General features: G+C 45.8%; 5 protein-coding genes across 10 annotated transcripts in view; 4 read left to right on the forward strand and 1 right to left on the reverse strand.

The window, feature by feature from the left end:
- The first annotated feature begins 869 nt into the window (after positions 1-869).
- Positions 870-2,223, forward strand: ZNHIT3 (zinc finger HIT-type containing 3). The gene is given in 5 exon segments (XM_082328182.1): positions 870-967; positions 1,166-1,197; positions 1,272-1,362; positions 1,364-1,521; positions 1,802-2,223. Coding segments are annotated over 5 exon segments (552 nt in total). The 5' UTR covers positions 870-887; the 3' UTR covers positions 1,993-2,223.
- Positions 2,224-2,957: 734 nt separating this feature from the next.
- On the reverse strand, positions 2,958-22,773 carry MYO19 (myosin XIX). Its single transcript, XM_082328178.1, has 25 exons — positions 22,696-22,773; positions 21,333-21,422; positions 19,353-19,497; positions 18,442-18,590; positions 18,098-18,211; positions 17,188-17,320; positions 16,902-16,971; positions 16,435-16,537; positions 16,229-16,325; positions 15,664-15,740; positions 15,195-15,285; positions 13,983-14,154; positions 13,575-13,648; positions 13,360-13,481; positions 11,504-11,617; positions 10,939-11,115; positions 9,880-10,026; positions 9,298-9,405; positions 8,312-8,382; positions 8,004-8,113; positions 5,951-6,114; positions 5,126-5,255; positions 4,852-4,937; positions 4,186-4,494; positions 2,958-3,209 (listed from the first exon to the last, which is right to left on the reverse strand). Exons 2-25 carry the CDS (start codon positions 21,342-21,344, stop codon positions 3,081-3,083), a joined length of 2,904 nt encoding a protein of 967 aa, XP_082184304.1. The 5' UTR covers positions 21,345-21,422; positions 22,696-22,773; the 3' UTR covers positions 2,958-3,080.
- Positions 4,501-29,725, forward strand: PIGW (phosphatidylinositol glycan anchor biosynthesis class W). Of its 3 annotated transcripts, none has more exons than XR_014229921.1 (6): positions 4,501-4,635; positions 6,031-6,139; positions 10,657-10,814; positions 12,836-12,894; positions 16,247-16,343; positions 17,245-17,315. XR_014229921.1 is itself a non-coding variant. In XM_082328179.1 (6 exons), the coding sequence occupies exon 6, from the start codon at positions 23,858-23,860 to the stop codon at positions 25,376-25,378; it is 1,521 nt and encodes a 506-aa protein (XP_082184305.1). In that variant the 5' UTR covers positions 4,501-4,635; positions 6,031-6,139; positions 10,657-10,814; positions 12,836-12,894; positions 16,247-16,343; positions 23,850-23,857; the 3' UTR covers positions 25,379-29,725. The 3 variants fall into 3 exon arrangements, 2 of the variants coding, with proteins under 2 accessions (XP_082184305.1, XP_082184306.1); XM_082328179.1 differs by lacking the exon at positions 17,245-17,315 and adding an exon at positions 23,850-29,725; XM_082328180.1 differs by lacking the exons at positions 4,501-4,635; positions 17,245-17,315 and adding an exon at positions 23,850-29,725 and having other exon boundaries at positions 6,022-6,139.
- A 163-nt stretch (positions 29,726-29,888) lies between these two features.
- Positions 29,889-49,765, forward strand: GGNBP2 (gametogenetin binding protein 2). Of its 4 annotated transcripts, none has more exons than XM_082328392.1 (14): positions 29,889-29,978; positions 30,858-30,988; positions 34,861-34,941; positions 37,015-37,268; positions 38,267-38,365; positions 41,584-41,697; positions 43,399-43,608; positions 44,588-44,762; positions 46,305-46,499; positions 47,134-47,284; positions 47,452-47,577; positions 47,659-47,810; positions 48,217-48,465; positions 49,162-49,765. In XM_082328392.1, the coding sequence occupies exons 2-14, from the start codon at positions 30,896-30,898 to the stop codon at positions 49,363-49,365; spliced, it is 2,103 nt and encodes a 700-aa protein (XP_082184518.1). In that variant the 5' UTR covers positions 29,889-29,978; positions 30,858-30,895; the 3' UTR covers positions 49,366-49,765. The 4 variants fall into 4 exon arrangements, with proteins under 4 accessions (XP_082184518.1, XP_082184516.1, XP_082184515.1 ...); XM_082328390.1 differs by lacking the exon at positions 29,889-29,978 and adding an exon at positions 30,304-30,771; XM_082328389.1 differs by lacking the exon at positions 29,889-29,978 and having other exon boundaries at positions 30,305-30,988.
- A 4,733-nt stretch (positions 49,766-54,498) lies between these two features.
- DHRS11 (dehydrogenase/reductase 11) overlaps positions 54,499-68,968 on the forward strand; it is a gene marked incomplete at both ends in the record, with an annotated part of 25,039 nt that continues 10,569 nt past the window's right edge. Inside the window, one exon of the mRNA XM_082327898.1 lies at positions 54,499-54,630. Within this exon, the coding sequence (XP_082184024.1) occupies positions 54,499-54,630 (132 nt within the window). The remainder of the gene's footprint in view (positions 54,631-68,968) is intronic.

A 68,968-nucleotide genomic window follows, 5' to 3' on the forward strand; every position in this document is an offset into this window, starting at 1 on the left:
CTTCCAGGAGAGGCTGGAGTTTCCAGGGATTTCTTTCCAGTTTGTTTGCTTTGTTGTCATTGTTTCAGCATTTTAAAAGGCTTGAGCGAACTGAGAACAAAATCCCATTGATCTGTTCCTGCGCGGGTATGAGAAAAGAGCACGTTTTGTGTCAGAAATGGGTTCAGCGGCTAATGTGAGCGATGGGCCAGTGCCATTACGTTAACAAGCCCGACGCTTAGTGGTTTACCCGTGTGGCTGTAAAACCCCTCTTCTGTGCTGCTTTACACTGAAAAACTCTGGGAGAGTTTCTTTTGTCTGAATTAAAATTCAGACATCTAAGGAAATGGATGGCACTAAATGATACATAATTAAAATGAATTATTTAAATGGATAATGTAACTCGGGCAAGATAAATCTGGCTCCATTTTTCTCTTCGGAGCGCTACTGTTCCGTGTCTTCTGTGACCTCCACCACCACCAGCCTCAGGTGTTCGGCTGGAAACTGAGCATCTGCCTCCTCCAGAGCGTATTTCAACCTCAACTTAGTAACAGGAGATTCCACCCAAACCTGATCCTGATGTGTTAGGTGACATGATTTCTGTGCATCTCCAGATTGACATTGGCAAGGTGATACGTAAGGACCAGAATATTTAATGCATCACTGCCAATGGCGGCGATTGCCATTTCAAAAGCAAGGTGACAGCTGGAATCCAGCCATATATATATATGTAAAAATTAAAAATATATTTTATTTAGCTATGGATATAGATATAGAGATATGAAAATAAAACCCCAGGGCTGCCCCCGCCCGCGCTCGGCCCCGCCCGCCGCTCGGCGGTGGACTGGCGAGCCTGGGTGGAGGCGCTCGGCGCTCCGCCGGCCGGAAGCGGGGCAGTGGCGGGCGCCATGCGGGCAGCGCGGCCCTGCGGCGTTTGCGGGGCGGCCGGCGCCGCCAAGTACCGCTGCCCGCGCTGCGCCGCCGCCTAGTGAGGGCCGGGGCGGGGGGCGGGGGGCGGCGGGGGACCGGGGGCGGTAGCGGCGGGGAGTGGGGGGCGGCGCGGCCTTGCCCGCCCGGTGAGGCGAGCGGCGGCCGCGCGGTGAGGGATGAGGGGGGCGGCGGCCGCGCGGTGAGCGGCCGCCTCCCACCCTCACCGGCGCCCATAACGGTGGCTCTCGCCCCACAGCTGCTCCGTGCCGTGCTGCAGGACCCACAAGGGTGAGTGACCGGCGGGACGGGGACGGGGCGGGGGCGAGGGGCCGCCCCGCTGCTAACGCCGTCTTCTCCCGCAGAGCGATGCACGCCGGAGCCCGAGCGGGAGCGGTCGGCGGCCGGAGAGGCCTTCCCCGGCGGGGCGAACCGCGCCGGGCAGCACGCAGGTAGGGGACGGGACGGGACGGGCGGGCTGCGAGGGCGCGGGGAGCCGCCGGCCCCCTGCAGCGCTGCTGTCCTCGCCCGCAGACAGCCCCTGGTCGGTGGAGGACATCCTGACAGAAGATGACGAGCAGGACCGCGTCCCGCTGCAGAAACTCAAGCTTTTAGGTAATCTTGAGAAGTCAGAAGTCAGCCGGGGGGCAGGTGGCAGCGGGCCTGCGGCAAAGCAAGCAGAGATGCTCACAATTCCCGTGAATTCCTCATGGAGCACTGCAGTTTATCCCAGTCGTGCACTTCATTGCAAGGCCTTAAAGACTTAAATGTCAGATATCTGGCCTTTCACCATGTCTCTTTGAAAGCTTATTTGCAAAATAAGGCTGGTCTCAACCGCATTTGTAACTGTTCAAGATCAGCACTGTTTATCTTTTTCTTTTTGTGTTTTTCAAAGGGGAATCGGAAGAACTGAGAGGCTTGCTTCTGAATCCACATCTCAGGCAGCTGCTGCTGACAGTCGATCAAGCAGAAGATAAAAGCTCCCTCATGAAAACGTACATGCAGGAGCCGTTATTTGTTGAGTTTGCAGACTGCTGTTTGAGAATTGTTGAACCTCCAGAGAAGGAGAACATTCTGCCTGAGTGAGCTACTTGGGGAAGATTTTTCTTTCCTTGAGATTTGTTTCCCTCTGACAGAAGAGATTTGACTGCACCCGGTGCTGCTGTGGTGCCCCATTCTGTGTGTTTCCTCAGGGCCTGGGCACACTTTGCTCGTGGATGTCAGTGCTCTAATTTTCAATTTAGAGTTGATAAGCAGCGACATAGACGTGTTGGAATGATTTCTAGATACTAGGAATTAAACGTGATGTTCTATGGACTTGCTTTCTCTTGGTACAGAAGTACTGTCAACCATGGGAAACATTGCTTCCCAATACAATTATATTAAATATATTTGCATTTGTTTTAATCCACAAACTAATCTGAAATGTTTTTGTTAACTAAACCTTGTTGCGGATGGTCAGACACGTTTACAAGGTATTTAAGGGTTTATTTAAAAGTGGCATACATAGAGGAGGTGAACATTTTCAAGACCCCTGTGAGCAACAGAGAGCGCTTCTGCTGAGAACCTTGGCCCCTTGGCAGAGGCAATGCTACTGACTTGGTAGTGCCAGAAGCACATGGCAGTTGTGAGAGTACATATATTTTGGTCCTATAGATAAAAAGCACGAGTCCAGTCTCACTTTTCCCTGAGACGTCTGCCGTTAGTGTTGCAGTTGGCTGCTGCTCGCTTCCTCAGTCAGAGTCGGAAGCGTTATGGTGTTACTGAACGCGCGCGGTCAGTCAGAATAGTTGTAGCTGTACCTCCGAACGAGCACCCAGCACGCATCAGAGATGCCTGCCTTATTTGCTCTCTCGTTACTAGCCTCTTGCTTCTCCCAGGCAGTGCCAGAAGTGTTCAGTTCAAGTATATATCGCTTAAAGCACTTGATCTGTTTTAATTATGTCGAGTGTTCTCATAGTACTGATATTTCCTCTAATATGTGCATGTGCGTGAGAGGAGGAATGCCCCCCCGTGCATTCTAAATTTGAAGTATAGTATATTATACGTACAATGCATCAATATAGGAAGCTCTGAGGTAGCAGCAGATATGGACGTTGGGTAATTTGAAAGCAGCAGCTTGCAGACAGTCCTTCCCTGAAGGAAAAAGTACAGTATATGCAGGTGGCCAGAACCTATGTTGGAAGGAGTTTTTTTCTGTCCAATAAAATCTGGTTAAATCCAGTGACAGAATAGGCGTCCGTATGGGGGCTGACGTTTGCGTAATGCAGGGGAGACTTCTTACAGTGAAACTTGATAGAGCCCTACAAGAAAAAGGTGGAGAGGTCAGTTGATGTTTTTGCCAGATTTTGAGCGAATTTTGCTATTCAAACTAAGTAGTGCTTTAGTACATAAGCAACTAGCGAATATGAATAAGGACAGAGGAAGACCCCCAAAGGAGTCCTAGTACAAATGGATTTAAGAGAAATGATTACTACAAAGAGTACTAATACTGTGATTTGAACTGAAATTAGCTTAAACGCTGAAGATTTGAGTATTTAGTCAGTACTGAACTCGGTACCGCTTCTTCCTACTTGCAGTAACTGTGACCAGGCACAGGCTGCGTTCTTGCACACACAATTTTATGCAACCTCAAAAATGTATCAGAAAAAAAAGCCAAGCACAGGCGCAAGGTGATTTGTAACCGGAGTGCAATTTCTGAGGGAAGCCAGTGTGGGTTGTGGCTTGTTTGTAGTAAATGGTATCTCAGACTGTTGTGCATGTGTGTAGGAGATGAAGTACTTGAGGGTTGCTCCCTGCGTTCTGCCCTGAAAATCCTCTGTGCGAGTTAGTCTGCGCAGTTGTCTGCACAGTGAAGTTAATACAGAATTACTGGGATGTTATTAATACACCCCGTGGCTTTTCCCCAGGTGGATGCTTTGGCACGTGTTCACTTGTGCAACTTGAATCCCCTAAGCAGAAAAAATAGATGGTACGTAACAGCAGAGCCCGCGTTCGAATCCTCTGCTCTCCGTTTCTGAAGCAGAGCTTTGATCAGTTTGTTCCTACGACAGAGATTAACAGAGAGTTTTCATGCTTAGTTGAAAGTCTCGGCTCAGCCCCGTGTCAAGCTTGACCTATTGATGTCGGAGTCATCCTTGCATACCTAAGCCGGTGGGAAAAGGAAGACTGAAGCTTGAGAGCAGAATTCAGAGTTGCTCTACTCGATAGCAGAGTTCAGGTTCCTGAACTCAGGGCAGCTTAATGGTGCTGCTGACTCGAGCGCGTGAGGTTCGTTACCTGTGGGAGAGCTCTAATGGAAGTGATGCCACAGCCAACGAAACAGCTTTCCACCTTGTAGCCGTCGCTCTCCTGCCGTACTTTGAGGCATGCCAGCAGGGACAGGTCTCTCCGAAGTCCCGTTACAGTAACAGGTGCAGCAGCCAGGACAAGGCCAAGCGGCCAGAACTGAATTATTGCATGCAGAGGCCAAGTTGTTTCCAAAGAGCAAGGTGGTTTGGCCAAGATCCCCGTAGCTCCAGGAACCGAGAAGAATGCCTTTTCTTCACCCTCATCCAATTCTGCTGCTGCTAGCGCAGCCATTTTTGCCTGATGAAGAGATGCAGAACAATATTGAACAAGATTCTCAAACACCTTGAGCAAAATTTAAAACTGCAAAACTAAGAGTCTAAAGAAGAGGGCATCTTAAAGGACAGGATGCCCTTTGGGACATTGTCGCATTTTATGAAGGTAAGGAGTGAGTTCATTCTGCAGTCTCTACGCTGCCACTCTAGCAGCAGCTGTACAAGACTGGCATCCATCTTCTGCTCTTCAGCTTGAGAAGAGTTTTCTGGGGAATTGACAGTATTGGTTTTGTACAGTGACTTGACAGAGGTAGATTCTTTCTCAAACACTAAAAAGCCTCAGTCACTCAATTTCAGTGCTTTCCTGTACCAAGGTACTTACTTTCCATTTCCTCCAGCCATGCTTAATAACATTAGCAGCCCTGCGCATCCTTTGGAAGCGATTCTTGGCTAACCAGGAACGAACAGCTGAAGATTTAATTAAAAGAAATCTGAGTACAAAGAATCTCAGAAGCTCTTGCACACAACGTAAGAGAGATGGCACTTAAGCTTTCTCCGTGTTCAATTAACATAACCGCTCCTGCCACTTTAAACATCCAGTGTAACTGGAAATGTTACCTGGTACATTACGTTCAGCCGCGCCCTTGTCAGATTACCTGCTTGGATGACAGTTGCAGACCATCTCTCCTTCGCTAGCTTCTTCTGTTTGAATCTTCTCCAGCAACACTGAATGCAAAATGCTTTCTCATTTAACACCGCTGTTCTTCTAGCTTCAAGTTGCTCCAGCTGCATTGGGGGTATGAGCCTGCAGTTAATACTCGGGGACGGAGTTGTGTTCACCACCCTTCCCTCTTCTACAGTCTCCTGGTGGTTGTCAGAAAACCACATGCACATTTCAGCGTCCTAAGACTGCTGGATTAGGTTTTAGAAGTGAGAGCGCTTCATTAGTGCTTATTAGATAAGACGTAAAATGAAAATTTAAGTATCTGAGGGGGAAAGAGTGTTGGGGGGGGGAAAAAGTGGACACTCCCAAAGTCACGGTATCAGCTGGCTTAAAACCAGGTCCACTGAAGGGGGTTCTTTTATGGCTGCGTCCCCCAGCGTGCAAGCTTTGCAGAAGTGCCTTCGTCTCCTTCATCTCTTTGACAAAGCAGCTGCTTAGGCCTGTCGGAGCAGCCAAGGCTGTCAGCTGAAGCTAAGGAAAGCTGTGATCTTTGCTGGAACCGGGAGGGTACTGACAACCCCAGACACAAGTGCAGCTCCTTGCCTTTTAGCAACAAGGACGCCACTAAACAAAGTGCTTCTGATAGTTGGATTCTGATGGATGTTTGATTTAGTTTAATAATTTGAAAGAAAACGCCAAATTCTGGTCACGCGGGCATTAGCAGGGGTATGGCCTAAACCGTGATGACCATCTGTGCCAGAATCCCCGTTGGGCAAGTACGCTCCGGAACGGTTAGCCAAGGAAATAGCACTCTTACCACACAATCGGCCATAAACACTTTGGTTTTGCCGCAGTACACTGACGTGTTTTCTGCTCCGTTCCCTGTTTGCTCAGCAGTAATTTGTCCTGTAACAACATTCTGAAGGATCTCAAAAACAACAGAACGTGATGCTTTGTCATCATCCACCACTGGAGTCTCGCCTGCAAGTGAAGCATTGAAGAGAAGGTATCGCAAAACTTGGAACTCGGGACCAAGTAATTGTCTTTGCAGTGGGGCTTCTTGGCCGTTTAGGGGGGATACACCTACGGCAAGAGGGGAGGAGGCGACGGCTGAGACATCGCTAGATCTAGCTGTGTTTCAGGGAAAAAGGTGACAGCGCAGATTTCGCCATGTGCTAGCAACTAGAAAACCAGCGCGGTGTGTTTCAACCAGGGTGTAGTTTGGGTGCTGTCCTACCACCGCTATTATAACCGATCCCTAGGTAACAAATGTCATTTTGGGTAGATCTAGGCAATGCAACAGACACAGGGAGGGCTCAGCTGTTCTCACGTTTAAAGCGTCCTACGTGCAAGCATTAGAAAGTAACGGCAATGCAATTAAGAATAGATTTGAGCAGCTCAGTCCTAAGAAAATCTGATGAAATACCCCCAACTCAAAGCTGTTGGGAACAAAGAGCAAAAAGCAAGGAATTAGACTCATAGCCTTAAGGTACTGAAAGATGCAGGAACAGAAAACAAATGCTACACAATTCTACAGCTTTCACGGGGCATCAGAAGGAGCTACAGGGCCAGGTACTAAGCAGGAGTTTATTGCAGCAATAAGAGATTATTAAAACCATTTCTGGGACATAGTACACAATTTTTTACATTATGAGACAAACAGGTTGGTTAGCCAGATGAATCTATTTGGAAATAGAGGTAGACTTCATTCAGACCTGTCCTCGAAAGAGATTGTGGTGTTCAAGGCAATGCTGCATGAGTTTCTGCATGCCCAATGCTGGAACTTGATGGCCTTTGTATCTTTCCATCCTGGATACCGTTTGCTTTTCTGCTATAAATATTTCTAAGGAGATGAGAGCATTTTAAGGTACTGAAAATAAATATAAGCAATTCTTGCTTACAGGAAGGCATCTGGTGACTATGATGGTGTTCACGGGGCTGGGCTGATAAGGGAACCAAAAGCTTATCCCCTTGTTTAGGAAATTGTTTTGCTTTGTTTGCAGCTTATTACCTGCTAAAGATAAAAAGGACTAGTAACCTATCACAATGAGGCATTTCAGCTAATGGGTTTGTAATTGAGGGAGAAAGATATGGTGTGTAAGTAATTTTCCAGCCTGTACTTCATTACTTCATTCCACTTCCGCAAGGTCAATAGATTTCCAGCCATTTTACATATCCGACATAGGCTGGTACTTACTGGTCCTGCTTCTCACATCTACTGGTTACTGAACAGACCCATTGGCTGAAGGTGGGATTAATCTGGGAGAGAGAAGGGGGCTGCAGTAACTTTCAATATTAAATGTAACCGCCTGATGAGCTCCTTCTTTCAGGGGTTCACACCAAAGATGTTACCTTGTAGAGTGGATTGTGTTTTTTAAAGTCCATCCTTGCTCTTGCTTAGAGAAAAGAATCGCGTACAGAAGTTTGCAAAAGGTAGAAGAAGCGGCAGAATCCAGGTAAGCTAGAAGGTCAGTGTGTTCGGCAAGAAAACAAGGTGGGGAAAAAAAAGAAAGGAAGGAGAAGGAATATAAGCAAAAACGTAAATGGTTTTCAAGTCTACTCAAGAACCAACTCTAAATCAAATTATATCGGGGGGGGGGAACCCCAAACACCATCATAACTGTAATTGTTCTACCCAAGAGGAACACAGAAAAACAGCAATAAGATGAAAGATTTGCAGACTTTTTCAAAGAGCCTGCTGTAAACGTTAGGCAAATTAGAAACGCAAGTTGGTGATAGATGAGAAAAATATTTTGAGAATAGCGGTGTCCCTAGCGCTGAATACAGTAATTGCATCGGATCGATGTGGTACTCAATTGGTGCAGTGATAATTTTACTTGATAGCGGAGGAATTACCTAAAGAAACCTACCTTTTTTCTTGGCGGTATGATCGTTGCTTTCATCACGCATTCTGGTTTTATTGGACCCACATGATTTTCTCAGTATTTCATAGCGCTCCGTGAAACTCTGGAAAGGGATCCTGATAGACAAACGTACAGTTAATTCTAGGCAAGCGTCATTTACTATATGGACAAGAATCAGTAGTTTTGTGGTCTGAAACAGACTGCAAAATATTTGGATTTCCTGCTCATAAGCGCTTCTGAATAAATAATATGCCACTAATTGCTATGGAAATGGATTATGAAAGAAAGACGTTGCTCAAGAAGTTCGGGCTTACCTAATAGGGAAGCCTGCTGCACTGATGGTGATGGCTTCGACTATTCCACACGCCTGAAGCTGGCTGAGAACCTGAGGCATAAATGGAGACGGTTTGGGTAACCACTGTCTCTGTGGAAGCTGCGGCTAAGGTCTGCCCAGGGCGTGCTCGACCCACGCCAGACGCAGCTCAGCTCGGCAACCGCGCCAGCGCTTGCCCGCTGCGCACCGCCACGCTGGCGGCTGGGGAACGAACGGAGCGGGCGGAGAAGAGCACTATGCAGCCACCGAGCCGCTGCTTTGAGTAACACCCAGAGCAGGGTCAAGGCAGTGCTAGCACAGAGGGACAGTCCTCGTGTGCCCTCTCTTGTGGCATCCGCACACCCTGCACCGACTGAACGCAGCAGAGCATGAAAAGCCAGTGTTGGTATTTTAATACTACTTGTGTGCAATCAGCAAATTCTCCGAGTGTTTAAAATTAATGCAGCGCTACTCCAGCTGCTTGTTTTTACATAAGATGACGTTCTCTAGTTATAGCTTAAGCATCTGCTGCTCTGCTCCCAAAGACAGGCTTGTCGGCTGACCTCATCTAACCTGTCCTAGCCTAGACTCCAGGAGCAAGCAAAGTTTTGTTGCGGGCATTTGCCATGAAGGTATCTGTGTGACCAGGACTGCTGAGCAGTCAGATTCTCTCTTTCGAGGGCTGGGATGGTAGCACCCCAAATAACCCAGGAGTGCTCTGGTAAGAGAACTTCTCATACAGCAATAAGTAAGTTGCATCTGGAAGAGCTGCTGTGCTGACTAGCTCCATTTTAGACAAGCGTCATCAGTGATTCTGAAAGGACGTTTATCTTGGAAGCTCCAAAGCAGAAAAAGCTATTTCAAAATGTGCTGTGAAAAGAGCTTTGCAAGTGACTCAAGATCATAAGAGACCCGATGCAAATCCCCGCACAATGTCTCTAGGAAGCTTCGCACTGACTCGGTGAGGAAAGGCTTTTGAAAAGTTACCTCTTCTCTTTTAAAAGTCATTGCCTTGCAGTCAGCATTAGGCTTGATGCATCGGATGTAATGCGGTGTGGTACTGTTCAAAATCTGCATGAGATGTTCGAGTGAACCCTGTAGAAAACAAATACAGTTAGGGACCCCTCCTCCACAGGTAATTTAGCTAATCAGTGGTCTTCTCTAAAACCAACGAAGCCCTTTTTTGCAAGGGTGGCTTTACAGATGCAGTATTAGCAGAGCTCTTCCATAAGGACAGCTTGAGCAAAAAAATCCACTCTGTGGGTGCTTTTGTAAAATTGTTAATGGTAAATTCAGGAAGTTTCCCAGATTGTAGCAGAGCCATCCGTTGGAGCTAACCCCTCAAGAGGAACAGGCAGGAAGAAGCCTCACAAAGGGAGATGCCCAACTGGTGAAGGAAAAGGTAAAATCGCAGTGAGTTAAAAGCCAGAGAGTCTCAGGAGTCTGAAGCTATTTCTGTTTTACAGCTGTTTCATTTTAACAACATTTACTGATCTTGGCCCAACTATACTGTTTTCTCATCTAGTTATGAAGACAGCAGTAGAGAGCAGAAACGTGACCAGGATGTACCTTGAACTTTGACACCACTGTAACAACAGCTGCTCGGTTCTGGGTTTTGATGTTATTTTGGTTCCTTTCTGTCAGAGGAAATAATTTTTGAAGCAAAGGGTCCTTAGAATTCTGCAAAACATGGACCAGCTCTGGTGGAATGGGGTCCTGCAAACACAAACATGACTCATTAGTATTTGGACTTAGGCAGAAACCGGCCACCTTTGAAAATGACTAAAAATTCCACATATATAGATGGAATAGTATTTCTGATGCCAACTTTGATTTAACCACAGCTATGGTTTCAAATCTGACTACATAAATTCATTCACAGCCAGATTCAGGAACAGAAAACAATGGTTGGCTGAACACCTAGCAGATCTAGTCAAATGTATGACTGCTCCTAACATTGTTCTCATTATACGACTTAAATGAGCTACAAGTCTCAGGACTAGTTTAATCCCCATAGGACAGTCTGCAGCAGGTATTAGGAAGTCTATTAGAAAGTCTTCCTTTTAATTAAGAGATGGTATTTTATTGCATCACCTAATACCACTTGCCATAATTGCTGGTGATGTCAGAACTGACACGGGACCCTCATATCTGCAGACCATTTCACTTATTCCCTGATGGCACAACAAGACCAAAACGTGAGTTTCCTGGTAATTTCAGAACTTTCAGTAGTCGAGTCCATGCTCTTGTTTCTCATAAACCTATCTGAATTTTTGGGGAAATGAAGCGCTATATTCATGGTTACAGAAATGCCCTGATGCCATTAACGCTTCTGCATTGCCTCAGGAGTGGAAGAAGCCCTGATTTGGTGACACACGGTCCACTTAATCCTCCGCTGAAAGGTCTGCTACAAAGCATTTGCTCGTGCCAGTGATGATTCACCGAAAGTCAGACCACGAACAGTACTCAGTTTTACATGGCCTGAAAGATTTATTTGGAGCAAGGTACGAATATCCAGTAAGCATCACTGAATATACTTGTTAGTGGTGCTTTGATTTAAATTGCTGTTGGTCTGTAAGATTTTTTGTTTTGTTTTGTTTTTAAACAGCTCTTTCTGAAAACACCTACCTTATTTTTCTCCACCATTGCTGCCAGCTGATAGCAGACTTTGCCAGCATAATGCGAAATAATAAAGTTAGGCTTCTTACTAAACTTGTTTCGACTTAAACATTGATTATTAGACAAGGCTTTCTCAATCCGAGTTTGAAACAGGTCAGTGTTGGAGGATCTATTCAGACGGCACTCCTGCAGAGCAAACCAGACAAAATTGCAGCATCTCTTATTTGTCATAAACAACTGTCTTTAAAAGCTAAGACACTTCAAATTAAAATCACAGCCATTTTACTTTTAGAGTTGCTTTGAGTATGCAAGCCCTGAAACACTGGGCGGGAGCAGGGGGCAAAAAAATGTAATTGAGGCTTCATATTTGAATCAGAACATCCAGCAGCAGAGGAAAAAAAGACAACTCAGAATAGGAAGAAGCAGCGTCATGATTGTTCTGAAAAATAAGCTCTGCAGAAATCTTACAACTGACAAGTTTCCTACTAATTTAGTGTTCACGTTTTCTCTGGTGGCATGGGATGGAAGCCAGGCAACGAGGCCAAAAGCATGAGGGGTTCAGATCCACACTCACCTCATTCAGCAAAGAAAAGATGCTGAGCGGATTGCCCTCTATCAGCTCAAGGCAGTTCTGGTTATCCTGGTAGTTTATGAAAGACCACTCTAGGCCTTCAGCTGCATATTCTTCCTGAAGCAAGAGAGAAACCGGTTATTCTGCAGCAGAGGGCACTAGAGCTCAAGTAACTGCATGCCTTTTTGCAGTTCGATGCAGTTACTGTTTAACAAGTTAATCCCAGGCTCAGCCTGCTCATCCAAAGCTCAGCTCATGTTCAATGGCAATATCTTGAGAAAAAAAACAAATGAGGATATTCCACCCCAGGTGGCTTTTGGGTATGTAGCAGCAGATCCTGCTGGAACAATTTATTTAAGTATTTGGGAACCTCACAGATTTATCAGAGCGCGCTGCAAGGCTGCTTTACAGAGTAAACAAACAGAGGCTGCAGTCACACTAAGCCTCTCCTGGCTGTACGGAGTTTTGCCCTGAAGGGCAAGGAATGCCCAGAACTCCTTCCTTAGGTTGGGACACAGCCCTGAAACAACCATTGTGTGCCAGGCTTTACTAACTGGGCTCCATTTAAAACAAAGCCTGATCCAAAAGGAAGTGGAGAAAGCCATCGGTTGAAATACTTTGTACAATATTTATGCTGAATTACAGAACGAACCGTCAGGAGTGTTTAACAAGCACAAGCTCTGGCCAGTTATTTTAAAAGTCTCCTGCCAAAAGCTTGCTCAGCACAGCCACTAATGGCGTTTAAGTGGTTTGGGACACAGCCAGATCAAGAGAGGTAAGAGGGCAGGCGGTAATTGGGAGGGGTACTATAAACAGAGGTCATGAATCAGTTTCAAGGAACGTAATTGTGTGCTTGAACTTGGTTTCCATCTTCACTGACCATTAACCCCTGGCACACTGACGAGGGCAGGCAGGAAAAAAAACGCTGGGCATATGAAAGCACAAATTATGGTCCAAGAGATACTTATCTCCTGAATAAATTGATAAAACTATGCCGTGAGGCAGAAGGTACCATCATGCTGGTGCCATAAAGAAAGTAATTTCCCAGATTCCAGTTAATGGCAAAGAGCGTTGTGGTAATGTATGTGTCATGTGGAGGAATTCCACAAGGACTGAAGTGCAGCTCTTAGAGCAGCAGCCCAGGCCTGGCAGGGACTCTCTAGCTTTCAGAGCACTCAGATGAGAACCGGCGTTAGCAGTGTGTGACCAGTTAGGCAAGCGACTGCAGTGTATTTAGCACGGTGCAAATACTTTCTCTACTGTGAAACAACGCAACTCGTGTACCTCCTCACTCAAAAATAAAAGGTGATGCGCAGCGTGTTTTTGTCTTTGAAGGTACCAGCAGGACAACTGGTTTATGAAGCTGTTCTCCTGCGGCAGAAGGCCTCCACCAGGTACCACGGGCTATTGATGTTCGGGTTCTCTGCCTTCACACTAAGTTCAGGTCTAGAAGCTCCCCACCCGTTACGTACTTTATGCTTGATGAAGAGAATTAACATGGTTATAAGCAGCAGCTTCCAAGAGAATCTCAATTTAGGCTACACTTCCCTCAATAATTTAGTTTTAAGCGTTCAGCTCTTTGAGGGAATGCAAACAGTTTTGCAGGCCACAGAGCCAGTGGAGCTGTATAACAGGGAACAGATTTCCAGTACCCTAGGAGAGAAAGCTGCCTCATTCCACCAACTGCCCCACACCCTCCTCTTTAAAAAAGCAACTGTTACTCACATCCTACTGATTTCTGGCATTACTTACTCGACTGAAGGTTGCAATCTGACCAGAGGCACAGAAATACAATTGAAGAGACAAAAGATCCTGGTTTAAAATTAGATATTTAGCATTTTATCTTAGTGGGGTATTACCTGTTGTGCCTTCAGATAGTGTGCTACAAAGTGCTGCTGCAGTTTCTCGTTGGCATAGTTAATACAAAGCTGTTCCAAGTTGTTTTCAGGGAAGGCTTCAAAACCATAAACATCCAACAAACCTAGAAGGAATACGGGAAGACAGTGCACTTTGGTCTAGGAGTAGCTTGAAGGAGTTATGGTTACTCAGTTAAACCAGGGCTGAATAGCCGTACCTATGAAGCTGGTCCACGCTGATGGATCTGCATAGATGCTTTCATTTATGACCAAAACGAGCCATTCAAACAATCTGCAGAAAATGACAGCGGGATTAGTTGGAAAGTGCTTGCTTACAACAATCAGAGCAGTGTTCCTTTACTGCTGTTTATACCGGTATCACACGGAAGAAACAAAAACTTAGGACATGCTGCCTGCTGACATGAAACGCCAGTTCTCTGAAGAGCTCTCTGTTAGATGCTGCAGTTATGTCAGTACCTGCAACTGAATCAAGGGTGTGCCGAGCAGGGGAGGGAGGGTTACACTGTTATCGAGTCCAAGCAGAAAGCCAGGGAAAGCAAATCTCTCCCCGTTCCCTCACAAAAGTTACGTGCATTAGCACAGCAGCCTGGCCTACGTGTCCTTACTTAGCATAAATCACTTTGGCGAGGCAGTCCCTCCTAGTCTCACATTCGGCTCTGGAGCATGGCTTCTTGAAGACTTGTTGCTGTTTTCCAGCAGTTATTGTGCGAATTCTTAATGATTCCAGTAGTTCCTCGACAGGTATCTTCAGCAAATCTCCAGCGGTCTTCACAAAATCTTGTTCAGGAAAAAAACATTGCAAGGTTATCTGGAGTGTCAAATGAATGCAGCCCCTTTAAAGTCCTGGAAGGTCTAGAGATAGTATAGAAAAATGACACTTCCATGAACTCACCGACTTAAATGTGGATTTTGGATCTTTTTTACCCAAACCTGGGAGAAAGTTTTGCAAGACCAGACTCTTAATTTGGATGTACAGTACCCCTAGAATTTTAGGTACTCTATTTCAAATGAAATAACAATACCAAAAAGTCTGAAGTTTGCCACACTGAAGTAGGCATTTTAGAGAGTACTCTCTAGGTACCTCTTTGTTATTCTTTCACCTTTTTTGAGCAGAGACCTCTAAATCCAGATAGACACATCAAAGAGCCGTGACCAGAAAAAAGCAGGGATTTTAGGGATAGTATGGAGATGTAGAAGAACGAGTAGTTGCTAACGAAGCATTTAAGATCTTGCTAACCTGAGCTGTATGCAAAACTATTTGAATATTGAGTAGTGTGAATTCAGAGCACGTGAAATAATAGCAGGAAACTTCACTACTCAGGACAGTGTTTCAGTTCAGAAGCAAAACTAGATCCCCAAGCCTCCCAAAGACATGCAGAACAACCTATGTTCTATGCTGCAATTTAACAGATTTGCTGCTACTAAGTTTTGGTCTTTATCATGAAAACTTCAAAGCTTTCATTTTAAAAGCCCTGCTCTCCCCTCTGGGTCAGGTTTCTGGAAGGCTTCTGATATCAGCTAAGATTACAATCAAGAGTAACAGTTCTGCCGATAATCCTTCTGAAATGACTGTCTAATGTTGCAGTTGCCTTGATGTGTAACGGAAGGATATTATCTCGCAGAGCAGGGGAGCATTAGGTTTTTGTTTGTTCAGTACTTTGAAACTGTGAAGTACCGAACAAAAACACGCTTAAATTTTGGTTTGCCCATGACCTTGATAGTCTCCTATCAAGCAGAAGAGCGTAGTAATCCTTTCCACTAGGCATCTGCACTAAGATAACAAGACTCTCTGGAGCACGGCATGCTTGTTGCCTCACCTTTGGTTTTGTCTTCTAGTTCACAAGGCTGAGATTCATCCCCTGGATTAGAGAATTGAACGTTCCCAAGATGGAGAAGGCCTGACAATACCTGAAATATAATCAATCCCTGAGTCTTGTAAAACAGAGCTCCCCTCCAAGGCAGTGCCCCCTTAGCCTTCCCTTAGCCATATGAACAGGACAAGTCAAAACACTTCTGCACAAACAACAAAAGCAAGTAGATTCCAAGCTTCTACGTTAATTCCTAATGCTGCAATTGCTGAAGGTAAAACTAAAGGTCACAGCTGCAGGCTTTTAGTTAAGATCTAATATTTGGCTATGCAACCCAGTGTGTAGCTGCAGGCCCTCCAGTCAGGGGTACCAAACAACCCATGCTCTGTACATTGATACAGATGTAAATTTCTGCAGAAATCCCACGCTACGAAGACATTCATTAGCAGCCTCGTGGTGACCATGCTTTGTACCTGACCTTGAAAATATTGTTCTGCGTGGAGCGGTCAATGCCCAAGTGAAACATTGCATCTCTGGTCACCTCGAAGCAGTCCTCTGAAAAGCCAAACAAGTGCTATTTAAAAGAAAGCCATGCACACAAACACAGGCAAGCAGAACACCCTACACCACGTCCGGTTTAGCTGGAATCGTCAAAGGAGATCAAGGAAGCCAGATGCTCTTCTGGTAAATCCCAGAGTACAAGCCGGAGAACCAAGTCAGTGGCTGAATACTGACTCTGCGGGGCTCTGAAGTTAGGCAGCAGGTTGCTGAAGCACATCCAAAGACGAGACAGTTTCTAAACATAGCCACAGGGAGATGCAAATTCACTAGGCCAGAAACCGCTGGTTTAAGCCAAGTGAAAACTCTTAATAATGCAAACTGAAACTTAAAAAGAATCACATTAATGCAGGTGGCTTTGCAAAATGTCTGCTGGTGGCTGACCAACCCGGGTCACGGGATTTAGTAGGACGGACACATTTTTGCCTGCCTTCCTTTAAAGTTACAGCCGTTATTAATGGACAGTCTGTGAAACTGATCTTTACCATCTAAATTTCTTTCAGAATTTGGCAGCCAGCGGTAGTCAGCCCCTTCTGGAAGGTTCCATTCCAGCCTCTCCTCTGCAGTAGCACCTTTTGTGATCTGGAGACAGAAAACAAGGTAATGACTGAATTCTGCAACTGTGCTAAATCTGGTGATTTCATCCCCACTGTTTGTCAGAAATATCTAGCAAAATTAACTGAAGGCAAACCTGATAAAAAATATGAAAGTTTCTTTCATTGGGGGCCTGATAGGCAACTCTGGTCTTCTCCAGAAGGAAAGTCTGAATGGAAGCACTACTCAGATGGTGGAATCTACAGGGGGAAAAAAAGCAAAGATTTCAACAAAACTCCTCACGAATCCGATAGGCGTTGTGTCGTTACGATGCCGCCCGACTATGAATGCTTTGCGGTTCACCTTCAGTTTTGTGCAAGCTTAATGTAACATTTTATTCAGAGTTCTTAACTGCATCTCTATTTTTCCATTGCTCTCTTTTAGAGATCAGGGTGAGAGCTTGCAGAAAAAAAAAAAAAAAGAAATAATAATAATGTAAGCTGCCAGCAAACCAAAATATGTTCTAAAGACAGATGAAATATTCTGTGGCAGACTTCAGAAACAGGCTTGTAAAGATTTAAAGGAACAAGACAATAGATAAGGTTTTTACACAGTGAGTATTACCTGTCTAACTGAAGCTGGATATATTTTCCAAAACGGCTACTGTTGTTATTCCGCAGGGTGCATGCATTTCCTGTGAAATTGCCAGTGACAGACACAGAATAATCAGAGTGGTTTTACTCTTCCATGTGGGACGTACAGATATTAAGGGTGATCGTACATAGCTCCAGTACTGGAAGAGCTTGTCTTTTAAGGAGAGGACCATGAGCTAGCTTAGACTTGTGTATTAATACAGAAAATTCCCACAGTGGCCGCTACTTCTTTTTGCTGTTAAAAAAGCCTGCTTTACCAAATGCTTCCATGACAGGGTTGGAATCCAACACTCTCTTCTCTATCCTTTCCACAGTTTCATTGCCTTTTGGGGAGACAACTGAAGCAGCAACAGAAGCATAGAATTTCATAAGGCAGCGAGATGTCCAGGTCTGCAAGAGAGAGGCTTGACAATAGGTCTTTGTTTTTACCATCTTATTCGTGATGTCAGTCAGTGAAACAGGGCTAGCTTCTGAAAACACAGTATGCAGCTGGCGATGATGCTAAAGAGAGTAATTGTGTCAGGTTTATAGCTCTGGTTCAGTGGAAACTTTTTGTGCATATGCTTATGTGCAACAGACACACATTTAAATGCTATTGGAGTTGGAGTGCTTTGCTGAATGGCAGTCTTATCAAGATGTAACCATCTGGAAGCTCAGCTAGAATTAACAGCTAGTATCTTAAGATGAATTGAATATAAATGGACTTTGAGTCATTAACACTCACCAAACCATTTTGTTCTCAGGCTTAAAAATATCCTCAATATCTTGCTGAATAGGGACGGATCATTACAGAAGAGCCTAGGATAGGATCTGAACTCTCCCGCTTCTTCTAAGTCTCTACATAGGGTTTGCTGAGACCCGCACTAGCTCCCTCACAGACTATTTCCTGCAAACAGGTGCAATTCCTGTTGAATTATTCAAATCTGGCCCTCCCAGAAATTACAGATGTCACCGAAAGAGCAGCTATATTTAGTAGAGTCTATCTGACTGCAGCAATCACATAATGCTTTACGCACATTTCAAGAGGGTCCTGCTACAGCAGACTGGCTATGTGCTCTGTCAGAATTTCTTTTTCTTCATCTTTGCTTGTTCACTGAAATACTATGCTCTACAAATCACTAGCAAATCTCAAAACTTACAAGCAACGTCAGAAAAAAATCTCCTTACCTTCCCAGCACCACTTTCTCCACTAACAATTATAGACTGGTTTACGGGGTCTATCTGGTTTTGGACATTTCTGTAGGTTTGCTCAGCCACTGCAAAGATGTGAGGTTTTAAATCCTGGCAGTAAAAGAGAATATTCATATTTAAGAGAACAGTAATTACACAGTTCAACAGCGATGGACAGCACAGGTCTTCTCACATTTATCTGAAAACAGCACTGCTCTTTTAACAGAACTCGTGTTTCACTAGAAATAGGTTTTATCCTTTAGGATTATTTTGCTCATATAGATTTTGAAGAACTTGACATCTGGGTTCTGCAGGACAGTTATTTCAAATATAAGGATTACCTGAGGACGAAGTGCAACATGGTACTCTCTCATAAGCTCAGGTGTATAGAGGCAGGAGATAGGCTGAAATGGATTTAAAGCCACCAGGCTGCAGCCAGCATTTGTATAAAACGACTTTACTGTATATCTTGCTTGAAGACATTTCAGAACTGAAAGACACACCTTCTGTTAGCATCTTTTGAAAAGTGTATTTGAGTCTTCCAGTTCGTAACAAAAATTTTCAGATATGTTACCTATTACGTTTAACAGAGAACGAGGTGATCAAGAGAGTGATATAGGTCATACATATCAATGTCTTTCCGAGTTGCCCTTATTTTTAAAAATCTTAAGGGATCTCCTAACTATTCCATTCAATAAATCCTGTGCTTTTATGAGGTTCCGCATAGTCCTAGAAAGCAAATCTGTTCGTTTGCAGAACAGACAGAGGCAAGAATTCCCCATCTGCACTAGGAACAGACCTTAGCTTCTCTTAACAGGATCATCCTTAAAAGTCGAGTGAGGAATTTACTTTTCAAAACCAATTTCATGGGCATATTTTGAATCAAGAGCCTCATTTTCTGATCCGTTCATATAAAACCAAACGGCAATCACAAGGTCATGCAGGAGTCCTTCAATAGCATTAACTCTCAAGCACACCCTGCCTACCTGAACCAACAATACAACTGTGAGCTCTGCATGCAGAGCTTGATAAGAGATCAGCACGGCTAAATCTACAATAAAAGTATTTTGAAAAAAAATTCAACCAAGCCAAATGTGACTTTCTAAGGCTTTGAATTGGCTTTAATAGGCTTTGAATCTTTCACTACTGTGTTCATGGTCCTATTAATGCGATGAGAACAGTTACTACCATGTATTAGTAGCCAGCAGGGAAAGTGGCTCCTCAGGAGATACTCCTCTGGCTGGCTGCTTACCTGTTGTAGTTGTCACCGGATTAACTTTTGTGAGGTCATCAAAAAGATGCAGTTTCTGTTCATCACTGAGGAACGCTCTAACTTCTTCTTCAAATGAATCACTGAGGTCATTCTGGATGACAGAATCTTCTTTTTGGCCATTTTCCTGGAGAGGATGTCAGATCAGCACCAAACACTGAATATAGCTGGACTTTCACCTCATCCTATAGCTCTTCTACTGCTTCCATGTAACAGAAGTTCAGTCTCAGCAGGAGTCATGACTTCGTATGTTTGAGCTACGCTTCCTCCCCGTTGCCCTCCCCCGGCATCAACGGTTCCCATGGGGAGCTCTGTTTTTAGAAAGGTATTATCTAGCGTACGAGAGATGGCAGGCTGACAACACTGTCTGTAAACTGAATTCATCGCTGGGAATTCTGGCTCTAAGTAAAGGCACTTGGAAAGAATGTGTCCTTAGACTCACACTACCTGGCACTTGCAATTTTGCAGGTCGCTCAGCACGGACACACTTACACGGTGTTCTTAACTGGCATTTTTCTAAGCCTATGAATGTCGCGCATTCAATGCAAGCGCTGCCTCGGGCAGAGGGAAGCAGGAAGGACTGGCTGCAGAGGCTAAGGCAGAGCTGAAAGCTGAAAGTCCAACACAAATGCAGTTTTCCTAGCAGAGACTTTCATTTTTAGAGCAGAGACCGAGGGCCCCAAGAGTGAGGTTGCAGAGTGCACGCATCACAGACAAGGGAAAGAAACGGTATTGTTATAAGAGCTGGCCTGCATTAGGTGAAGATTTGTCCCCTTTGAATCACTTAAAGTATTTAAATCTTAGCCTCTGGGCTCCCATGTCCTTGACAATATTAGTTGGAAGGACACATTTGTTGTACAAACGTAATGGAAAACTTAGCCAGAAGAGAGATTCCAGATTGTCAGTTCTTGGGGGAAGAAGAAAAGATTAAAGGGAAAGATGCCGGTTCTGATTTTTGCTTTCTGGATATTCCTTTTCTGTTCTCCTCGACAGAAACTCCTTCAAAGTAACCCTACTCATTTGTATTTAGTACCATAAATCTGCAATTCTTTACAAGTTAACCAAGTCAATGAACAGTATCACCTTGTTTATACAGAAAAAGTGCTAAATTTAGTTAGCAGCATTCCCACTACATGAGCTAAGCTCATTAATAAAGGGGAAAATATATTGCAGAACCTCATTAACACATTTCTAAAAAAAAAAAAAAAGCTACAATAATGTACTCATTTAGGAGCATTATTATCTTTTGCAGACAGCATAAGTAACTCATTTCCAGCAATACAAAATTTTACACAGCAAGGGGGAAAAAAAAAAGCTTAGGAACACAGTTAAGTATTGCCATCAAAGTGATTTCTGTTATTCTCCTCTGAATGAACGTTAAGAAGCTTGCTGCCTTCACAGAGAACAGACACGCACAATTATGAAGTACTCAGCGGACGAGATGAGTTTCTGCTGATCGCCCATTCTTCCCGTGCCCTCCCATGTATTCACTGTATTACGCTGGCAGCCAAGTTCTTAAGTCCATTGTGCAGCTGATATTGCAAGACCTGCAAAAGGGCTTATTTTTGCTCGCCTGCACCCCCTTGCTCAACATCGCTTCATTTGAGAAGAGATTGTGATCGCTTAGCCAAAAGAAAAACAATATTTGAAAATACGATCGCTTCCGAAACCTGTACTGCATAGCTCATACGTCCATTAATTTTACTGAAAGAATACCCTTAAGGATGTGCTTGGTACATGCATTAGCACCTGCCCCATTAAAGCCACTGGCGTAACAAAAATCACTAGCCGGCGTTAGTAACACAGCTCAAAACCACACAGTTAATAGGTCCAGTCAATTCATGAAGTAGGGCTGAATATACGTTAGTAGTTACCTAATCATGACTGCGTGGAAACAAGCCAAGAATTTCTTCCTGGCAGTAAAACTTAATGAACACACACAATTCCTCGTTTTCTTTTTACCTGCTTTGGCATCTTGTCCAGCCGTATGGACGGGAACGCTGGAGAGGGCCTTTACTCTAGGACAGCTCATTCAAATCAGACTGAAGAACGCTTAAATAAAAAAAAAAATAAAAAAGGCATTTAGAACAAAATAACTCTGGACATGTCATTCCCCGGAGGGTTCCACAAGCAGAGCCCAGAGGCTTCAGACAGACGTACCGATCCTGGTGGGGCCCAGGTAACGCTGGAGCTGGAAAGCCTACCCGCGCTGTCAGAGTAATAGTCATGCATTCTCTTTGCCCCTGCAAATAAAGCTTATTTGGAGGGAATAATATATCTTTCCTTACTGCAGGAATAAAATGCTTTCCTTCTCTTGAATTAATAAAGTAAGGTTTCTTGGCAAGAAATTGCAACTTTGTTTTTGTTAAATTCCTCCTTTTAGGACAAATAGGAAAGATTTGTGGGTCTGCCGGCATCAGAGAAGCTAGTGCTTTTGGAAAAGGAGTGACTCAGAGAAGTTTGTATTGCAGCAGAAACAAGATACGCTTGCTTGCTGTCCTCTTCCTGCTTCCTCTGAAAATCAGCGGGAGCCAGCCCACGGTGAGTCAAGCTCACCCTTTGAATTTCTGTGATAAACACAGAGATTCCAGTCACACAGCCAGGAAGAATTCCGTCTTCGTCCAGCAGCTCAAACTGCCATTCCTTCTATCCTATCCTATCCTATCCTATCCTATCCTATCCTATTCGTATTCCATTCTGTTCTATTCCGTTCCATTCTATTCTATTTTGTTCTATTCCTATTCCATTCCTATGCCATTCTGTTCCATTCCTATTCCATTCCTATTCCATTCTTAGCTGGCACAAACCCACCATTCAGAGACTACTTTGATCCATGAACTGAAGCGCATAGAGCTCAGGGTACACACAACCACCATCAAGACCCTCTCTGCCTTTGGAGGGTTTCTAATCTAGTTACAGTATTACGCTTTCCTAGGAGAAGCGGTGCTTATAGCTGGCAGAGTTCTTCACGCCAGTTAAACCAGTTCCCCGAGGGACACGGGCTACCGCAGCTCCCTGCTGGTGCAGCCTCTCCCCCGGCCTTTGCCAGGGCAGAACCCGCCATTCGCCCGGGCCCCAAGGTCGCTCCCAACGGCCCTGTCCCCCCTCGCCACCGGGCCACAGCAAGACCCCGCGTTCCCCGGAGGGGACCGGGGCCGCCCCGCCGAGAGCCCCGCGGCGGGCGGGCGCGGCAGGTCCCTCCCCGGGGGTTAAAGGCGGGCGGGCTCCGGGCAGCGCCCGGCGGCGGCTCCCCGCAGGGCTGCGGCCATCCCCGGGGGGCAGGCAGGGCAGGCAGGGCAGGCAGGGCAGGGCAAGGCGCACTCACCGCGGGCAGGCAGCGGGCAGGCAGCGCGGGCCGAGGCGGAGGGCAGGCAGCGCGGCCGCCGGAGGAGGCGGAGCCGGGGCGGGGGCTGCCGGCGGCGGCCGGTGGGGAATCGGGCGCCGCGGAACAGCAGGCTGCTTCCCGCTGGCGAAAGTGCGGGCGGGGAGCGCGGCCCGCCTTTACCTGCGGGAGGGGAAGCGCGGCGGGGCCGCGGCGGGGCGGCAGAAGCGGAGCGGGGCCGGGAGCGCCGAGCGGCGGGGGCGCTGCGGGCAGGAGACTGCTTCACACCGCGGCCCCGGGGCTCCTTTTCTCGGCCTCCGCAGGGGACGGCAGCGTCGAAGGGCCGGGGTTTGTGCCCCCCCCCGGCATCCAGTTCCCTGCGGCTGCCGCAGCGCCGGGCCCCCGCCGCGGGCACGGCGATGCCGGGGTGCCGCGCCCGAAGCCGGTAAGCGCTGCCCCTCTGCCCGGGGAAACGGCGGTGCGCGGTGGGGAGCCTTTGCTGCTACCCACGCTGCGGGTTAAGCAGCAGCAATTTTGCCTTTCTAATGAACGCTTTTTACGTTTAACATCTGTTCTCTTGAACGGGTCCCCCGGGGCAGAGGGGCCTGGCCGGGCAGGGCCCCTGCGCGACCGGGGCTCTCTTAAAAAGGTGTTTCTGTTGCAAGTGGGGATTTTAGCTGCTGGTTTTATTGCACGCTCTCTGCCGACCAAGCAGCAGAAACTTCACTGGGGTCACATTTTTACATACCCGTTTCATTTACGCTAGAGAGAATGCAACTAAGTATATTCTACAGAGCAGGACATACAGTAAGATTATTCACAATGTGAATATTCAACGGAGTATTCGATATTTAGAGACCTTCAGCAAAAATATGTTAAGAATCTTGTTGGAACACAGCAAGATTTGTTAACGCTGGAACTCGGTCAGGTCTCGCAAGCGCCCGTGCCCCCGCTGGGTTTCCCCATCCGCAGCCGAGCGCCAGCGTCTGCCGCAGCGGGGCTGCTGTCTGCATCCTTTAAATTGAAGAAAAAGAGATGACTTCTGAAATCAATGTATGTTTTAATGAGCTGGTACAGAAGATTCATTTTTTGATGAAGTTCTAAGATCCCTGTTTCACAAAACTAACCCGAGTTCACGGTTGTGTTTTTGGAGGAAGAAAGGAGAATGTCACAAAAACACCTGAAAGAAGCCTTCATCAGCAACCTGAACGGAACTACTTTGCTGGAAATTTCCCTAGGCTTGTCCCTAGCCCCGCTCTGCCTGCTTTGCAGAGGGCTCCTCTTAATTTTGTATTACCTGCACTACGGGAAACCTTTACGTTCAAGGAAATACAGCCTGCTGCTAGACTTCCTTGTGCTAGTGTCTCCCCTCCTGTTCTCCTGTACAGTCTTGTCTTCAGTCCTCTTTTTCGTGCCAATTATCATTGCAGCCTTCTGCGCCGGAATATTTTCTAAAATATACAGCCAAAGAAGACACGAGACCAGAGTGCCTTTCAGGCAAATTGTAAAAGACTTCCAGGAGACGTACTTGGATCCAGGATACATTCCAGCGATAACTGTGTTTCGCGTTTATGTCAACGTGTTGACATCAATCAGCATTTTGGCAGTGGATTTCCCGCAGTATCCAAGGCGATATGCCAAAGCCGAGACCTATGGAACAGGAGTTATGGATTTTGGGGTTGGAGCCTTTATTTTTGGTAATGCTCTCGTTTGTCCTGAAGTTAGACAAAAGTCTTATGTGACGCAACCAAAATTTTCCAGTCTGGCCAGGCAGCTCTTTTCTGTTTGGCCATTGATTTTTCTTGGTGTTGGACGACTGCTTAGTGTTAAATCTATAGAGTATCATGAACATACTTCGGAATACGGAGTGCACTGGAATTTTTTCTTTACCTTAGCATTTGTGAGGCTTGCAGCATCTCTACTTTTAGCCATATTTCCAAAAAATAGATCTTGGGTTGTTGCTATAAATCTCGCTGTACTTTATCAGCTTATTCTTAACACTACCTCTCTGAAGATGTTTATCTTGCATGGGAGCGACGGCAGAGATACGAGGGTTGGCTTTTTAAATGCCAACAGGGAAGGCCTGCTCTCTCTTTTTGGCTATCTAGCCATATATATGGCGAGCGTCCAAGTGGGACTCTGGCTGCTGAAGTGCAGAAACTCAGTCAAAGGCTGGACTGAAGCAGCGGGTTCCTTACTGCTGACAGTTCTCGTGCTCTTTGCATTTCTTCACGTGTCGCAAGCGTACGCGGATCCCGTGTCCCGCCGGATGGCTAACCTCTCCTACTGCCTATGGGTGCTTGCTCACTGTCTGACTTTCTTTATCTGTTTTGTCGTGACTGATCTCACGTTGGTGTTCACAAAGCTTCTTGTGAAGGGGTCCAGCGTGCCCTGTTGCTGGAACGTTGTAAAGCGCCCTAACGCCAGTGCAGAGGATGAAACGGAGGCCGTGCCCGTCGGAAGGGAAGGCAAGCTGTCGCACAGCTGCCTGATCAGCGCTATTAACAAAAATCAATTACTGTTTTTCTTGCTAGCAAATGTTATGACTGGTATTGTGAATATACTGATAGATACAATCCACAGTGAGACTGCATTCACATTATGTATACTACACTTGTATATGTTTTTTAACTGTTTAATTATGTATATATTACATGCCAAAAATATAGTATTAAAGTTTTGGTGATTCCACTCTGTCTTAAGTGGACTAGTTGAACTTTGTTTGCTGTAGTTGAATGATGGTATTTTAATGGAAAAATGAGTGTTTTTCCTCTACGTGTTGCAATAATTTATAGTTTAGTATAGCTCTTTATGATTTATTGTTGATTATTTTTTAATGGTTTGTTTTACCAACTTACACAGCCAATGCTGTCACCCGTTGGAGTTGTTACACGTTTTCCTGATAACTTAGGTTTTGAGATTGTTTGCTGACTACTCCTGCTGCTGCTATAAACACTCATGCAGGAGAGTGACATTGTATTTACAGTTAGTGAACTGTGTTCATACCAAAGCGCTGGCAGAATTGGATAACAATGTATAGAGCAGAAGCCAGATGAAAAGTAAGAAAAGGAATGATTATAGAGAGACTTAGCTGTGTCAACATTTACCTAGTTAAGGCCCTTGCATAAATAATAGATAAGAATAATTCTTTATGTAAAATGTATTGAATAAGTGGGTACTTAAAAATGCTTTGGCCCCAGTCCTGCAAAGATTTATGCATATGCTTGACTTTGATGGCAGTAATTGTATGTGGAATGTTAATCATGTACCGAAATCCAAATTAGCCTTTGAATTAAAGCTAAATTTTATTTTCATCCTCACTGATGAATATAAATGAAGACCCTAGATAAAGTGTGATGCTCTGAAGGATAAAACTCAACTGCAGATGAATTCGTAAAGCAGTTGCGGGAATTTGTGGTGCAGATAATGAGAGCAGCACAGCCTTTTATAAGAAAATACAAAGATCCAAAAGTAATTCACCCCCAGCCTGCGTACCAACATGTTGTGACAGCTCATCTTAGGAATGCTGTAAAATACAGTCTTCAGCTCTACTTTGAAAGTACTCAAGGCCCACCTACTTGTCTATAAAATTATTTTAAACAGCAGCTCACTTAGTACTGTAGTTTGACAGCTGAGATGTCTTCAAGTGGGAACATTCTGTATTAATTTTTATTAGCAAACAAACAGGGTGCAAATGGAAAGAAGCGTGACGCAGTGGGTCAGGGTACTGGCAGAATATTGACAAGAGATACGCTCGGTTTCTCTATCCCAGTCTTCCTGCAAGCCCAGAGCAGAACACCCTCCTTGTTCACTTTCCAAACTGTGACAGTTCTTCCTGACCTCATTAAGTTGTTGAGAAATACATTTAAAGATTGTGAAGAATTCAATAATGGGAGATATAAATACTTAAGAAGTAGAATACAAATGGTAGTTGATGATAGATGCCTAATGTCAGTGGAGTTACAGCAGTGCACATGGGCTGTATTTCATATTTCTCCTTGTCTGTCAAATGTGATGAATCGTGAAACCTATGGAGATTAAGCCTCTAAATCAGATTCCTTAAGGCAGACATGCTGTGGAATATTCTTAAATTTATGAGGTTCTCTTAGCCATTGCCCAATGGAAAGGTGAAGCCTGAGGATTATAGGCTGTGGCCATGCTGATTTCATGCTTGTTTACTGCCAAGTTATAGCCCTGTAGTCTTCAGAATTAAAGAAAAACAGCCTGTATTATCCTGGGGACAAATGCAATTATTGGCAACAATGTCTTATAAACAGTTGTCACAGTTTATAGCAGAGTTTTCTGGTAACTGGTGTATGTATTTATTTTAAAACATTTCCTAGCCTTGCCTAGGGAAGGAAGGCCTCCATCATGAACTGAAGGGCACTACTCATTTATGCAGAATTACTCACGGATATTAATTTTTGAAATATTTGAAGCACAAAACCTGCAATGAGTTCTGCCTGTGAGCACAAGTCTATCAATGTGATTCAGAATTAAGGCATTAATTGGGTGTGACAAAGCGGAGTTGTGTCTGGACAAGCAGCAAACTCTCTAGATGCCAACTCCATTTCGTGAAGCAAAAATTACGTGGGAGGTCTGCTGTGTCTGTGCAGAGCCCTGTTATCTCTGCGCAGGCAGCAGGGTGGCGGGTACCAATTCCAGAACCGGAGCTGCGGTTTGCAACAACAGAGCCTGCAAACCGAGGGGACCGTAACGACGAGAGTGAGAACAACCCGCTGCTCCCAACAACGGCACAACGCCGCATCGTGAGGCCGTCTCCCACTTTTAAAGCCGTATGAAGTAAGTTGTTCACCACTGAATTAATGAGAGACAATTAATTCTCATTGCTTATTGTCAATAACAAATGCGGCAAGCTCTGCCCTGAAGCAACCAGCATAGTTATTAATGCTGAATGTTTAGACTATGAATAGATACAGATAATTAACCATGCCTCAGAAAGAACAGAAATGCAAGGAAGCCTGCTTTGATCACAGAGTCTGTACGAGCAAACGGCACTGTAATGAGTTTGAAAAAATGCGAGCGAAGTTAACACTACGATACTGCCGTAGCCGCTTTTACCTCACAGGCACCTCAATAGCTGTTAGCTCAGTGGCTGGTGGGAACAAGAACACTACATTCCATTTCACTTTGGGGTCTGTTTAGCTGAGTAAGCTTGTACAGATCAAAGGTATATTTAAAAAAAAATCAGAAACTTTTGTTTAGCTGTTAAATAATATGTAAAAGTTGAAGATATTTCAACTAGTAAGACTAAAATGGCTCAACTACAGCATGCCACCAACTTCAATACTAATAGTAAAGCAGAGGATTGGGAAAACATAAATTGTTTTGCCTTTGCTGCCATAATTCCACCGAATGACCTTTTTATAGGGCTGCAGGACAGAAAAAATAGGCTGGGAAAGTAGAGCTGATTACAATTATCCTTAACCTTGGTATTTGTTAAACATTAGTAGCTTCTTAACAAATGTCATTATTTTTAAGGACCAACTCACTAGCATGCCTCCCTTTCCAACCCAGTAGCGTCTCTTCTGAAGTCAAACGTTACAATAAAGATTTCGGGCAGTATCCTGTTTCAAAGCCACTACGTCCTAAAGAACAGGTATTTCTTCCAGGCGAAAGAGAGGCATGCCCATGAACGGCACGAAGGGGCTGTCTCTTCACCCTTCTGTAGATAACAAGCAAGCTGCATGTTCTAGCAACTTAAAAAAAAACCTTTTGCATGGATAAAAATTTCATGAACTGTTATGGTGCTTTTCATACATAGTTTATCAGTGTGCACCCCGAGAATACAAAATTTGGGGCATTTGCTGTTTTGTCGATGTGATCCAACCATGCTCTGGGAGTGGAGGGGCAGGAGTGACGCAGAAGCCCGCACGCTGAATGCACCCTGCGAAGACAACGTACGTTCATCGCAGTGCGCCGTGCTCACCATAGTCTAATGTGAGAAATGATCCCTTGTTACAAAACGCCAGCTTTCTTCTTAGTTGAAGAAGAAAACCATGAAAATACACAAACTGCAAACTGTGCAGCGATGTGGCTCTGCACAATGTTTCCGTTAGAGGTAGAGACGTTGCACGATGAGTTCAAATAAATTAACTCCTCCACTAAAGATGGTTTTTATGCAGAAACAAGAAAAAAAATCCCGCTCCCCAATTGCCTCCCCTGCATTTTCTTGTGAGGACTTTAGTATCTATATACATAAATAACAAGAATGTACAGATCAGCTGTATTATTTAATAGTTCAAGAAAGACTATGGGGTTTTTTTTGGCTGCCTAAATTAAGCAGCCACAGGATTTCTAGCTGGTTGCACCAGGGTGCTGCAGAAGCCAACAGCCTTAAGTTAGAGACCGTAAGTCCAATTAAAGCCTGCCTACCTGGCACGTAATCAGGGCAGGGAAATCTGAGGCTGCACTTTGATGTTTGGGCTGCATCTGAAGCGCAGGCGTTCGGTGCATTTTGGTTCGCTTACGCTCCCCGTCGGTCTGCGCCCAGGCTGTTTCCACAGACGGGCCCCGATACGCTCCGGCCATCTCCCACTCGAGACAGCGACGGGTTTTCATCCCGCCAGCACTTTGGGGCTTAACCCCACTCGCTCCCCTTCACCCAGCCCTGGCTGCCCCCCTCTCCCAGCTGCACCTCAGGGGGGCCGCTCGCAGACGGCTCTGGGGACGGCTCCTCACACCCCGCCACGGACACGGCGCCTCTCCAAGGCGAGGGCCCCGCGTCCCGCCGGTTCCTCAGCGCCGCGCCCCGCGGCGGGAAGGCGACGGCAGCGGCCGCCTGACGGGCGGGGAAGGCCCGAGGAGCCCCCGGGCCCCGCTCCCCCCGCCCCCGGGGCCAGGCCTCTAACGCGCCCCCGCCCTCAGGCCGCGGGGCCGCCCCCTACCTCAGCCTCCCGCCCAGCGCGCAGGCCGCGACCCCCGGACTCGGGGTCGAACGCGCCGCTCCGGCCGTTTATGACAGGGGCCGCCGCGCAGCTCCTCCGGCGGCCGAGCCCGCGGGGCGGCCGAGGGCGGGAGGTAACGGGCGAGCGGGTGCCTCCCGCGGCCAGGCCCGGGGCGGCGCGGCGGGGCCGCGGCCCGGAGGGGGGGGAGCGGCGGGGCTGCGGTCTCTCGCGAGAGGAGGGCGGGGCGGCCCGGGGCCGCGGCCGCCGCCTGTGGGGAGGGCCCGGGGAGGGGGAGAGGAAGGAGGCGGCTCTGTGGCGGAGCCCGGGGTGTCCGCCCGCCTGTCAGAGCGCCCGGGCCGCCGACTCGCGGAGGAGCCGGTAAAGGCCCGAGGGGGCGAGGCAGCCGGTGGGCCGCAGGGCAGGGCGGCGGCCCCGGCGGGGCTGGGGGGAGGCGGGAGGAGGGGGAGGCCGGGAGCCGGCCCGGCTGCCTCCGTTCGGGGCTGCCTTCCCCGCCATCGGCGCCCCGGGCCGGCCGGAGGCCGGGCGAGGACAGGGAGGAAGGGGTGGGTCTGTCCGCCGCGTACGCCCGGGCTGCAGCCCCCCGGCTCGCCCCCTTCCCCGGCCCGCCGGAGGGAGGTGGCGGCGGGCCCGCAGGCGGCGCCGCCGCCGATCCCGGGCTGGAGCTGGGGAGCGGGAGGGCGGCGGGTCCCCTCCCCGCGGCTGCGGGGTCGCCCGGGGGGGAGAGGCGGCTCCGCTTCGCCCCCTCGCCCCGCCGCTGCTCGCTCCTCTCCCTCCCTCCCCAGCCGCCGCGGGGCGGGACGGGACGGGGGCGGCGGGGAGCCGCAAACCCCGCTCCGCGCTGGGCGGGTCCCCCGCCCGCCTGTCTGGGCCGGCGGCGGCGGGGGGGGGAGCGGCCCGCAGCGCGGCGGGCTCCATCCCCCGCCGGCCTTCCTCCCCCGGCCGTGCCCGGCGGAGGGCCGGGTGCGCTCCTCCCCGCCTTCCCCTCCCTTTCTTCCATGTTATGTCGCATTTCCCAGCCTGCCCACCTCTCCCGTTCCCGGCCCGTAGTCTTTTTGAGTCCCTTCCAAGGCTGAAGCGGCGGGCAGGCTGCGCGTCCGGGCGTGGGCTGGGCGGCGGGGCCGGCGCTCGGCGTGGTGAATCAGGCGATGGGGTAAAACAGGCTTGTTCCCGGGCTGGTGAAAGTGTGCCGGGGAAGCGCGGCGGGTATTTACCTCCCCGGGGTTTGGCTGCTCGCAGGCTGGGGCTGGGAGGAAGCAGCAGCAGCAGCAGCAGAGATGGCGCGGCTGGTTGCAGTTTGCAGAGACGGGGAGGAGGAATTCCCTTTCGAGAAGAGGCAGATTCCCCTCTACATCGATGACACCCTCACGGTGAGTGCCTGCGCCCCGCGGAGCACCTGGTGTCCCTGCACCTCCCGCTTGCAGCGTGTGCGGGCGGTGTGTTGCAATTCCCAGGCGAGGCCTTTTCCCTAGACAGGCCTCCTAGGCTCCTCCTTTGCTCCTGCAGCGCTAATCTTTGGGACTTTGCAACACTTCGGGTTAACAGCGCTTAATGTGGCAACTTTTTTATCTGATTCCCAGCTCTAAAAACATGCAAAACGCATAATAAGAAAGTTATTGCTGTCTCGAGGCCTGCGCATAACTTGTTTTCAAGTGACAAGCATGTCTCGGTGCCCTAGCCCAAATGTGGAGCAAAGCCATTTTTCAGTTAATAAGGAAGGGAGCCATATTAGCGTTAAAACCCAGGTTTACAGCTAGGTAATTATTATGCTCTTAAACAGGCGAGAAAAGGCTAAAGGTGTTTTTGAAGGCTTTGGCTTAAAGTAAGGGTTATGGAGTCTGTAATAATGTGCTGCTATGTCTACAGTAACAAATCTGTGAGAGTTGCCGTTTCAATGTGTTATTCCGAGTTGAAAAACATGGGAGTTTTGCCATTTCCAGAAGATTCAGTGGAAAAATGAACTAAGTGCAGCCTGGAGGCTCCCTAGTCTCTCTTCTCTTCCTCACGTGTTTAGAGGAAGGCTCAGAAACTGTATCGTGGGTGAACACAGGGCAAATGGAAAAAAATTCTCTAACCAGCCAGTTGTCGTTTGTTTTAATTCTTAAGGTCTGAAAATGTGGGGTTGAAAATAAAATTTGACTTAGATAGTGTAATTGGGTATCTTAATTATTCATATTTGATTTCTGTTGCTGTCAGTGGTGTGACAGTAACTGCTGTTACTTTAAATGGTATAAAATGTATGTGCTTTACATTCCTAATCTCGTGGTTTAGTATGGGAGAATGCCTGACTTGCATCAGATAACTTGATCAACTTCATAATGTAATTTCTTCCATTTTCCAGAACAAAACAACTGTCTTTGGACAGTCTCCTCACCCTCCATCCCACTGTTAAAGATTATCTATCTCAATCCTGTCTGGTTTTGCTACATTTGAAGAAAGGTTCTTTGCTGTAGTTTAGTTTTGATCGTTTGAAATTATGGCATATTATTAATTTACCAAATATCATCACTACTTTTAGGCTTTACATAGCCTGTCGTCTCTGGTTAACTGTGCTTATACGTTAGATAAAGTTTTCCCTTAAGTTGCCTAAAGCAATATCTAGCTGTCGTAGAGTGGCTGATTACCTGGAAAACCCAGCACTCTGTAGGAATAGTCTAAGTCTGGGGTTTTTTTGATGTCTTGGCCACTCCTTGAAAGTTACTTTGCCCCTCCATTCCCCATGTAGTTTTAAGATCTTAGATTTCACTCTCTCTCTTTCCCCCTTGGACTCTCTAGTAAAAATTACTCATTAGATTGTGTCAAGTGGAAGACTTACCATGCTCTTGTCACCTTTGTTGTGTTTAATAGGTTGAGAGAGAGAGAGTGAAAATTCGGCTATACCAGGCGTCAGATAGATGACTTCAACTGACCTAAAATTCCATTTGTGGTTTAGTTCCAGAATTTAACTCCAGACTCAAACTTTGTGCAATTGCACTATGTTGTCATTATCCTTCTACTTTTTTTACACCAGAGGCAAGCCATACTCATGATCAAAGAGGTTCCTATAGCTGTAAATGGGTTTTGTATCCATCTGGATGAAAGGCATTTATGCAAGTGCAAGTCATCCTCACCATGAAGAAATCTTATCTCAGGTCCATTATTTTTTTTTTGCCATTCTGTTACTGTTGTTACAGAGTACTCGGATTTCTAGGTGGTTTCTGCAGCCTTTTATTCAATAAATCTGCAGAAGCAAGTGGACGAACTCAGCTTCCTTGTCTCAGTCTTCTATAATTTATGTTTCAAATTCTTCATGAGAGCTATTGCAAGACATGCAGTTGTCTTTGAAACATAATTTTACGTCTTCAGCATTATCTTTAAAAATAGTGGTGTTTATTGACAGTAACTGGCTTCTGTTGACCTCTCTTAAAACTGAAATTTTAACAATAATGGGACTGCTTCATTTCTGTTAGTCAGCTGGAAGACAATCTATGCCTTAAATCTAGAAACTGTGAATCAGTGATTGCAAATTAGTGAATGAATGGCCTATAATGCTCTTAAGCTTGTAACATTGCTTTGTAGTAGCAGAGAAAGCTGTTTAGGTGCAATGTGATGCTGCTCCTCTAAATGAATTGTTCACTGTCACACTTTTCTGTTTCTTATGGCTCAAACAGAAATGAAAGGAAGTTTAAATATTTAACCCTTTTCATTTCTTAAGCAGCTTTTATGATTTCTAGAAGGCATTCCATTTGATGTGGTATTATGGGAATTTTTTCTTCCAGTTCAGGGTGTGATGGTGGTTGATGTTTAACCACTTAATAAAATCTCATCAGACACATGAATTAATTTAGTCTTTGATAATTTCACTCTGTTGTACAAAACACCTAAGGGTGTTGTCTGATAGTGGGAGATGAAGGTGAGGGGAAAAAATACGCAAATTTATCTCTTCTCTGTTATTAGCAGATAGAGCTTTTACTTTTGCATGTAGCTCATTCCTCGCAGAAGCATCAAATTAGCAATGTAGGAAACCTGTAATTCTGCAGCAAAAACTTGTGCTGCTGCTTAGTGCGTATGGGTCGGGGCAAGGGAAACTGGAAAAGAAATGCGTGAGAGGTCAGAGTTAGCACTGACTGTGGCACTGTTCTGCAGAAAGATAAGGCAGCTGTGCTAATATTCCAATTCTAGCACATGTGAGATCAAAATATCGTCTTGCTTTCTGGCCTTAGAGAATAGATGTTTATTTTGGAGCGATGTTGAGTGCCTGTAAAAGTAAATGTATGAATTCTCTGGAGGTAGAGTTAGCAATTACGAAGACAGCAGGGAATTCTGTCTTTACTAGACAACTGAGGGAAGGTGGAGGGAGGAAAAAGGATGAATTGTACAATTCGATTGGTGTTGATTGGTATCAGAGTTATTAACAAAGTTGTTATTTTGTCTTTCAGATTTTAAAGTGAACTTTCAGTATTCATATTGATAAATTCTATATTTCTCAGTTTGGACAAAGAAGATCAACTAAGCCAGTCCTTTCTCATTTTTCTAGTTGGTTTCATTTCTCGCCAGGGTTGTAAAGTTGGATTTTTGACTGAAAATTATTTTACTGATTTCCACACACACCTCCACCCCCGAGAAATTGCCTTCTTTGTTGCTCAGTAATTGGAAAAGAAATATTATTAATTACTTACGAGTAATCACATTGTTCTCTAGGCTTAACATTTTACGTTGAGCCTCTGGAGAGTTGCAGCTGCAATCATACAAAACAAAGTATACCTTGGAGTACCTTTTGGGGTTAATATGGTTTTAAATTAGCCTTTGAAGGAGTTGACTCAGTCATTAAACTGTTATGACTGTTTCTTCATAGCTTTATAGATTGAGTTAGACTGTTGGATCAATTTGGATCTGTGTGTTGAAGTACAATTTTTTTAAAACTGAGACAGGGTCTCGGGTCATGTAGATAGTGTAATATAAATACTGATGTTCCATTTAGCAACTTTTGCTTTCTCTGTAACAGCTATTAAGAGTTGCCACTTATAAACTGCCTCTAGAACATTATGTTAGTGAAACATTTAGTTACTTTGCTGAAACATTCACTATCTTAAACTGTTACTTTTATCCTTTCCCAAGCTTCCAATGGTTATGTGAAAAGAATGAGCATTTAACATAATTTCTGTCTTATTTCTCCCAAGAGAGTAAAATAAACTAATGCTCTGTGTTTGACTTTTTTCTGAAAGCTGTTTTGTTTTTTTTTTTTCCCCCCTGTCTTGTGTAGATGGTGATGGAATTTCCTGATAATGTGCTAAACCTTGATGGACATCAGAATAATGGTGCACAATTAAAACAGTTCATTCAGGTAAATACATCAGTACATCCTTCTGTTTTTTAAGAAGGCCAGGTATGAGATCTTGCTTTCCTTAGATTCATGCTTTCGCTTCTTTAGGAGGTTGTCACTCCTGGAATGACTTAAAAGACATGTCAACACCTATATGCAATTACGTATTGGTACCAAAGTACACCAGGTGCATTCATTTTCTATATTTCACAGCCTTTATACACTTCCATCTTGTCAGGAGGCAATTGCTGCCTATCTAGATAGAATTGAAAACCTATAAAAACAATGCGTATTCTGGTCACTGCCAGTTTATACTTAATGGAAACTACAGTTTCTAAATACATTTTGATTTTTTTTTTTTTCCCCTAAATGCTTTTGAACTGGTTATTCAAGTAGAAGTGTGCATTGCTTAAGATCAAGCTCTTAGGATTAGTACCATACCAAGATAGAATTAATGTGCCAGTTTATAGATTATATATAGTTGAATAGTGAGAGATGGTTTTGTGGTGCCCCTGAAGCTTTAATAATAGAAACTTATCTGCTAACGCTCTGGCAAATAACTGTAGCACTGTAACACCTGTAGCAACTGAAAAATTGTGCCACTTGATGTCCAAAGGAACAGGCTAGTTTGCTGATACGCAGCTTGCACTTCTTCGGTTGTGGTTTGACAGCAGCAGTTCAGACATATGCTGCATATAAAGCATAGCTGTGTTGTGAAAATAGCTCATTCCTGCTGTTGCCGTGACTAGTACTATTAATTACAGGAAAGAGGATTATTGCAGAGTGATACCACTTGTCAGATTATTTAATGTGCCTGCCTTTAAAAGCACAAACATTAAATGTTGTCTGATAATAGCTTTACTTTTCATAACATATATTACATAAAATGAGCTGAAAATATTCTCTGTTTTCAGTTGATGTATTTACACGTTCCATGGGATTGATTAGTTTCGCTATGTTGTATGGTCTTTTCTTTCTTTCCCCAGAAGTTGTGACAAGCCATTTCTACATTAGGAGTGTTTAAGTGGTGTGATGCAACAATCATACAGAAAATACTATCATGGCAAAATATTCCCTGTATAGATACAACTGTGCTTACAAAGCTGTACTTTGTATAACCAGGGAAGAATGACAATTCATACACTGACAGGACTCTGCTTTTACAGAGTATGTTGGGAAGTGCCAGTGGTGCTGATAATCTAAGTGTAGATGTGTTGATTGGTGTGTGAGGAAGGGACTCTCTCTTCTGTATAGCTGTGCTAGTGGCAGTTCAGTATTGATGAAGTCCAAGCCAGTAATTTAGCAGTTAGAAGAAGAAATAGAAGGGTATGTGCTTTTTGTGTGTGTGTGTTTGACAGAGGAACCAGGAGAAGCTCCTAAAATTGTTTATTGACGTAAGAAATATTAGAAGGTGTTCTCTTTAATGTTCTATTATTAGCACACGTTGAATGTTCGCTACTGAAGTAAAATGTTTCACCCTGAATAGTAATGTGTGCTTTTTTTAATTTCAGGTGTTAGAGTTGTAACGTGAAATGGCATTTAGCCTTCCAGGAAAAATATTGCTAAATTGTCTTGGTCTGAACAGAACAAGTTTGTTGTAAATGAGATTTCCATATATGCCAATGAGTGTCCAGGAATTTCCTTTCTATGTGCCAAAGATAAAATGAGTGTGAGTAGAAGACGAAAACTTAGAGTTGTATGCGAGACCCTTTAGTAAAACATCTGCGCTGAGGTGGAGAAAAAAGGGCTTCCTGATAAGGATAGGGAGGTGTGCCATTTGTTTGGAAGCAGCATTTGCTGATTTGAGTGGTAGGAGGAAGGAACAAGAGGAGAAAAACATTAGCTTCCTTCCAGAGGGTAGACTGGAAGACTTGAAGCAGAATTGCTTCTATGATACTAGCAAGTGTAGTTTTATTCATACAGTCAGTATTTTACGTGACCCTACATAAGACAATGACCTGAAACTCTGAGCACTGCATACAGTTTCCACAAGTGTATTTTGATAAAGAAATGCTGTTGAAGGCGAAGAAATCTTGAACAGTTTCAGATGTGTTTTTATTTTTTTTAATTATTTCATTTCTGGTTCTTTTTCAGAGGCATAGCATGCTTAAACAGCAGGATCTAAATATTGCCATGATGGTGACATCGCGTGAAGTTTTGAGCGCACTTTCTCAGCTGGTCCCATGTGTTGGCTGTCGTCGTAGCGTTGAACGTCTGTTTTCTCAGCTTGTTGAGTCTGGAAATCCAGCACTTGAGCCCCTAACAGTAGGGCCAAAGGGGGTTCTTTCTGTAACACGAAGCTGTATGACTGATGCAAAGAAGCTTTATACACTGTTTTACGTGCATGGGTAAGTGTCTTAGAATTGCTCAGATTATTCTTACCTGGGGAAAAGGAAAGCTAGCTTCTGTGCATTTGACTTTGCAGTTTTCTTGGTGATGCTAAATTGTCACAAGTTTGAATCTTATAGTACATACTTGTCTTTTACAGCCATGTTAAACTAGTTATTGCCTGAACCGGGAAAAAACAAATGCAAAAGACCTAGTCTTTCATATCCTCAGTTGCAATGCCATGAATGCAGTTGAAAGATACCAACATTAAAATGTTTAGTCATTAATCTGAAATAGGCATGGTGGGTTTTTATGACCTCTGGAAGAAGAGTTTCTTCACCCCACTATTTTGCATGTAAAAAATAAAATTAAAAAAAAAAAAAATTCATACCCACACACCTCCTCCCACCCCACCCCTCCCACCCACCCCCCCAAACTTTCTACTCTTGGGTAGAAAGGTAACACTGAGTTAAACCTTCTGGGTTTGGCTAGCACAATAAATAGCCTCAGTCTCAGTGCCATTTGTTTCTCAGCTGTCAGCGGACCAAACAGTGACTGCTCACCACAGTGTGCCTTTGCCTTCCAGTTGGCTTCAGCTCATTCTACTTCTTGCTCCAGTTAGCAGGCCAGTGAGAAGTAGGAAAGGTTAGTGCAGAGCTGGGAATATTGAGATTTGGAGGGTGAGGTAGTGTAGCTTGATAAAGTGGTCTTAGTGGTTCCCTACGCTTTTGAAATAGGTGTCATTGCTCAAGGTCTGTTTAAGAAGCTAGGCAATAGCTTTTTAGATGTGAGTTATCTTTATCTTGCTTGCTAGGATTTGTCTGGAAAATCTATACTGTATTTTCCTTGTGTACTGCAGGATTGTCTGTCATAAGAAGTAAAAATGGGGGACAGGAAGAAAGTTTTAGATTTAATGTTCATTAGCATGCTTGTTTCTGATATATGAGGTGAATCAATCCCTTTAAAATTTCTCTGGATAACCATGTTTTCAGGATACTAAGTTATGTTTTTTCCATAGGTCCAAACTGAATGATATGATTGATGCAATTCCCAAAAGTAAGAAGAACAAGAGATGTCAGTTACACTCCCTGGACACACACAAACCAAAACCTTTGGGGTAAGTTTGTGTTTAACATGCACGATTCAATCTCAAATATTTTAAGGAACCAAATTATTGATACTGATTTATTTTTAAGCATTGAGATCAATTCTTACGCTGTTATCTGTTTGCCAGAGTAGTAATCTCTAAGCTATTTGGATTATAGTAGACCCAAATAGTTGTGGGGGAGAGGAACAGAGGCGCTCAGGAGTTTGGGGCAGTGTGTGTTGTTGTAGGGCATGAGCTTTTCTCAACAGGTTTTCAGAAGAAGGTAGTTAGCCCTTTTTTGTGCAGTGAGAGTGACAGTCTTATCAGTAGGATGTTTAATCCTTTCCTCACTGCCCTCGCTGACACTTTATTGCTTGGACAAAACTAGTGCAATAAGGTCTTCTGCCCTCCCAACGTCAGATCCGTACTCCTTCCTCAGTGTGCGAGTTGTCCCTCTGCCCTTTCCCAGGGCTCCCTAAGGCAATCGGTGGTGTTTTGATATAAAGTTTAAGGCTACTATACGGAATCAGCTGTTTCCCAAGACTTGCTTGTTAGTTCTAGCTGTTCCGTTTTTGCCTCTTGGCTTTTGGGTCTTTTACTTGGTGGTGGGGTGTTTTGTTTGGGTGTTTTTTGTGTAAAAATATCCATGTTTAACTTCAAAACCAGTTGTCAAAATGCAACTCGGCCATTACAAACCAGTGCTCTCTGATGTGCTTTTCATATCTCGTCTGACATAACTTGGAACATAGTCTGCTCAGGGCATGGATGGCTTCTGCATTGTGATATAAACAATGCTCTGGAAAGACAAACTGGTTTTTGTGCTCTACACCAAAATGATTGATCAGCAGTTTTTCTCACATTGAGGTGAAAGGGTATACGCTAAACAAATATACATCATTTTGCTTGGGATTATTAAAAATGCCTTGCACAACTGTTAATAAAGGGCTTTATTGTGGTTGGGCTGCAGGGTTAAAACTAGAACACTGTACTATGTATTTTCTCAAAATGTGACAGCATGTTTTGCATACACCAGTGAAAAAGATGTATATATGCCTCTGTCTTGAAGTTGAAATAGTTTATTCCACCTTGTTAACCAGAAAAACACTCCCTGTAAATCTGTTGTGGATTTTGGGGGGGTTTCTTGTTTGTGGGGTGCCTTTTTATTTTTTTATTTTTTTTTTTTTTTTTTCGGTATGATGGCCGGTAAATGAGACTACTTAGCTTACTTGGGGTGTCCAGGACCTTTTTTATTCAGTTGTGTTCTGCTTCTGGTTAAGCATACAAGCTGTGAAAGCTTGATCATGGTTTCCAGTTACAGGACATGTATTTTTCTGTGCAGACTTGAGCCTCTTTGGGTTTAGATAAATCCCCTGAGATGCTAGGCATGTGGAATTTGACACTTGCTTTTTACTTGTGCTGCTTGAGGATAGTTGTAGCTAATCATTATCTCCTATTATATTTTGGTTACAGGCCTTTCATATAATTAGTTTAGAGCTTATGTTACACAAGCAAAAGATCATAGGGGTATATTTTTTTAAAATAAAGCAAATTCAAAGTGTTATGAAAGTGTTCATTTTTTTTTTTGCTTTGTTTTTAGTAAGATTAATCTTTTCTGTGTAAGACCATATATCATGGAACCTGCACTTACCATTTTGGGCAAGGCAGAACAATTCTGAATCTGAATGAATAGAGAGGAGAATGCTGCCTTTATTTCCTCAATTCATGCTGGAATAAATCCCCTTAGTATTTTGAATGCTGGCAGGTTAATAGGGAATATGAGGAAGAGCAGTATTTTAATATACTGCAAGGAAAGCTTTCAGCTTTACCTGATAACATGGCTTGTGGAGAATTAGTGTAGTTTGCTAAAGAAACACGGTTGCACTCTGCTTGCTCAGTCGATACACCCCAATCACTTCTGTAGCAAACCAAATGGGTATCAGTGCTGATATTTCTCCAAATAAATCTGCTGGCTTCAGTGGAAGCAAATATGCTAACAGCCGGGACACGGAGGCATCAAATAGAATTGTCAATTCAAATTTTATTTGAATTTATTTGAATAGAACAAATTTTATTTATCAACTTTAGAGCTTCTGCTTGACTTCATTACAAGAAACTTCTTCAGACGAGTTCCATCTGTTAGGCATTTTATGCACACAAAAAAGGCTTTGAATTCTACTTGTGGGTTCAATTATACAAGTTATGTAACTAGCTAATACCACTTGAGAGTTACTTGATGTCCTCAGTTTCAATGTGCCTGGTTTATGGCTACTCGGTTCCATCTGGGGCCAAGGAGCATTTTAACCTCTCATAAATGCAAGCCATATGATCTGGCAAACTAGATAATACCATACATAAATACTCTTGAGGAGCTAGTTATTAAATAGGAGTGCTTCTTCCCCTGTTTTCCTGCTCTGTTGTATCCATACATGAGCTTAAACAGAAGTGACCGTTCTGATAAAATGTCAAGTGTAGACAAGCCTGTAAGTAAACACGACTTGCTATTTAAAGTTTGTTCTTTGCTCTATAAGTGTACTTTTAGCATATCCAAATGTGCGTCGTAAAGTTTGGTTTGGTTTTTTTTTTTTAAACAACTTTTGGAAATTTAAGGTAGGGTGTTCTGTGGTTTCTTACAGTGGTAGATGTGTGGAAGTTTGGGGGTTTTGTTTTGCTTTTTTTCTTTGGGATTTTATTTTGGTTTTTTAGTAAGTTGTCATATGAAATTCAATCTGCCAGAAGTATTAAAAACTTTTATATGTTTATACTTAAGGTAATATTCTAAGAAATTACTACCGGCTTTCAGCTGTAACTTTAAAAAGTCATTATGAATCTGGGTTTATAAACACGGACAGCAAAATTTGTATCTCGTGTCTGACCCTAACTTTACTGGAAGTTAAGGCTTAGCCTATAAAGGATGCAAAGCAAATTAAGGAACGCTGTAGCATTTTCATAGCATTTGTTTAGGAAAAATAACTAGTTCATAATATATACATGGTATAGGCTTAAAAAAATGTTTTTTAATACTATGTGACAGTGAAGGGAGCAGTAGCACACTCAGTACAAAGAAATTAAGTGCAGATAAGAAAAATAGTGAAGACAGCAGGAAGGAGGAGAGCAAGTGTAGCATCACTTTCCACTATGGACCTTTCCAGGGAGCAGTCAGGTAAACTAACGATGCTTTATTTTGCTTCTTTTCGAAACCCTTAACAGGCTAATGTACAGTCCTTTGTTTCTTATGATTTTTTTTGCAGGGGTTGTTGGATGGATGTGTGGGAGCTCATGTCCCAGGAATGCAGGGATGAAGTAGTTTTAATTGACTCTAGTTGTCTTTTAGAAACATTAGAAACCTATCTACGAAAACACAGGTATGTTAAAAGAACAAAGACACACCTTCTTTTTGAGGAATACATGCCGTGTTTTTTTGTGAATCAAAATGTATGTAGAGTTTGCACAATGTTTAGAAGTGTAGAGGATTCTTCCGATACCCTTCTAAAGCTTAAGATCTAAGCTTCATGGTGATGGAGAACCTTGCCAGATTGCGTTGTAACAGTTGATGAGACTAAGGTGGTGAAATATTATTTGTGGTTTACCTACTGTTGAAGTTATGGTAGGGGAAATGCGGAGACCTCAGACGAAGTCATAGCTACCTGTCTTAATTTTTTTGGTTAGGATTAAATTACGATTTACAATTTGATGTATGAAAACTGTGTATATTCTTCCACTCTTTCACAAGTAGCCTACTCTGTTTGGGACTATGCCTTCTTTTAGGCTTTTGGGGAGTACGTGCAATTTCAAAATAATGTGAACTAAACTAAGAGAAGCAGATTTTAGGCTTGGTGTTGCTTGTAGATCACTGTTTTAAAACAGTTGTTCATGACTTAGTAGTGCTAGTGCTATTAGGTCTCTCTTGCAGGAAAAAAAAGGCCACTAAATTATTGTTGCATGTGTACGGTAGCTACTATGCTGATTAAAAAGTTTTAATTTCCAGTAGTCTCAAGGTTCTGATGTAAACTGTGGGGGCACAGATGGGTGCGGGGGTGGTGGTGGTTTGGAAATAACACTTTGGAAACAAAATAACTTTAATCTCCTGTGACATTAAACATGGTGTTGGCAGGGTTCCTGATGCTAACCTGCAATAATATTACTGTTTTCTTTCCTTTCACCACAGAAACTAGCCAGTTATCATAGTTCTATCAAACATCAAAATATGTTTGACTTAGTGTTGTCAAGTGACTGGGCAAACTAGGAAAGGGAAAAACACCACCCAGAGATGGCCTGAAGAGCCAGCTTTTCAAGCTGAAAGCTGAAATGTGAGCAGCTTGTCTGACTTGCATTTTTAGAATAATACAGCAAGAGGTTTTGTAGCTTCTTGAAGATTACTTCCTCTTATAAAACAGAATGAGCTTAATTTGGTTGTATTTTAATTGTAACAGACTTCATAACTTTACTCTTCTCATATGAGTTATCTGAGCTATCACACGTTTAAATTGAACACATTGTGTTATAAATAAACCTTGTTTGGCTATCTGTGCAGTAACCTAATAATTCAAAGTATGTTTAAAGGCGCTTGTAGTGGAAACATTGTTCTTCTGCAGCAGGCAACAGAGGAAACTTTTTCTTATTGCTTATCACTCACTTGAGTATACTTTAAATAATTGCTGCAAAGTAACTTGGAGTGTGTTACTTGAGAGGAATTTTGTCCTGGCTTGTACTAATGATTCAGTTTGTTCACTGTTGGATTTCTGATCTTTTAATGAATATGGAATTGCATATCCACATAGGAATTTCTTCATATTAACAATTAGCCTGATTTATGCCTTGGAGCATGAAAGTTGATATCCAGACTTGTAATATATGATAGGTAGTATAATACCTATAGTAAACTTTACGTGGCTTACAGCCAAAGTCTTACTATTTTACCTTTTGAAGTAACATAAACCTTATGTGACCTAGTTTAAATATAGCATGCTCTATTAAATAGCTGAGTATATTATAACTTAGACTCAGAGGGTCTAACTTTCTGCTTGAATAAGAATTCAGTTCTGTTATGTTATGTTTTAACACAGGTTTTGCACTGACTGCAAAAATAAAGTACTTCGGGCATACAATATTCTTATTGGTGAGCTAGACTGCAGCAAAGAAAAGGGCTACTGCGCTGCACTTTACGAGGGTTTGCGTTGCTGTCCCCACGAGCGTCATATACACGTATGCTGTGAAACAGATTTCATCGCGCACCTATTGGGTCGAGCTGAACCAGAGTTCGCAGGAGGGTATGAGTATGTAATTTGCTAGAGTGGGCTATCTAGCGCTTTGCTTCTTTATTTTATTATTGAATGTATTTTGCAAAAGTGATTTTTGCCTCCTTGCTGCATAATGAACTTCTGAATGTAAATATTCATATCGAAGTAGACTTTCAAGATAGTGCTTCAAAGTAGCAAAGACTTTATATGTGCTTTTAACTTTAAAGTGCATTTAACTCTGAAGGCAAGACTGAGAGAAATCGCCAAATATCTTCTCGTTCATTTGCTCACTCACTAGGGCTGCCTGCTTTTCCATTGAGGTGTTCAAAAGATGCGAAATAGAAAGAGAACCTTGGTTGACAGTTTTTACCAAATGCCAAGTGTTCAATTTAGTTTTGTCACCATTTGGATATGATAGTAATTTCTGAACCTGTTTTAGCATCTTAAAATCTTCCAGTGAAAACTACAATTCCGAGCTCAATCATAACTGTTCGATTAGGAGGGTAAATCCTTTATAATGATTTTTCTTTAATAGATGACAGATACAGATTAATACTGAAGTAGTTTTACTTTATACGGTAAGTAATGTATAAACTTCTATGTGTGTTTATTCAGCTTCAGTTAACTGACGCATAAATGTCTAGGAAGCTGAAATATTTGCTATAAACGAAATACAAATTCTAGGAAACAAAGAATGGCTGCATCTCTTTGGCATTAAAACTCTGCTGATCCCTCCTGGTAGGAGCAAGCAGGGACCGATGGGGTGACACCTTCAGAAGTCAGAGGTGGGAAGGCATGGTGCAGCTGAACATGTCAGGGATGTAGTGGTGGTTTTGACCTGGTCCTTTCTATTTTGCATCCGCATGCAGCACAGCAGAACTCGATTTAAAAAGCTGTTCATGCGAACATATCTTCGGTTGTACATAAAGAAAATACGTCATTGAACTGCTTTGATCTCTTGGTAGACTTCCAGCTACTTTAACCGTACTATGCTTTGGTTCAACTCTTCCTTTAGACGAAGAGAAAGGCATGCTAAGACAATAGACATAGCCCAAGAAGAAGTTTTGACCTGCCTGGGTATTCATCTTTATGAAAGATTACACCGAATCTGGCAAAAGTTGCGGGCTGAGGAACAAACGTGGCAGATGCTTTTTTACCTAGGTGTTGATGCTTTACGCAAAAGCTTTGAGGTAAAAATCAAATTTTATCTAACTTGTATTTGAATTGCTATAGTAACTGTGTGCATTTTTGCTAAAATTATTTTTCTGCTTTCTACTAACGTTGGGCTGGAAGGAGCTTCAAGGGTGTTGCATTCAATCCCTTGTCACTGCAGGCAACAGTTGTGTAATATCAATGCACAGCACAACTGAGTTGCATTCCGATGTGAAGTCTACTGGAACATAAAAGATTGAGGCTTGCTTTTACTTTCCAAGCTGCACGTTACAGTACGCTGGATCTTCTGTGTTTTTAATTCCCAGTGAAGGTATTTCTACCTGATAGCATTTCAAGTAGCTCTGGCTACAACAGTTTTTATTTGGCTTATTAGCAAAAACGGAGAATGTGCTTTTGAATTACAAACACAACTGCTAACTCTTGCATTCAGTGTGTTCCAAGTGCGCTCTGTAATCCTGTGGGATCTTGAACTTCAGGCAGAACTCCATGCAGTTCCTTTAACGTACGCCAATAGTATACTTTCCCTTTGGTATGACATATATCTTTTTTGTTATGTTTATCTTCCATTCATAATGCCTGTTCTCTCTAAAAACTTCTAAAACATCACAGAAGAAGGAACAAAATCAGTTTGGGAAAGATAATAGTGGAACCCTAATCTAGTTAGTTCTTCGAGCTTTTTACAAGTAATTTCTTTTAAAAGACTTACGATGCTATGGAAGTGGCATTGGACTGGGTACACTGGCATTTTTGTCAGGTTTTGTCTTAGTGTTTTTTTTTAATCTTGTAAAGCATGGTGTTGAAAATTCATTGACATTGTAAAACTCAGGTAATTACACTGGTGTGTAAGGTTGGCTATGAATTTGAAATACGGAACTGTTAGATCTCTATATGGGGTCCTTTTCTAAGGTGAGTGGGAATGGCGATGTCTCATTGTGGCTTAAGGAGTTCCCAGAGTGATCTGGGGGGGGCGGGGAAGGTGAATTTATTTTTACCTCTGCAGGAGCTTTGATCTGGAATAGTTTTCTAGTTTAACTATATTCTTGTAACTTTGTACGTAGATGTGCCATTATGATATTTGGTCTCAATTTAATATTAAGGAACGTATTTAGATACTTGCCATATTTTGAGATACATCTACACTTCAAAATTGGACTGTCTAGAAAATCAGTTAGATTTTTCACTGGTTACCCTAGATGAAGAGCTGCAGGAATTCTGTAGGAGTAGTTCTAATGTGGTTTTTTGTCCTGCTATGTTAAATAATTGGAGTATCTACCATTTAAACAGATCCAAAAATGTGTTCGAGTTCACAACTTTTCACTGAAAATTGCGAATCTGGTCCATAAGTTAAACGCTGCGCTCCCCCCCTACACATATTTTCTCCAGCAATCTAAATGTAGTGACTAAATCTGGATAGGCACTTTTCTTCTATAGTCAATAGTTGTGTTGCTGTAGCTTTATCATAAAAAGTACTTGCCAGCTATTTTCCTTCTCCTTTTTTGTAAATGTAAAAGCTTGAATTGTGTTAACATCTATAAATAGATCTAACCTCTTGTAAACAGATGGCTGTGGAAAAAGTACAGGGTATTAGTCGATTGGAACAGCTCTGTGAAGAATTTTCAGAAGAAGAAAGAGTGCGAGAGCTTAAACAAGAGAAGAAGCGCCAAAAACGAAAGAACAGACGGAAAAATAAGTGTGTGTGTGAGATCCCTACTCCTTTGCAGGCAACAGAAGAGAAGGAAATAAATCAAGCAAAGGTAAACATTGATAGCTGTGGCTTTTTGCTTGTGTTAAAAAAACTAGATTTCTAATTTGGTGCTTCATGCATCAGCTTACCGTTCCATAATTCTTGAGGGGTTTTTACTGTATTTCAGTTTTGGGAACTAGTTTTTGATTGCTAGTGGAATTTAATACTTTTTCAGATTAGTACAGTCTTTTTGTAAAGTAGTTGCCTGGAACTCCTTAGCTTTTGGGGTTTGGTGGGGTTTTTTTAAAAAAAAAAAAAAAATCCTAAATCTAGTGGGTCAGGTTATACTAGAATATTTTTCAACTATCATTTCTTAAAGATCACTTAGAATATGGAAATGCAAATAGCAATTGCAGACAAATACCACTGAATTTTTGGAGAGGGGGAAGCTTTAACTGACGAAGTGCAATTATTATTCTGGATCTCTTGACTGAACTTAATGGGTGAACTGTAGGTCACGTTACTGTGGGGAAAGTAGTTGTTGCCTGGGTTTTTTTAGTTGTCTTGTACTTCTGAATAATTCTCAGCAATGCTGTGGCTGTTATCAGTGTCAGCTGCTTTTTCTGGTGGGAAGAGTATCCTTTATAGAGATGCTGGCTGAGCTACTTTCAGTACTTGCAAGTATTATTTGTTTTTGTTTTAAGGAAAATTCGAACTTCACAGAAAGTAGTTGCAAAGCCTGTGGTAGCACCGAAGAAGCTAACAATTGTGTAGAAGTAATTGTTACTAATGAAAGCACTTCTTGCACCTGTCCTAGTAGTGGTACCCTATTAGGTTCACCTAAAATCAAGAAAGGTATGTTAAATGTCGTTATTCTTAATTTTCAAACACATTTACCATTTATGGGGTATGCTCAGTTATTTTAAAAATAACTTTTTTTAAGAATTCTTTCTTGTTAGAGGCCTAACTAAAAAATATGCAGCAGCTACTATAGATTACCGTAACTTTTCCCTTCGTCTCAGGTTTATCTCCGCATTGTAATGGTAGTGATTGCGGCTATTCCTCTAGCATGGAGGGCAGCGAAACAGGATCTCGAGAGGGATCGGATGTGGCCTGCACTGAAGGCATTTGCAACCATGATGAAAATGGTAGGTTTGGTAAGAGTGTAATATTGGTTTAGTATCCACAAAACTGAAGTATCTGAGAAGAAAATTCCCTGTCTTTTGCAGGAGATGATTCGTGTGTCCATCGCTGTGACGACAAAGAGGAGGATGGAGATAGCTGTGTGGAATGCTGGGCTAATTCGGAAGAGAATAACACAAAAGGCAAAAACAAAAAGAAGAAAAAGAAAAGTAAAACTTTGAAGTGTGAGAATGAACATGTAAGGAACACGGCTATTCCAGAATGCTTATTTAAATGCATACATTTTAAAGCAGTCACAAAAGTATTTCAAATTTCACTTGTGACTAATGCTGTAAATGGGGTAACGAGGATCTGCTGTTACCTCGCTATCCAAGTTTTGAAATCGAGGTTCTTCCTAGAAGAGGTTGTGGCGGAAGGAGTCTCTTCTCTCCTGTGTTCCTAAGCACGTGCGCTTTTGCGCACTCTCAGTGAATTAATGTGCCATTCCCCTCTCCTCCCCGGGCACACGCATTTAAAAAAAAATATATATCCTTGCTCTCTTTTTGAACTTTTTCCTTTCCTCTTTCCCTCTGCTTCCATCCGAAACGTGAATGTGTCAGGTTTAACACTGCTAGTAGTTCACTACAGGCTATTTTCAATTTTAGATTCAGAAACTTGGAAGCTGTATGGCAGATCCAGGTAACAGAGAGACCTCAGGAAATATCATGCACACAGAGTTTCATCGCGACAAGACCAAAGACACACACGCTGAAAGCTGCTGTAGCTCGGACAAAAGTGGGCAGCAGTTGCCTTGGTTTGAGCATATGAAAAATGTGTCACAGTTTGCAGAACCTACAGAAATGTCACTTGTTCCTGATACTGGAAAAGGTGCCAAGAGCTTAGTGGAACTCCTTGTAAGTAACCACTTACTTTGAATTTTAGGTTGTGGCATACTGCTTTAAATCCTCGGGATTGAGGAGGGGCTTTAGAACTCCAATCCCACTGAAGAACTGTTACAAGAGAACATAACTGAACCTAAGATTCATAGCGTACTCTCCCAGTGTTGAGTTTGTTTGCGTTTGCATGTTCTCTGTGAAGTATAGAACTGAGATGCCTTGCAGAGGAGGAGAAATTGCCGGTCGCTGGAATGCAAGTGACAGAACTTGTAGTATAAGTATTCATTATCAAGGCTCGTATTATTCCATAAAATGAAGCGTGCATTATTGCTGCCTTCATGCCTCAAATATTACTTCCCACTGTAGGCTCCTTGGACAACTTTCTTCTCTTTCTCTTTCCTTCCCTTCTCCTTCTCCTTCCCCTTGCTTTACCTCCTGTTTTTTTTTTAAACTGATAGAAGCCATTCACTTTCATGCTAAGACTCCGAAGCTTATTCTGGAAGATTTCACGACTGTATAGGCTGCCTCTTAGAGCGCTCTGCTATTTTTTGGGTGTGTGAATCGGGTGGCTGGATTAGGCAGCTGAGACTCGTGGTGCGATGAGGGCTCCAGCTTGCTTCAGCGCAGCTGTAGACGACGTGTGCAGTTGCCAGGCAGGTGTACGGCATGGGAAGGGCAATGCTCGAGTTCTTAAATGCCTGTTTTCATTTGTAGGATGAGTCTGAATGCACTTCTGATGAGGAAATCTTTATCTCACAAGATGAAATACAGTCCTTTATGGCAAACAACAAGTCTTTTTACAGCAATAGAGAACAATACCGACAGCATCTGAAGGAGAAATTTAATAAATACTGCCGCTTAAATGATCACAAGAGGCCCATTTGTAATGGTTGGTTGACAACAGCTGGAGCGAACTAAATACAATAAAATAGCTCTGTCTTTCACTGAAATTCTCAAGATGACTACTGCGCCTTCTCTTTCAAAAACTTAATTTAGTGACTTATGGCAAAATTTTATCTTAAATTAATGTGATTCTTTTTTTTTTTTCTTGTTTTTTTGGGGAGGCTGGTGGAGGTGATTTCATTAATTTTGTTCTTTCTTCAGGCTTGTATCTTTAGTTGAGTAGCTGTGCAAGCCTCTCTTATAATTTAAGCCATCTCTTTTCATTAAATGTTTCTCTTACTGTGAGACTTACAAAAAGCAAACTAGTGGCAAAGTAATGTTGTACCTATAATTCTGTACAGAATGACAATGAGCTGAATATAAGATTTTACAAAGTAGACATCCATTTGCAAAATGTTTTGGATGTAATATGTTAAAGCGCAATGTGCAAAATTTAAATAAAGAATATTTATTAATATGCATAGTAAAAGTTGGTGTACATGTTTCTACTTTAAACGCTCCTTCCCAGCAGCCTGAATTCTTGCTGCTCAGGTGGATAGTTGTCGCTTCAGTCTGCGTAGCTTCATGGAGGCAGGCGTGGGGTGAGTAAACTTGCCAGGGAAAAGTACAGATCCTTCAGTGGCGTTCACGAAAACCAGTCCGCCGGGCTGTGTGATTCTCCACTGACGTGCGGTTTAGAGATCTTCGAGTTATTGCCAAGCGAGCTGGGCCCGCGATACCCCGGCCGTGTCGGTATGGCACTGCACCCAGCCTGGCTGGCGCTGCTCGGCATCCAGTAGCTGTTCCGCTTCCAGGATCTCGGATAATGTATCGGCGTGGCACGGCGCTACGCGGAGCTACCTGAGGTGGCTCGCGGCAGCGTTGGGCTGTGTGGACGTGCTCTATCAATCTTGACGCGAGTGCCGTGCCCAAGGTCAGCGTGCTTAGTCTGGTGATGGTTTTGGATTTGTGTGGAGCATGCAGCCTGTACGATTTTGGGAGCTTAATTTAGTTGTTCATCGAGACAACTACTGATGCCGGGGAGTTAGGAGACTGCTGTGCTCATTTTCCTTCTCCCCTGGCAAAGCAGACTTAAAGCTTCTGCATGAGCCCATCAGAACGTAATCAAACAAAAAGCAGGTTTTCAAGACACCTTGACGTTTTCTTCATGGCACAATGAGCTCTGTTCTGAGGACAGAACACGAGTGCTTTTGCCTAAATATCCTTGCAGCCATATTTTGTTCTTACAAACACGGTATCTAATGGCCTGGCTCGTTTGTAAGAGGCTGAGCTGAGAAGCGGTGAAGATAGGGGATGTGGGAGACGAAGAAAAAAGCAGGTGAAAACCTGGTACTAAACCGACAAGACTGGAGGTGGCGGTGGTACGGCCGAGCACGGTAGGCATCCCAGTTCAGCTGCCATAACCGACTTCTCCGGCACTGAGAGCTGCACGTTGGTATGTATTGGTGCGTACCTAGAAATGGAGGCTGTTCGTTGTACATGTGCAACTCAAAAAATGTAGGAACTAAAAATTAGATATGCAAATTGAAATCAAGATACAAATGTTTTCATAATAATAAAAAAAGCCCTGAATAACTTTCAGGACCGTGCTCTGTTAATGCACACCCCCACCTGGTTATTTGATAGCTGTTTTACAAAATCGGATGTGAAAAATACGTTCTTGAGTGAGCTTTAGCTTCGTGATTTTTTTCCAAGTTAACTGGTAACACTGATCAATAGTCCCTTTGGATATTAGTTAAGATATATTTACTGATTATTTCACTCAATTATAAAACACAGAAGAAAATGATAAAGATATGAATGCTTTTTTATATGACAGTACTTGGATTTTGGTAGCAGCCGCCATTAAAAGAAGAAAATTCTGGGGTTGGGGAGGCGTAAGCAGAATTACAGAACATCATTCCCAATTTCCTCGTTTTCTGTGCTGTGCTCCCTCAGTTTTTCCGATAAAGGGAAAAAGACAGGTTTGTTTTCTTGGCTTTGCATCACGCTTCAGACGCGTTACGAAGAGGCACTGCGCCGGGCGATGCTTAACTTGCCCGGGGTTCTCGCAGTGAACCCGAGAGCTCAGCCAGAGCAGCGCACAGCACGGGGACTTTTTTCCCAGTCCTGATTTTAACTGCGAAATTCGGCTTTGCGAAAACGAACCTTCAGCTTCCTCCGAAGCCGGACGGACTCTTGCGTTTGCTATGGCAAAAGGCTAATTTTGCGAAAGGAAGGCGTTTCCATCGTTAACGTGAGGAAGGGGAGCCTTTATCGTGGTGGTTTCTTCAATCAAACGCTCCATTTGTCAGCTACGGGGAAAAATGCGGTTACCTTCAAAGAGCTGAGCTGCTGCCTGCGCGCTGCCTGCGCACTGCCTGCGCGCTGCCTGCGCGGGCACGAGGAGCTGGTTCGGATGGGTGGTTGTCCTTGGAAATTGATGACATCATCACTTCTAAGTGGCGCGTTCGTTGTTTTGTGCTTTACCAGCAGTTGAAATGATGGAAAAAAAAAATGAATTTAGATCACTTTGTTTTAAACGCGGTGTTACCACAGAGCGATTTGGTGCTCGGGGTCGTGGCTTGGAGGAAAGCAGAGGTTACCGGAGCCCTTGCAGCCGGCTCGGCCGTGAGCAGGCGCCGTATGTGGTGGTCGTGAGGTGTAGGATGGCAGCATCTGCACCCTTCCCTATAGATTTATTATGGCTGAGGGGCCCTTTTCACTGCGTCCCGCCGCCCAGGCGGAGCCCTGTGCTCGCTGCGGGCCCCGCGCCCGCTCAAGCCAACCCCCAGGAACACCCCCTGCACCCCTTGCCTTGTTGGGCGAGATACACGAGGGCTACTTCTTTATTTATTGATTTATTTTTACAAAACCCAAAGAACCTGAATATCTCTGTAGTTTATGCTTTTTGTTTTTTAATTTTCAGTGCCAGGCTGCGTTATCAGCTCTAGGGGTGGTGCTCAGCAATCAGACCTTTAATAACGTTCTCCTTTGTTTTGTGTCAGTTGAAAGTAGGCTTAAATTAAGCTGCGCAGCAACGCGTGGCTGGTGGAAAGAGAATGGGAGGAAACACCTTCAAAAATGGCTTTCCCAGCGTGTCCTTGCAGCAAGCCATTGCCCCCAGTGGCAGATGGACCCTGGAGGTCGGCAGTTCTGCTCCAGATCTGACCAACTCCAGAGCAAAGAGGCCAATCCCTTAAATTAATCCCAGTTGAAGTGGGCAGCTCGTTATCCCAGCACGGTGAGGGGGGCAGGAGTGTGGCTGGGTGCAGAACGCAGCTGGACGCACACGTGGACACCCTCGGGCTCGACGCTGCGGAGACTCCAGCCGAGGACGGCCCCGGCGGCAGGCGGCTGCGTGCATCGCCGCCTCCGCTCGCAGGCTTACGCTCGTTTGCTAAACTTCTGCTGCTCGTTACTACTGAAGGCGCTTCTGCTTTGGAGGGAATTTGGTCTGTCCCGCTGCCGGACTGCTTTACAGTTCTTGCTGCGCCCCGGGAGGTCTGGGTGTCGGGACTGTGCGCTCCTCTGCAAAAAAAGTCGCACCCAGGAGAAAAAGCCCCCAAAAGATGCATTCCGTAGGAAGTCTAATTCCCCATTTCTCACCAACCTCTTCCTTGCGGAGGGTGAGAGTGGCCCATCTGTCTTATTTGAGAAGTGGTATTCGAGCTCTCTTATATGAGAGCTAGGATTTTGCTGTGAAGCTTACGAAAGGCTGCCGCGGGATTCCGGCACCCCTGCAAGACCTATTTTTATGTTTCTCCTCCTTGTATCATTTGTATACAGCTGCTCTACATCCTCCAAACCTCACCCAGGGCCCGTTTTTAAGTTCCTTCTCTTACCTGTCTCTAGCAGGGAACCTGAACGCCGCTTTTTCAGCTACGCCGTGCTCGTACCTCGGATAAACTCGGGCAGGGAGCTCTGTGCGCCCACCCCCTGCGTGCTGCTGGCTGCGTCTCCCCAGGGATTCCAACACCAGCCTGGCTCGGATGCCCAAAATCTCAGATTTGATAGAAAGATAATTTTGGCAAGAACCACACGCGCTTATCCTCCTTCGGGTCTGCGCAGTCGTTGCCCACGGTAGGGACTGACTTGTCCCTTCAGTCACGCTCGTGTTTCCAGCTCCCCCTTTGCCCGCAGCAAGCAGGGAAGGCCTTGCCAGGGCTCGCTGCCCCGTTTCTAACCCAGACCTCTACTTCTGCAGGGTTGGAACAGAATTCTCAAATCCCAACCCTTTCTTCTTTCATAAATTAAATATCTGTACGTTTGTCTCTTCAATTAATCCGTTTCTCCCTGGTCCACGGGCGGGGGGACGACAGTCCCTTCCCAAAGCTGCTTCACCCTGGGCCAGAGCAGCGTCTGCTCTCACCCAACACGTTTTCTGCCTCCCAAACCCACCGCTCGCTCCGCCTCGGCGTTTGTTTGCTGGGTCGCTGCGTTTGGGCTCCGTGCGTCCATCCCGGCACCCTCAGCTCCTTCCCGGGGCTGCGGTTTTTCGGGCCGTGGGTGGGTGCCCGACGGGTGCGAGCGTCTCCTCTGCGGTGAGAGGTGCCCTCCGGCAGCACCCGCTCTGCCACGGGCGGCTGCAGAGAAGCAGCAAAGCCGATTCCCCCAGGGGTCTGCGTGGCGGTTTTGGATGCTTTTTGAGTTCTGTGTAAAATAACACAGCAGCCTTCTCCTCCTCGCTGCGCGTGCGAGCGAACGGGTAATTCAGTCAGTGTCGGGACTGCGATAGAGCTCGTGTAGTTATTACGTCGTTGAAGAGAACAGGAGTCCACGCAGCCGTTTCACGTTAATAAACTATTTTTGATTTAAAGCAGCCCACCTCTGTTCCTTACCCAGCTGACAGAACGTGTTTTACCTTTGAAGCGAAAAAGCCGTTTAACGGCGTTTCGCCTTTCTGATTCCAGGGCTCTCCCTTCTCACCGGGACGTTTTGGGAGGAAAAACCCCAAACCCGGGCGGGGCGGGACGGCGGCCCCGGCCCCGCCGGCTGAGCCCTCACAAACTCGCTGCATGCAAGGCGGGGGGGCGTGGCACGTCCTGGGCGTGGCCGTGGGTGTGGTCGGCGTGGGGGCGTGGCCGTGGGCGCGGCCGGCGTGGGCGTGGCCGGCGGAGCGGGCGGGCGGCGCATTGTGCGCGGCGGCGGCGGGGCCGGGCCGGGGCCATGGAGCGCTGGACCGGTCGCGTCGCGCTGGTGACCGGCGCCTCCGTGGGCATCGGCGCGGCCGTGGCGCGGGCGCTGGTGCAGCACGGCATGAAGGTGGTGGGCTGCGCTCGCAGCGTCGACAAGATCGAGGTACCGGTACCGGTAGCGGGGCGGGGGCACCTTTCGGCCGGGGCCGGGGCGTGCGGGCAGCCCCACGGCGGGAGCGCCCCACGGGCGGGCCTCGGCCGCGCCGCTGCCGCCTGCCCAGGAGGCCTCGCCGGGGCGGGGGTGCTCCGGGCCGCCGGGCCGGGCCCGCGGGCGGTGCGCGGCCGGGCCGGGGCTCCGCCTGCCCGCCCTGGGACGGGCTGCGGGCGGCCGCCGCTCGCCGGCTCGCCCCGCTGCGGGCGGCGGGGGCCGATGGCGGAGCGGCCCCGGGCCGGGCTCCCCCCCGCGGGCCCGCCCCGGCCGGAGGGAAGAGCGGGGTGCGGGGGCTCCCCTGGGTGGGCGCCTTCCCGGGGCCCTGCGGGGCTTTTCCCGCCCCGGAGGAGCGGGGACGGTGGCTTGGAAGCTGCCCGAGGAGCAGATCCAGTTTGGTTTGGTTTGATTTTGAGCTACCTCTTACCGAGGTCAAAACCAGCATCTGGCTGCCTGACCCCGCCGTGGGAAGGAGCGGCTCTGGGCTGCGAAATGTTTCAGGGCACGTTAAACCCCGCTCGGTGTGGGACGTCACGGGCTTTCTGTCCGCACGCTGCTCTTAGGAGATGGGATGCTCTCATGAGTTAATGTTAAAAGAGAGTTTTGGTCCTTAACGTGTTGTTTACCCTTATGGCGAGCATCTCTAGAGCTAAGTCAAAAACCTCACGACGCTGGCTTGAAAATAAAGATGCTTAAGAGAAATAGTTTCTGTAGGATCCTTTTTTGTAGCTGGATGCGTTTGTAGGCTTTCCCTTGCAATGGCATGGGCTAAAGCTTATTTACTTTTTAAGAAGTTTCCTCTGAGGGAGGAAAAAAGTTATAGTCGGGCAGCTTAAATGTTGTTGTCTCGGCTGTTTGGTGCCTGCCGAGCCAAAGGAGATCTATACCAACACCCAGCGTTTGTATTGCCTTAGCAGAGGGGATAAGGACTCACTAGGCAGAGTTGACCGCACCAAGAATAAATCATTCAAAAAATCATGGAAAACAAGGCTTGGTGCTGCAGGTGTTGCTGGGAAGTGGGGTTAAATAAAGAAACGCTTGGAAGAAACAAAACTTTTTCCATTCTTTGTCATGAATGAGAAAGATACCGCTTGCAGAGAGAAGACACACCGGTGTAGCTTATTTAACTGTCCTTTGGGGCTTGCTTCTAATTTGGGACGTCCCGACGTTTTGATGCTGCGGCGTACGGGGCAGGCCGAGCTCTCCAAAGGCTTTCCCACGCGCGGCTGACGGTGTTTAACGTACTTTCATTCTCTGGCTTCGTGAGGCTGTTGTAGCCTCACGGCATCTGGTAAAGGATGCTGGTGCTTCCCGTTCCCCTCCAAAATAGAAAGAAAAGCCATTGCCAATATTGCCCTTTCTTTTGATTTTCTTTTTAAATATTTTGATGTTCTTTGGAAAGAAAATCAATGAAACTTCTATCTTCCTTTGGTGCTCCAGCGGAGTTTCCTTTCTGAAGCCTGAAAGCCTTCCTTTCTGAAACTTCCCTGGCACAAATACAGTATAGATTTCAGAAAGTGTAGTCTTTTAAAGGCTTTACCTTCTTGTTTGAATCTGCATAAAATGCAATCACACTTTATAAAGGTGATTTATCTGGGTTGTGCGGTAGGCACGTTCACTGAGCAGTGCTGACTGTTTGGCATCTTCCAAGTCTATTTTTACTGTCGTGTTTTGAAAACTTGTGTTTAACACCGCAGCTAATGTTTGTCCCTGCTTCATTCTGTCTCCCGTCCTCTCTAAGGACCGAATTGTGTTTGCAGCACACGGTCATCTGTTTTGGTATGTGTCTGGACTGTGTTTAGCTCCGTTGCTAGTGTGGTTTTACTTATTGCAAAGCATGTTTCCTTAAAGAGGAAGATGATCCTGGAGGTGCTGCTCGCTCGGGGAAGGGAAGGTGGTGGAGCGCGAGGTGGTCCGGGGTCACTCCGGGAACGGGTCCCTCACCTCGGACTGGGACGCTTGTGTTGGCACAGACGAGGCTTCTTACCGACTCTTGCCGTGCCTTCGGAGCAGAGTTGTTTACGATAACTAAGCTTTCCTCCAGCAGCTTCACCCTGTGGTTTTTTTTCTTTAAAAAAAAAAAGGGGAGGAAGATATTCAGGCTTCAGACTATTGAGCTCATGCTGGGACTTGGGACTTTGGACGTGGCTGTAAGAAGTCATCTCGAGGAGCGGGAGTTGGCGTTGTGTGCGGGGGTGACCCTGCTGCGGCTGCTACGGTGGGCGAGGTGGCCAGACCCCGTCCCGGGAGCTGCCGGCGGGGCTCCTGCCCGCCGGAGGGGCTTCGGATGCCCCGGGCAGTAGGAAGGCAATGGGATGGTCTGCGCCATTGGCACTCTGCAAGCGTGTTGTTACCTTGATTAGTTATTGTATAACCAGATCTATCCACAAAATATACTCATCTGTTATCTCCGGCTGCTGATTTTCCAAGTCGTTGTTGGTCGGGAGCGGGAGGATGGCATCCGTGCAGGAAGCCGTGGTGGGGATTCGAAGGATGCGCTAGTTCGGGGAGAGCGGCTCACGCGTAAGGGGCGGGATGGGGGAAGCGGCGCTGATGTTCAGGGCTGGGGCGCGGTGGCGGAGGGACGAGAGGAGAGGAATACGAAGGAGCTGAGGGCTTGGTGTTGCCAGATGTGAATGAAGGAGAGGTTAGAGCATCGCGGATGTAGTTGCTGCAGGACGAATCTTGTTGCTGTATTAAAATGGAATAATTTGCTAAATACCGTTGTGGATAATGGTGTACAGAGGAACAAACCCAAAAAATAAATCAAGACAGCTTGAAATGGAAAGAGTGCAAACGGTACAGTTTAAAACCAGGCATACAGTACTCATTTTGTAGCACAAAAGCATATGTTTCCATGTTATGCACTAGTCATCCATTTTAAGGTAAAGTGGGTGGAACCACTCTATATGGTGGTTTTATAACCTGCCGTAAACTGGTGACTGAAAGAGTATGTTGTCTTGTGGGGAATTTAACTCGGGCAATAAATGCTATGTCAAGATTTCTTAATCTCTTGGAAAATCAGATAAGGGCTTGAGGCAAGATAACGAAGGAATTGCAAAGTTGCGATTTTGGTATTAAACCTGTGTCATGACTCCAGTGCTCTTTATTTGACTTTTGAAATAAAATGTTAATGACTTAGAAAAACTGCAAAAATCTCTTGGTTTTGTTTTTGGGTTTTTTTTGTTGTTGTTGTTCCGCTGGCTCTGTCGGAAAGCCACGCGCCTGACGTGCCTTGAGTGAGCACTCCGGCTGACTTCGGTGGTATCGCTTCAAAACTGGATTTGATTTTTCTTTTGTCACGTTTTCGTATGTGCAGGCATGGCAAACGCAGGCTCCGGCGGCTGGGTTCCCCTCTGTGGTTGTACCTAGCTGTGACCCTTTAAAACGCGGTGCTGACCCTCCTGCAGTCCTCGCTCGCAAGCAGCCTTGTGTTCCCCACTCGCGCTGCTTTTGTGAGTGGAGACTCTTTGTGTGGGTCACCCAACAGTAACTTTAATAGTCAGACATCGAGGAATAAAATATAATTGAAATGGCTTTATTTTACTTTTGCATGCCAGGAGATAATTTGAGTTGAAGGCTTGTTTTAAACGAGAAGCCTGGAGGTACTAACAGCTGTCATAGACTTTTTGGCATGTGCTCATACCGAGTGTTTTCTGCTCTTCAGATACCTACACGCGTTCCAAGTCAGGAGCGAGCGTCGGGGCTTTAATGAATTAGCCAAGAGTTTCTAGCAGCCTGTAAGACCAAGCTTTGGTGGAAACTGCTCCCTGTTAGATGATCCCCTTCACAGGGACCCCCTCGCTGACCGGTTGGGTCTCCAGCGTGGGAGAAGACGTGCTGTGATTTAATCACTTGCCACAGCTCAGCTGGTATGGGATGGCGCGTTACCCTGCAGTCACTCCATCCCGCAGACAAAAAGCAGAGTTATCGCTTTTGATGGCTTCACTACAAGGCTCTTCAACTTTCTTCTTCCTGATGTTTTCCAGAAATTTGTGTTTAGTGTCTGAGTTCTTGCAGCAGCACAAAAAAGGGAGAGAGTTTCCCCATGCACGGTACAAAACATTTCCTCCCACTGGCAAACCACTCTCTGGTCCTTTATTTGGTGTCGTGCATAAGTTTTATTCAGTTGTGTTCTTCCCCTGGGGTGGGGGAAGACTTGGGAGGGTTTGTGGTGAACGTAGGGTCTGGCTCAGAGGCATGGTAAAGGCATCGAGGTACTCCGGTGCTTTTCTTTTGGAGCGCAGGAATGTACGAGACGGAACTGTTTCCAAAGAGTCTGCAGTTGATGCTTGCTTTTACACTCTTTTTTTATAATAAAATTTAATTTCATGTATTTTTATATTTATTTTTATATTTGTAGAGAATGGCAAAAGTGCTGGCAGGAGTTCTCCCTCCGGCCCTGGTGTCGGAGCGCTGGATCCGTGCATGCATTGCGGCTGCGTGGCCGGGGCTGTCGCCGATGGGAGAAGCTCCGGTTGGGGCAGTCCCGCCTGCTTCACTCAGTTTTGCCAGAAATCTTCCAGCAGCTCATTCATTCCTTTGATACCTTGCTGTAGGGTGGCCAGGAGCATCTGTCACTTATTTTGTAATTTTTTTTTTAATTTTATTTTTCTCCAATGCCTTCCAAGTGTTGTTAATTCATCACTTAGAAAAGAAAGACTCCTCGGGAGAGGTGTGGGAAGTCAGCTGGCTCCTGCAGTCCTTCGCATCGCTGCTGGAAACAGCTGAGCTGCCGGGGTTGCGGGGTCGGAGTGCACAGAGCTGCGCGACTCCGGCGTGCCGGCCGGCTCGTCTTGTATGGCTCACCCCGGGCTCCCTGCCTGCGATGGGAACGTCTCGGGTCCGCTGCAGGCCAAATAACAAAGGGTCCGGCTGCTCCCGGGAGACGGGCGGGCATCCCCTGAAGCAGCGGTCCCTGGCTGCGCTGCCAGAGGGGCAGGGTGGTGGGGGGAACCTGCTGCCCTCCCAGAGCAGCGAGGCTTTGTCGGCGAGCGGGGGGAGATGGGGGCCCTCGGGTGATGGCCTGCTTCAAGGCGTTGGAGAGATTTAATCATGGATATCGTGTTCTTAAAAAAAATATCTTTTGTTCTTTGTTGGGGTGCGGAGAGCGAGCTGTGCAGGAAGCAATAAACGTGGTTTAAAATACAAGGTTTAACCGATTAATTCTAATGCATTTGTGACAGTTATTGATCAAAGGTAACATTTATAACCAGGGACTGCATTGTCAAGGTTAGATCTTGCTCAAGAAATTGCCTTTGATAAGCTGAGCTATTGATTGCAGATTCGAGCAGTCCAATCTCTGAAGAGGTTCGTGCTCTCTTCGTCAAGCAGCGCCGTGATGGTGGTGGTGTGGGAGGAGGAAGAAGCAGCCGAGCCTTCCTCCTGGGAGCTGAGCATCCCCTGTAGCCATTTGTGGGCTGGCTGGTCCCTTCCACCGATGGCTGCCCGGGCCGTAAGGTGCAAGGGAGGCTCTCGACCCCTTCAGTGTTCCAAGGTGGTTAATTAATGGCTAAGTTGTTTCGTAGTACCTGAATGTGGAATTTAATTACGGTGTGTGCAAATCATGTTTAAGGCTTGGAGGTCAACTGGTTAAAATTTTGGCCTTCCCCTGTGGGCGTCTGTCCACGGGGTCGAGCTGTGGATGTCCCTGCAGTGCCAGGTGTCCATGGTGGGGTCTGTCCCTCTGCCCTACAGCCGGGGCTGGGTTTCACGGGGCATTCCTGAAAACACAGGTTTGCCTTTGTGCCCGCACTGTCTTAATCTCGTGACTTACAGCAACGGGCTCATGGCTGAACGCAAAAGGCCCGAATTTTGGTGCCTGGCTCCCGTCCCCTGCCCCGTGCCGAAGGTGGATGAGCCGCTGTCCCCAAATGCTCGCCGTGGACCTCGTCGCTCCCTCTCTCCTCTGTCTGGTCGCTCTCCCGGCACGCAGGCTGCAGAGCTGCTGGGCTGCGCGGTAGCCCGATGAATTATTTTTTTTAAGGCAGGAGGAGTAGCTCCAGGCAGAATAATCCCAAGGCATGGTCCCGGTGTAAATGAATGACCTTCAGGTTCTCCTTGGCCTCTGGAAGGGCTTGTTTTGTGTTTGACGAAGGCCTTGCCTCAGGGATGGTGGCTACTCAAGGCCTCTGAGGTGCTTTTATTGCTGCTTGTCCCTGACCAGATCCTTTCCTGATTAAATGCGAAAGAGATCCCATAATTGCTGTTCTGAGTAGCGGGAACAAATTCTTTGCTGTCCCAATGGTTTTCCTCAGCCTTGACGCTCAGGAGGCACGTGGGGGAAGGGTTGCTTTTAAACCGGGTTGGATTCATCTTCCTTCCTCCCAAAATGCGCTTTAAAAAGGTCTTATTGCAGCAGCCCCCCCTTCTCCGCTTCTCTTTGCAGTAGAGCGGCGATACTGGGGTATGTCATGCTTGCAGCCCTAGAAATAGGTAATAACTGAGCCTTTCCTGGGATTTTGGAGACCTGATGGGCTGCTTGTTCTGCCTCTGTCTTGCTGTATAACAAGGCAGATCAGGTAGCTGTCCCGTGCCTCAGTTTCCCCATGTAACACCTGGCAGCTGCTGCCCTACAGAGGTGGGAGGGTGGCATGGGAGCAGCGATCAGGCATGGAGGGGGTTTCTGGTCTGTGTTTCGGGTTTGTGGAGGGTCTCCCGGGGCAGGGAGGTCCGGACGCAGCCGGCACAGTGTTGGGGAGTAAATACGACGGTGGTTTTCCTGGGGCTTGTTAATAGTTTAAGCTCTGCAGACAGCAGTGGCTGTGCTAAAGTTGAGCTTTAACCCTCTCTTCTGCCAGTGTCCATGTGGGAAGTGTTAATGGTAATTTCCAGGCTGACAATATCATTATTTTGCCTTGGTCGGTCCTGGGTGGGTGCAAACCACCCTGGTTCTGTAAGGTGACACGGGACCAGGGTGCTGCGGGAGCAGAGGACCTGCAGTCTTGCTCCTTCAGCCAGACTTTTCTCCCTGTTAGGCTCGTGCAGATCAGCTGCAGCTCTGCTCAGCTTAACTGGGGATTAGCGTCGGCGTAGATGTGAGCGGCACTGAGTCCGCTGTGTCCGTTGGCGTTGGTACAGATGTTTAATCGCGGCACCTGCAGCTGGGCGGCGATGGAAGTGGTAATCCCTGCTGTCGCTGCTGCTTGCTTCGACCACGGCTGGGCTGGGGTGTGCGAGAGCCTTCATGGTGGGTTGTAAATCTGGGGTGTATTAAAATGTAGGACCCATCATCTGAATTTTGCTACTGGGGAGTGTTGGGAGCTGGTGGGGGAAGGCCCGCTCCTCTCCAAGCATGCGTTAATCTGTCTTTTCAGAAGCGGATTCGTTGAGGATTACACGGGCGCAGGATGGGAGCCGATGAGACAGAGACACGTGGGGACCGCGGCTCTCGCCCTGCCCTCGCAGCAGGAGTGCTTGCTGCCGTGCGGATGGAGCTGGGGGAGAGCAGGAAAGCACCCACCTCTGTGGGCTTTGGAGAAAATCCAGGGCTGCGTTGTGGGGTGTGGAGAGGAGAAAAGGCTGATCTTGCGGTCTGACGGTGGGGACCTGCTGTTCTGGTACAGCTCTTTCGGTGACAGCGGCGGGTGCTTTGCAGATGGCCGCACTGACAGGCGGGTTGTGTCGCAGCGAGGTGTGGGGCTTGGCCAAGCTCTGGGAGCCCAGTGGCTGCGATCGATGCTCAGGTTTTCCCAGCCCCCCGAGCGAGGAGCTCGGAGCTCACCAGTGGGTTATCATCTGCTGCTGCTTTGCCTGGTAGGCGGGGATGCTGGGGCTGGGAAGGGGGAAAGCCCCCCGGTGAGCTTGTGACAGAGCTGGGAACGGGTCCTGGCTGTCCTCAAGAGTGCTGCCGAGTCTCACCCACAAGGTACAGCGATATACTCGGTTACAACATACGTTATTCAGGGTGGGCATGTGCCAATGGTTTCCATGGACCTCTGATCACACCCTAGATCTCCAGGGTATCGCTAGGCATCTCAGACCTTCACTGCTGCAAGATTAGGTGGAGTTTGATTTAATTAAAATAAATAAATAATTTTTTCCCGACTCCCTGAGCGTAGTGGAGGTGTGCTCGCCTGTGGTGGAGATGACACAGAAGGCATGTGCTGTGATCTGAGGGTGTCAGGCTGAAGCTCAGGCTCGGCTCTGCCCTCCGAGTGGTGTGTTTGCAGGTTGCCTTGGAAATCTGTGCTGGAACGGGCGGCGATCCAGCCTGCAACACGTGGACCATCGGGTCTGCTGTGTGCAGGCGCCTGGGTGTCTTGGAGTTATGTGGTCTTTGAACCCTGCTTGCGAAGGCAGACGAGGGCTGGTGGAGGACCGTGGGTGGCTGCAATACGGCAGCTTTCGTCTTAATAAGAGTACTGGGATCCTTTAAGGAAGGAAAGCATCTACGTGCCTGGCTGCGTGGGAACCTGCTTTGTGCATGTTGGAGCTGAAGAGCAAGCAGGCACCTATGATGCTTGTTTTAGGATAGTCATACCTCAGAATAAGCATGAGATATTGCTCTAATGAGCTGTCATCGTAGGAGCAGCGTATTTCCTCCTCCCCCATGCCAGCCCATAGCAACAGTGATCTGAGCAAGCAGTAAAAAAAAAAAAAGTGCCTTCAGCCTTGACGTAAGGAGCGATTGTTTGAATGCCTTAAGGTAGCAGGGACATTCAGGGCAGCGTAAATGGGGCGATTTGGCTTGCCTGTATGACACTGGAAATTTAAAATTAAGTGAGCTAGGAAAAAAATAATCTTGGTTGTTTAACTACTGAAAAAGTGCAGGGAGCAGAAAGGGCTTGGAAAAAGGCAGCGTGAGTCTGGAGCGGTGTGGGAGGACAATTACCAGTCCTGGGAAGACATGACTGCTCAACCAGACCCCTGTTTAGCAGGGAGTTGGGCTTCAATGCCTGCGTTGAAAGCAGCTGAGTGGCTCCCTTGGGCCACGCTGCACCCACGGGCAGGAGATGGGCAGGAGGTGCCGCTTGGCCCTACGGAGCCTGTGGGATGGGTTTGCTGGGCAAAGGGCAGGTACCGTGTTGACGTTCAGTGTCCAGAGCCTGGGTAGCATCCAGGAGATATCCTGGACAGCTGATGCCAGGGATATGGCAAGATGTAATTTTGTGCTGTCTCTGGTGGGTATCGTAAATTGTGGCAGCACCACGGGTGTGAGGAGCCTGGCAGGAGGAGGGCTGCCTGGCTGTGCCATGCCGTGCTCTGTAGCCCTGATGATGACCGCAGTCACGACTACCTGGCTGGGACTGTTACCCCTTAATGCCTCTCCAGGGTCTGCTTCTTGCTGCTAGAAGCTGATAAACAGCAAATAGATCCAAGAGGTTCCCCAGGGTTTTATTCCCGTCTCTTCCACAAAATGAGATCTGATTTTTCTGCGTTATTTATTATATGAGTGCTGATTTTGTGTGCCACCTGTGAGTCTTTGCAAGGTCTGTGAAGTCAGTACATTTAGTATGATACAGGGTGAAAAAAATACAGGGACTTAAATTTTGTCCAAGTTTTGATCACTTTTTTTTCCTTTGCCTGTGCCAAGAGGTGGTGGGTTTCTAGAGCAATGTGAAAAATTCAGTCTTGCTGACCAGGCAGCCTGTACTTGAGATGCACTTCAGGTAAATGGTCTGAAACTGGTGCTAGTCCTTCTTCGTCTGTACTAGGTTTTGGTGTTGGTGCCCCGAGCTGAGTACTGTATGTTTGCTTTTCCTTTTAAACCTTATTTTCCAAGCTTTTTCATCCCCACCGTTCTGCCTTCTGTCCTGGAACAGACATGGATCTGAGCTGAGGAGCGGCAATTGGCAAACAATCAGTGAAAAGCATCAATTTGAAGCTCACGAGAGGGAGAGAGAAGCACTTTACTGTTTTATTCATTTGAAAACTCCTTTTAGGCCCCCATGGAGGCCCTGTTCGGGCACCTGGAGCCAGGCAAAAGGAACTGGAAGAAATGTGAAGTGATACTCATCCTTGGATCATATGCAGGCAAAAAGCCCCAGGTACCCGGCAGCTCTAGGAAGGGGCTCAGTGTAATTATCTCCATTTTACAGATGGGGAAACAGCTCTGAATCTTGCCCATGGTCACAGAGCACACTATGGAAATAAACCCCAGTATAGTGCTTTATTCACTATATCTCTCTTCCTCTATTATGCTGTTGCGCTGGTATTAAATCTTAATTAAAAGAAGCTTCAAACTTGCCAATCAGTAAAATGAAAGGATTTGTAAGCCCCAAGTTTTCTTTCACAACTGTGATGCTGTTCGTTAGGATTTTTCTCCTTCGTTTCCTTTAGAGAGCAAAAGTAATTGGGGTGACTTTGGTTTCTTTCCAGTTGGTTTCTTGGTACAGCTATGTATTTAAGCATAAGCTAAATCAGTAGGATGCGAGTACCTGTGATGAATGGCAGGTTAGATTAAAAATTACCTAATGGTTTCTTCTGGCTTTAATCTCTCTGAACTAAATGCGTCTGAAGTTAATAGGATGGTTTGCCAAATAAAGCCTTATGTGACTCTCTTCTTTTTTTTTTCCTCCCCTTAAGAGTCCCTTTAAATGTTTGTATCAATTAGTTTTGTGAAACCATTTTACCAAGACTGAATGTAAATGCATGGCACTGTGCCCTTCCCAAGTGTCCTACGCACAAAGAAAGAGCATTAACCCATTCTTGGGAGAACTGACGTATTCTTAACATATGAAAAACATCCCGTAAATGCGAGGTATCCTTTTAGACCTTTAAAAGCAGACAACTAAATAGTATATAGTAAACAGCATGGCCAGGTATTCTTCTTTGTCTTATTTACACGTAGGTAGGCACTAGGTGGTTTTTTTCATTTGCTCATTCATTCATGCAACACCGCTGGAAGCTGAGGTAAATCACTGATGTCAATGGAAAAATTGGTGTCTAAGCAAGAGGCACGTTGCAGCCCGTGTATCTAGTACGTACTGCTGTCTTGGCTCGTTATGGCCCACGAGTAGTTTAGGTGCCCTTTGTGGACAGCTGGTCTTTCATGGGTGTTGCAGGACTTGCCGGGTACTGTGTTCATGCTGGGTAGCGTATCAGAATTACAGGGGTGAGGACTTGCACCCATGGCAGTGGATGGCTCTAGCTTACACGTTTTAACACGTAGGGTATCTATTTCTTCTTTATGTTGCATTATCCCAGTTTGTACCAGGAACTATAGCACCTGGCTGTTGATTTCCAAGCACCCAGTGATAACGGTGTGGTACAGCGATGCTCAGGTCTTGTTTCAAATCTTCATCTCCAGCTGCTGGAGGTGCCCTGGCTCTCATCTGTATTGGTGTTGTGTTACATGGTCACTCTCAAGTTGCTTATGAAATCTGGAAAAACAGCTTTTTTTCTTTTTTTTTTTTTTTTTCCCCCCTCCTTGTGCATGTGGTTTGCTTAAAGTGGAATGAGCATTAATTGAGTGACTTAACGGATGCACTGAAAAAATATTGCAAGCTCCCTAATTTAGAGAGTTGCTTTATATAAGTCTTGTCTTGCAAACTTGCCCACAGTTGATATTTCTTTGAAGAGCCTGTGACGACTCTTTATCTGTAGATGGTTGAAGCACGTTCAGCTCCGCCTAGATGTCAGTGGTGTTCGGCACTTCATTTTCAAAGAGAATTTGTTAACACAAGTGTAGCTTGAGAGATGAAAGGATCCATGTTGAGTCTCGTTTGAGGCAGCGAGACACCAGACAGGAAAAGAAGGATCTTGAGAGATATTTGATTTCTCTGGTCAGTTGTGGCAGAGAAGCCTTTCTCTGAGTGAGAAGGAGCTTTCTCTTGGTGTATCCAAGACGTAAGCTGAGGAGATTGACTGGGAAAACAGGATGGGCAGCTCCATCACAACAGCCGCTGCTGTCCAGAGCACCCCTTGTTTCATCTGCTCCTTCATCTGGGTTGCTGTGCTGCAGCCCGTGGTGTTTAGACCCTGTCTGCCTCCATCGAGGAGCTGTACTGAACAGTGAAAGGTTTCACCGAATAGTGAAAAGTGACAGCTGAACATGGAAGTGGAGATATTAAACACGGCGTTTCCCTCTGGGCTGTAGATGAGCTTGTCTGTCCTTTCCTGTCCATGCTGATGGGCTCTTCTTCCAGCCAGCCAGCTCTCCTGGCATGAGTCCACTTTTGGGAGATTCATCCCAATCCCTCGTGCTGGTATTTCTCATCTTTCAAAACCATTGGCGTTGCTTGATTCGAGTTCAGCTGGTTCCTGCCACAAGCTGTAAGCTTTCCTGCCCGCAGCTCTGGGATGCACCATGCTGCTCAGCCTCGGGACGTGATGGGTCCCTGCTTTTCCTTTCTGCGTGCGAGTACGCTAACTTGGAAAGACAGCATGTGGCTTTACCTGCGACGAGCGCTGACACCAGCAGTGGAACTTGGAGGCACCGCTGGAAAGATAACCCAGCTTTTGATCAAGCAGACTAACTGCAGCCTGGCAATTGCAGGAGGTGCCAGAACACCAGCCCTCTTCCAAGAGCAGATTAAGACCATAGTCCTGGCCATGACCTGGTGAACTAGGAAGAAAAAGTGCCAGACGTGAGCCGTGGTACTTTACAAGCAAATATTGAATGGGATGGAGTGCTGGAGGCTTGGGCAGTGGGATGGAGAGAGCTCTGAAGCTGTCACCTTGGTGCCAGGGTATGAAGAATGTGGCTGAGGGCCCCGTGCCCCTTTTTCCCTCCTGTATCTTTGCAGGAACAAGGCCCTATCCCTGGAGTGGTTTAGCACCTTCCAGCAGCCCTTCATACTGCTTTTAATTTTCTAAATGCTGCTCTTGCAGATTTTTCCTCCGTTTTCTCAATCTCAAGTGTGTACTCTGATCTTTAAAAAGTATATATTTTTCTACTCTTACCAGCACATAATCAACAAGACTGCATGTATAGCAAAGTGCAGCCAGCCCCGGGAGGGTACGGGGGGTACGATTCAGCCCCAGGGGCACCTTTGTTCTCTGCAGGGCAGAAATACTGTCTAGCTCAGCCCAAGCAGAGCTCTCCAGAGAGCGCAATGCTGTTGGGATGTATCGATCTCCGGGCTGAACTCAACATATCCGTCCCCTTCTCGCTTGCTGCTGTGAGAGCAATAATAATAATTCTTGTGTTACTGCAATGCCTTCACTGAAGCGCTACCCAGAAAGGAGAGCGGCTTCTGGACCAGACCCTTAGACCTGGGCTGGTTTTGGCTTGTGGTCTGTGAAAGCTGTGGATTGCTGTGAAAGGCAAATCAGAGAAGCTTAAACTCACTGTTCAGGGACTTGGCCCACCTCTGTGGTGGTCCTAGGTATGGAGAAAGGTTGAAAATCATTTACCGAACAGAGTCACTTGCCCCAGAGTAATTAAAATGAATGTGCTTGGGGTGCAGAGAGGGGTTTGGAGGTCCTGGCTTGTCTGTCCCTCTCCCAGTGAGGGTGCTCAGCCCTGCTCTGTGTAAAACTTGGCTAAGAAAAAGTTAGTCGCTGAAAAAGCCACTGACAAAGAGCACACACTATGATTTGTAGTTGGGAGCCAATTCACATCCTCAGGTGGATTTTTTTCCCCTTTTTGGACTTTGTGGCATCTAACGGAGTTGCCAGTCCTTCTTGTTACCCCGAGGCACACAGCCGTCCTGTGTTGTGCTGGCTGGGGAGCCGAGAGCCCATTCTAACAAAACTTCAGGGATCAGAACCTGCAGGTTTCCTGGGCGTGCTGGCATCTGATCTGTGGGATGGCAGGCGTTGGAGGCCAGCTGGGTGGGAGCTGGGCCCGTGCTTTGGTTTGGCATTCGCCAGGTCCCGTGGTGTTTGTGAACTGACGCAGCCCCACGAGCTCTCCTGCCAGCTCTCCTGCCAGCCTGCGCCGGGGGAGCAGGTGCCGTGCTGTCTCTGATTTTTTTTTTTTTTTTCTTCTCTTTCCACTTCCCCTTATCTTCCATGTTTTTTTTTTTTTTCTTTTGTCTAATGTTTATTTCAGAATTTGGGCATCAGGCTGGCTGACAAACTCTGCGAATGTCACCGATGCTGGTGTTTTGGGGGGCAAGTCTGCCCCTGCGGCAGCCACCGAAAGACCAGCTCTGCTAAGTGAAAGGGACAGGGGACCCGGGGGCTTGCTAGCTTCCCCTGGGAGAAAGGCACCTTCGATGCTCTGGTTTGTCACCGCTTTCATTAGAGCAGCTGTGTCCGAGGCCAGCATGGCTCTCCAGGCTCCTCCCCGTGTCAGTACAGGTGGTGGGGCTGGTTTCAGCATCTGCCTTCTCCAGAACGTGGGAATTTCTCCATGCATCCTCCTGGAGGGCCCGGAGGAGCTTGGCCAGTCTGGGAGGTGATG

This window comes from Platalea leucorodia, assembly GCF_965183815.1.
Source record: "Platalea leucorodia genome assembly, chromosome: 16".
Taxonomy (NCBI): Eukaryota; Metazoa; Chordata; class Aves; order Pelecaniformes; family Threskiornithidae; genus Platalea; species Platalea leucorodia.

Bases quoted from the DNA above. Each gene is read 5' to 3' on its own strand.
- GGNBP2 (XM_082328392.1), top strand. From the start codon at position 30,896: ATGGCGCGGCTGGTTGCAGTTTGCAGAGACGGGGAGGAGGAATTCCCT. The intron at 43,609-44,587 runs GTATGTAATTTG...CTCTTCCTTTAG, and splicing joins GAGTTCGCAGGAGGGTATGA to ACGAAGAGAAAGGCATGCTA. The intron at 47,285-47,451 runs GTATGTTAAATG...CCTTCGTCTCAG, and splicing joins TTCACCTAAAATCAAGAAAG to GTTTATCTCCGCATTGTAAT.
- PIGW (XM_082328179.1), top strand. From the start codon at position 23,858: ATGTCACAAAAACACCTGAAAGAAGCCTTCATCAGCAACCTGAACGGA.
- MYO19 (XM_082328178.1), bottom strand. The intron at 11,618-13,359 runs GTAATACCCCAC...CTCTTGCTTCAG, and splicing joins ACTATCTGAAGGCACAACAG to GAAGAATATGCAGCTGAAGG. The intron at 9,406-9,879 runs GTACATCCTGGT...TGTTTTCTACAG, and splicing joins CAGTGGTGTCAAAGTTCAAG to GGTTCACTCGAACATCTCAT.